The sequence below is a fragment of the Pristiophorus japonicus genome, chromosome 7, assembly GCF_044704955.1.
Source record: "Pristiophorus japonicus isolate sPriJap1 chromosome 7, sPriJap1.hap1, whole genome shotgun sequence".
NCBI classification, from domain to species: domain Eukaryota; kingdom Metazoa; phylum Chordata; class Chondrichthyes; family Pristiophoridae; genus Pristiophorus; species Pristiophorus japonicus.
Window position 1 is genome coordinate 212,534,244 of NC_091983.1, and position 72,089 is coordinate 212,606,332.

A 72,089-nucleotide genomic window follows, 5' to 3' on the forward strand; every position below is an offset into this window, starting at 1 on the left:
ACATAAGTGAGCAGATTCTTCATGAGGCCATACGTTGGTGCCCCACAGACGGTGAGGAGGATCGCTCTACGTTTGGCAGCGCTCTCTTCCCCATCTAGTTCGTTGGCCACGAAGTATTGGTTGACTCGCTCCACAAGTTTGCCAATTATCTCCCTCTGAAAATTTCTCCAGGATGCCCACTGTTCTCTGCATCTTTAGGTTCGCTATCTGTATCTTGTCACCAGTTGTGTATGGAGAAAGAGTCAGACTGAACACTGTGAGCTCAAAGTAAAGTGTGACCGTAGTCTTTTATTGCAGGTCTCCAGAGTGCCTCCCCAACCTGTGAAGCCTCCTTAAATACTTGTGCTCCCAAGGGATTATGGGATCCCTTGGGTCTCTAGGGAATGAGCCCTCTGGTGGCTGTACAGAGTAAATACAAGTCCACATATATAACAGTTTGGACTGCCCGTTCTGCCTGGCCGTTTAATGCGGGTTTGAACGGGGCAGATGTGATGCGCTTCATCACATTGCGGGTCATGAATTCCTTGAATTCAGCGCTGGTGAAGCACAGCCCATTGCTGCTGACAAGAACATCAGGCAGGCCGTGCGTGGCAAGCATGGCTCATAGGCTTTCGATAGTGGCAGTGGACGACATTATAACACACTCACTCTATTTTGAACAAGCATTCACAACAACCAAAAATATTTTGCCTTGAAACGGGCCAGTGAAGTCAACGTGGATCCTAGACCACGGTTTGGAGGGCCATGACCACAAAGTTAGCGCTGCCTCCCTGGGTGCATTGCTCAGTTGAGAGCAAGTGTTGCATTGGCGCACGCAAGACTCCAAATCTGAGTCAATGCCGGGCCACCATACATGGAATCTGGCTATAGCTTTCATCATTACTATGCCTGGGTGGGTACTGTGTAGGTCGCATATGAACATTTCCCTGCCTTTCTTAGGCAAAACCACGTGATTACCCCACAAAAGACAGTCCGCCTGTATGGACATTGCGTCTTTGCGCCTCTGGAACGGCTTGATCTCTTCATGCATCTCCGCTGGGACGCTGGACCAGCTCCCATGGAGGACACAGTTTTTTACAAGGGATGGTAAAGGATCCTGGCTGTTCAAGGTCCTGATCTGTCGGGCTGTAACGGGTGACTTTTCGTTTTCAAATGCATCCATCACCAAGAGCAAGTCTGCAGACTGTGCCATTTCCACCCAGGTGGTGGACAATGGTAGCCGACTGAGAGCATCAGCGCAGTTCTCTGTGCCTGGCATGTTGCGAATTACATGTGGCGAGTTATATGCAGACAGCGTGAGCGCCGATCTTTGGATGCGAGCAGAGGCATTGGTATTAATACCTTTGCTCTCTGAGAATAGTGATATGAGCGGCTTATGGTCAGTTTCTAACTCGAACTTAAGCCCAAACAGACACTGGTGCATTTTTTTCACCCCTTTTGGCTTTGGACAAACTCCTGGATGCATAAGCAACCAGTTTCAATGTTCTTGATTCGTTTGCTTGTTATAATACACACCTGACCCCATATGAAGATGCATCGCAAGCTAGCACTAAACGTTTACATGGGTCAGACAGAGCAAGCAGTTTGTTGGAACATAACAGATTTATGGCTTTCTCAAAAGCAGTCTCTTGTGATTTCCCACATACTCAGTCATCTCCCTTGCGCAGCAACACATGTAGAGGTTCTAGCAAGGTGCTTAACCCAGGTAGGAAATTACCAAAATAATTGAGTCCCAGGAACGACGCAGCTCCTTCACGTTCTGTGGTCTCGGCGCGTTCTTGATGGCCTCCATCTTGGCATAGGTGGGTCCGATGCCATTTGCCGCAATTCTTCTCCCTAAGAACTCGACCTCTGGCGCCAGGAAAACACACTTCGAGCGTTTCAACCTGAGTCCCACACGATCGAGCCGACTTAGAACTGCTTCCAGGTTCTCCAAGTGTTCGATGGTGTCCCGACCTGTGATCAATATATTGTCCTGGAAAACCACGGTGTGCTGAACCGACTTTAGGAGATTCTCCATGGTCCTTTGAAAAATAGCCGCGGCCGATCGAATCGCAAACGGGCATGCTAGAACCTCTATATGTTTTGCTACGCAAGAGAGATGACTGAGTATGTGGGAAATCACAAGAGACTGCTTTTGAGAAAGCCATAAATCTGTTATGTTCCAACAAACTGCTTGTTCTGTCTGACCCATGTAAACGTTTAGTGCTAGCTTGACCAAAGCTGGGAACGCAACATCTAGAGGTATTCAATATTCAGGAAGGATAGACAGAAAGAAAAAGGAGGTGGGGTGGCATTGCTGGTTAAAGAGGAGATTAACGCAATAGTAAGGAAGGACATTAGCTTGGATGATGTCAAATCTGTATGGGTAGGAACACCAAAGGGCAGAAAACACTAGTAGGAGTTATGTACAGACCACCAAACAGTGGTAGTAAGGTTGGGGATGGCATCAAGCAGGAAATTAGGGATGCATGCAATAAAGGTACAGCAGTTATCATGGGTGACTTTAATCTACATATATATTGGGCTAGCCAAACTGATAGCAACACGGTGGAGGAGGATTTCCTGGACTGTATAAGGGATGGTTTTCTGGACCAGTATGTCGAGGAACCAACTAGAGAGCAGGCCATCCTAGACTGAGTCTTGTGTAATGAGAGAGGATTAATTAGCAATCTTATTGCACGAGGCCCCTTGGGGAAGAGTGATCATAATATGGTAGAATTCTTCATTAAGATGGAGAGTGACATAGTTAATTCAGAGATTAGGGTCCTGAACTTAAAGAAAGATAACTTCGATGGCATGAGATGTGAATTGGCTAGGATAGACTGGCGAATGATGAGGCTTGACGGTGGATAGGCAATGGCAGACATTTAAAGGTCACATCAATTTAAACTTCAACAATTGTACATCCCTGTCTGGCGGAAAAATGAAACGGGGAAGGTGGCTCAACTGTGGCTAACAAGGGAAATTAGGGATAGTGTTAAATCCAAGGAAGAGGCATATAAATTGACCAGAAAAAGCAGCAAACCTGAGGACTGGGAGAAATTTAGAATTCAGCAGATGAGGACAAAGGGTTTAATTAGGAGGGGGAAAATAGAGTATGAGAGGAAGCTTGCAGGAAACATAAAAACTGACTGCAAAAGCTTCTATAGATATGTGAAGAGAAAACGATTAGTGAAGACAAATCAGAATTGCAGTCAGAATCAGGTGAATTTATAATGGGGAACAAAGAAATGGCAGACCAATTGAACAAATACTTTAGTTCTGTCTTCACTAAGGAAGACACAAATAACATTCTGGAAATACTAGGGGTCCGAGGGTCTAGCGAGAAGGAAGAACTGAAGGAAATCGTTATTAGTCAGGAAATTTTGTTCGGGATGAAAGGCCGATAAATCCCCAGGGCCTGATAGTCAGCATCCCAGAGTACTTAAGGAAGTGGCCCTAGAAATAGTGGACGCATTGGTGGTCATTTTCCAACATTCTATCGACTCTGGATCAGTTCCTATGGATTGGAAGGGTAGCTAATGTAACACCACTTTTTAAAAAAGGAGGGAGAGAGAAATCAGGAAATTATAATCCTGACATCGGTGGTGGGGAAAATGTTGGAATCAATTGTTAAAGACGTAATAGCAGTGCATTTGGAAATCAGTGACAGGATCGATCCAAGTCAGCATGGATTTATGAAAGGGAAATCATGCTTGACAAATCTTCTAGAATTTTTTGAGGATGTAACTAGTCGAGTGGACAAGGGAGAACCAGTGGATGCGGTATATTTGACTTCCAAAAGGTTTTTGACAAGGTCTCACACAAGAGATTAGTGTGCAAAATTAAAGCACATGGTATTGGGAGTAATGTATTGACATGGATACAGAACTGGTTGGCAGACAGGAAGCAAAGAGTAGGAATAAATGGATCCTTTTCAGAATGGCAGGCAGTGACTAGTGGGGTACCGCAAGGTTCGGTGCTGGGACCCCAGCTATTTACAATATACATTAATGATTTGGACGAAGGAATTGAATGTAATATCTCCAAGTTTGCAGATGACACTAAGCTGGGTGACAGTGTGAGCTGTGAGAAGGATGCTAAGAGGCTGCAGGATGACTTTGACAGGTTAGATGAGTGGGCAAATGCATGGCAGATAAGTATAATGTGGATAAATGTGAGGTTATCCACTTTGGTGGCAAAAACATGAAGGCAGAGTACTATCTGAATGGTAACAGATTAGGAAAAGGTGATGTTCAACGAGACCTGTGTGTCATGGTACATCAGTCATTGAAAGTTGGCATGCAGGTACAGCAGGCGGTGAAGAAGGCAAATGGCATGTTGGCCTTCATAGCGAGAGGATTTGAGTATAGGAGCAGGGAGGTCTTGCTGCAGTTGTACAGGGCCTTGGTGAGGCCTCACCTTGAATATTGTGTACAGTTTTGGTCAGCTAATCTGAAGAAGGACATTCTTGCTGAGGGAGTGCATCGATGGTTCACCTGACTGATTCCTGGGATGGCAGGACTGACATATGAAGAAAGATTGGATCGACTAGGCTTATATTCACTGGAATTTAGAAGAATGAGAGGGGATCTCATAGAAACATATACAATTCTGATAGGATTGGACAGTTAGATGCGGGATGAATGTTCCCGATGTTGCGGAAGTCCAGAACCAGTGGTCACAGTCTAAGGATAATGGTAAGCCATTTAGAACCGAGATGAGGAGAAACTTCTTCACTCAGAGAGTTGTGATCCTGTGGAATTCTCTACCACAGAAAGTTGTTGAGGCCAGTTCGTTAGTTATATTCAAAAGGGAGTTAGATGTGGCCCTTACGGCTAAAGGGATCAAGGGGTATGGAGAGAAAGCAGGAATGAGGTACTGAAGTTGCATGATCAGCCATGATCATATTGAATTGTGGTGCAGGCTCGAAGGGCTAAATGGCCTACTCCTGCACCTATTTTCTATGTTTCTATGTTTCTATGTTTGTACTGGTCCTGCAGCAAAAAACGGTTAATCGTTATTTTATAGTCCCCACAAATTCTGACCGTGCCATCGCCCTTGAGAACCGGAACAATCGGACTGACCCACTCGTTGAACTCAACCGGCGCGATGATGCCCTCTCGTTGCAGCCTGTCCAGCTTGATCTCCACTTTCTCTCACATCATGTATGGCACTGTACGTGCCTTGTGGTGGATGGGTCGTGTACCAGGAACCAAGTGGATCAGCACCTTCGCCCCAGAGAAACTTCCGATGCCTGGCTCAAACAACGACGGGAACGTGCTCAAAACCTGGGCACATGCGGCTTGGTCGACGGACGAAAGCGCTCGGATATCGACCCAGTTCCAGCGGATTTTTTCCAGCCAGCTTCTGCCAAAAAGTGTGGGACCATCTCCTAGCACAACCCATAGTGGTAGTTTGTGCATTGTTCCATCATAGGAGACTTTTATTGCTGTACTGCCAATTACAGGGATCAGCTCTTTAGTGTAAGTTCTCAGCTTGTTATGAATCGGGCTCAGCTTTGGCTTTTGTGCCTTGTTGCACCACAGCCTCTCGAAGGCCTTTTTGCTCATGATAGACTGACTCGCCCCCGTGTCCAATTCCATGGATATTGGAATTCCGTTCAGTTCAACTTTTAACATGATCGTTGGACATTTCGTGGTGAAGGTGTGTACCCCGTACACTTCTGCCTCCTCGGTTTGAATCTCTAGTTCAGTTTGATCCGCCATGGATTGGTCTTCCTCTGCAATGTGGTGGTTTGCAGGGTTTGCATGGTTTGCAGCTCGACTGCACATTCGTTGGAGGTGTCCCATTGTTGTGCAACCATTGCACTCATAGTGCTTAAAGCGGCATTGATGGGGCCGATGATCACCTCCGCAGCGCCAACAAGGTGTTAACTGCCTCGCATTAACGATTGGTGGCGGACTCTGGGTCAATTGAGTTCGGGCCACAACAGCTGGCATGTACGTTCTGCCATGTACATTTCTGCTCGAGACCGACATTACTTTATGCACAGTACTGGCCGAAATTTCTTTACTCTGCGAAATCTGTTTGGTGTTGTCACTGGTGGACATAAATGCCTGGGCTATCGTTATGGCTTTACTTAGATTTGGAGTTTCTACAGTCAACAGTTTGCAAAGGATTGTCTCGTGTCCAATGCACAGTACAAAAAAGTCTCTGAGCATTTGTTCTAGGAATCCCTCAAACTCACAATGTCCTGCGAGGTGCCTTAGTTCGGCGACATAGCTCACCACTTCCTGGCCCTCCGATCGTTGACTCGTGTAGAACCGATATCTCGCCATCAAAACGCTTTCCTTAGAATTTAGATGCTCCCGGACCAGCGTACACAATTCTTTGTAGGATTTCTCTGTCAATTTTGCCGGGGCCAGGAGATTCTTCATGAGGCCATGGGTTGTTGCCCCACAGACAGTTAGGAGGATCGCCCTTCGTTTGGTAGCATTCTCGTCCCCTTCCAGTTCATTGGCCACAAAGTATTGGTCGAGTCTCTCCATGAAGGCCTCCCAATCGTCCGCTTCTGAGAACTTCTCCAGGATAACAAATGTTCTTTGCATTTTCGTGCAGTTGTTCTTTGGTACACTCATAATAAAGGATGAAACTGAGTACTGTGTACAATGAGCAAGTGTGACCTTAGCTCCTTTAATAAGACTGCAGAGTGCAAGTACCTCGTGGGTGGCCTGCTTTTATACTGTGCTCCCAAGGGATGCTGGGATCCCTTGGGACTCCAATAGGTGGGCCCTCTGGTGGTCAGGTGTCATGCAGGTAACACAGGGTTTAATACATTACAGGTGCCAGGTAACCTTTAGTACCTCACCCAAGTGGTCATTCTTCAAGTTTAAGTCCAGACGGCAAGGCCGCGATTTCACCTACCGGGTCGGAAATGAGGCGGATGATGTCGGGGATGGTTTCCAACCCTGCTCCTGGCTTCATGCCAGCTTTCAACACGACTTTCCCCTGATTGGGCTTTTTAAGTCCGCACAGTGAAGTTCCTGGCCAATTAAAAGGAAGCAGGTTTGATGACATCATTTGATGATGGGTCATCAGTCGGTTTCCTTAAAGGGACTAATTATTTTGACTGTTGTGCTGTCAGTGTTCTGCAGCATTGAGGTGCTGGAAACACTGACCAGCACTGCACAGAGGTGCACGGCTGCACCCAGGCTCTTCCATGACTCCCTCCTTATACCTCTGGAGGGAGTCACAGAATGCAGGGGGGTACTCTTCCCTTCCAATGGGCGGAAGAGACCTTCCCAGAGACCAACACTACTTGGTTGCACATTGCACAGGAGGGCACAAGCAGGGATGTCATCAGGAGGAGCTGGCTGCAGTGGCCAAACCTTTCAATTATCTCAGTAGATCATGAAATGTTACTGCAAAGCCACACTCAACTTCATCCTGCTGTGCCACTCATCACATCCCTACCACTCTGTCTTCTCTACCCTACTCCTGCTCATCCTTACTCATACCAACTTACCTTGCACCTCCACCCATCCCTCTCTATCTACCTTATCACTTCCCCATCTCACTAGCCATCCCTCATGCTCACCCTCAACCTTGTCTAATCATAACAACTAACAACATGCAAGGGTAGGCACTTGGGTCTTTTAGCTAATGCTAATGTAAAGTTTCTGCTCATGTGTTGTCAAATATTGAAACCTTTATTTTCAGCACTTTGCCCTCTTGGACAGATCTGTGTCCATCTTTGGAAGTGGCTTAGTGAGTTGTAGTGAATGGTGAGACATAACGGTAACCGCCACAATAGTGATGGGTGTGAAAGGAATGGCTTGGGCATTGCAACAACAACAACAACATGTATTTATATAGCGCCTTTAATGTAGTGAAATGTCCCAAGGCACTTCACAGTATTAGGAGATAAAAAATTTGACACCGAGTCACATAGGGAGAAATTAAAGCAGCTGACTGAAAGCTTGGTCAAAGAGGTAGGTTTTAAGAGGCGTCTTGAAGGAGGAAAGAGAGGTAGAGAATTGGAGAGGTTTAGGCAGGGAATTCCTGAGCTGAGGGCCTAGGCAACAGAAGGCATGGCCACCCATCAAAGGCTGAGCGATTACAATCAGAGATTCTCAGGAGGGCAGAATTAGAGGAGTGCAGACATCTCGGGGGGTTGTGGGGCTGGAAGAGATTACAGAGATAGAGAGGGATGAAGTCATGTAGAGATTTGAAAACAAGAATGAGAATTTTGAAATCGAGGCATTGCTTAAACGGGAGCCAATGTAGGTCAGTGAGCACAGGGGTGATGGGTGAGCAGGACTTGGTGTGAGTTAGGACACGGGCAGCTGAGTTTTGGATCACCTCTAGTTTACGTAGAGTAGAATGTGGGAGGCCAGCCAGGAGTGCATTGGAATAGTCAAGTCTGGAGGTAACAAAAGCATGGATGAGGGCTTCAGCAGCGGATGAGCTGAGGCAAGGGCGGAGACGGGCGATGTTACGGAGGTGGAAATAGGTGGTCTTAATTATGCTGCGGATATGTGGTTGAAAGCTCATTTCAGGGTCAAATATGACACCAAGGTTGCGAACAGTCTAGTTCAGACTCAGGCAGGAGTTGGGGAGTGGGATGGAGTCAGTGGCTAGGGAACGGAGTTTGTGGCGGGCACCGAAAACATTGGCTTCGGTCTTCCCAATATTTAATTGGAGAATATTTCTGCTCATCCAGAACTGGATGCCGGACAAGCAATCTGACAATTTAGAGACTGTGGAGGGGTCGAGAGAAGTGGTAGAGAGATAGAGCTGAGTGTCATCAGCATAATTGTGGAAACTGACTCTGTGTTTTCAGATGATGTTGCCAAGGGGCAACATGTAGGTGAGAAATAGGAGAGGGCCAAGGATAGATCCTTGGAGGACACCGGAGGTAACGATGTTGGGGAGGGAAGAGAAGCCATTGCAGGTGATTCTCTGACTATGATTAGATAGATAAGAATGGAACTAAGCGAATGCAGTTCCACCCAGCTGGATGATGGTGGAGAGGCGTTGGAGAAGGATAGAGTGGCCAACCATGTCAAAGGCTGCAGACAAGTCAAGAAGGACGAGGAGGGATAGTTTGCCTTTGTCACAGTCACAAAGGATGCCATTTGTTACTTTGATGAGAGCCGTTTCTGAACTGTGGCAGGCGCGGAGACCGGATTGAAGGGATTCAAACATGGAATTGCAGGGATGCTTTATGGTGTTGGTGTGGGGTGGTGCCAACCTGGCCCATCATGTGGTGGCCAGGGTGTACAGCGTCAAGTGAAGTAAATGTGGCCAGAGTGAGGCCATCCCTGGCTTCCCGGGCAGTAATGTGGTCAGCTACTGATGCCCTGTGTGCTGTGCAACATCAGTTGATTGCAGAGAACATAAGAAATAGGAGCAGGAGTCGGCCACCTGGCCCCTCGAGCCTGCTCCGCCATTTAATAAGATCATGGCTGATCTGATCATAGACTCAGCTCCACCTCCCCGCCCGCTCCCCATAACCCTTTATTCCCTTATCGCTCAAAAATCTGTCTATCTCCGCCTTAAATATATTCAATGACCCAGCCTCCACAGCTCTCTGGGGCAGAGAATTCCATAAATTTACAAGCCTCTGAGAGAAGAAATTCTTCCTCATCTCAGTTTTAAATGGGCAGCCCCTTATTCTGAGACTATGTCCCCTTGTTTTAGTTTCCTCTATGAGTGGAAATATCCTCTCTGCATCCACCTTGTCGAGCCCCCTCGCTATCTTATATGTTTCGATAAGATCATCTCTCATTCTTCTGAAGGTTGGTGTTGTTGTTGGTGTTGCTTTGCTGCTGGTGTGCTGCTGGTGTGCCTGGTGTGCCTGGTGTGCCTGGTGTTGGGGCTGACGGTGGTGGGATTCTGAGGACCAAGGTGACATTTCTTCAAGGGCACCGATGCTGATGGAAGAGATGGCAGCTGAAGTTGAGATGACAGAAGCGATCTATCAGTGGTGAGAGAGATTGTTCCAAGGACCTGACCTGGTAGTTTTTATATCACTTTTATATTCACCTTTTCAGAAGAATGGAGAGTCATTGAAAACCCGACCTTCTTAGCTGACATGATCCCCGAGCACCAGGAACCTTGTGAAAAAGCTGGAAAAATGGTAACTAGATGGTAAAATGCTGTTTAAGTACCTTTTAATAAGCTTAACTATTTCAATTGGCTTAATTTCAGGTATGTAAAGCACAGGCAGACCCATCACTTGGGAAACTGAGGTGGAGGCGGGTTCATAGCGGGATCCCGACCCGCTGTCAATCTTTTATATTTTAACAGTTGACCCACCTCTGGACCTGCCCACTGAGAACCGGCAAAATCCCGGCCCAAGTGTCTATTTAATTGTTAGAGGTTTAAGGGTGGTGGCTTTGGCATCACAGCTGAGCCTGAACTCACCTGGTATCCATGGTTGTATATAAAAAGCAGCAATGAGAACTGGCACCCATCAAACTAGGGTACTGAGAAGTGTAGAGGAACAGAGGAACCTTGGAGTGCAGGTCCACGGATCCCGGAACGTAGCAGGACAGGTAGATAAGGTGGTTGAGAAGACATATGGGATACTTGCTTTCATTAGCCGAGGCTTGGAATATAAGAGCAAGGAGGTTATGCTTGAACTGTATAAAACACTGGTTAGGCCACAACTAGAGTACTGCGTACAGTTCTGGTCACCGCATTACAGGAAAGATATGATTGCACTAGAGGGTACACAGGAGATTTAGAAGGATGTTGCCAGGATTGGAGAATTTTGTCTTTATGGAAAGGCTGGGTTTGTTTTCTTTGGAACAGAGGAGGCTGAGGGGAGATTTATTTGAGGTGTATAAAGTTATTTGGAGCCTAGATAGAGTGGATAGGTGTTATGTATGGAGAAAGAGTCAGACTGAACACTGTGAATTCAAAGTGAAGTGTGACGTTAGTCTTTTATTGCAGGTCTCCAGAGTGCCTCTCAAACCTGTGAGACCTCCTTAAATATCTGTGCTCCCAAGGGATTATGGGATCCCTTGGGACTTCAGGGGATGAGCTCTCTGGTGGCTGTACAGATCAAATACAAGTTTACATACATAACAACACCCCCCCCCCCACCCCCCGCAAAGTCAATAGTGTAACTATTTACAATATGAGTCGATCTGGGGCCCTTCTTGCCCTGGTTGATCGTCTCGGTGTGAAAGCTGGTGTTGTTGAGTCATTTGTTGGGCCCTCGCTGGGCTGCTGTGCAGCTGGCTTTGCTGGGCTGCCTGGTGTGTCCGGTCCTGCAGGGCTGCTGTGGATGATGGGTTCTGCTTCGTGGTCAACCGTGGTGCCGGTTGCCACTGGTGTGTATGTTGGGGGATCAAAAAAGGTAGGGTCCAAGGTGGGTTGCTCAGGGTAGTCCGTGAATCTTAGTTTGATTTGGTCCAAGAGTTTCTGGTGAATGAGTCCATTTGAAAGTTTGACCCGAAACACCCTGCTCCCCTTTTTGGCCACGACAGTGCCGGGAAGCCACTTGGGACCTTGTCCATAATTCAATACAAATACAAGATCATTGATTTCAATCTCGCATGACACATTTGCGCTATCATGGTATGTACTTTGTTGAAGCCGCCTGCTCTCTACCCGTTCATGTAGTTCAGGGTGAACTAACGAGAGCCTTGTCTTAAATGCTCTTTTCATGAGCAGTTCAGCAGGTGGGATCCCAGTGAGCGAGTGTAGTCTCGTGCGGTAGCTAAGCAGGACTCGGGATAGGCGAGTCTGCAGTGAGCCTTCAGTTACCCTCTTCAAGTCTTGCTTGATGGTTTGCACTGCTCTCTCTGCCTGACCATTGGACGCTGGTTTAAACGGGGCAGATGTGACATATTTGATCCTGTTACGGGTCATGAATTCTTTGAACTCAGCACTGGTAAAACATGGCCCATTGTCGCTCACCAGGACATCGGGTAAGCCGTGAGTGGCAAACATGGCTCGCAGGCTTTCAGTAGTGGCAGCGGACGAGCTAGCCGACATTATCTCACATTCAATCCATTTGGAGTACGCGTCTACAACCACAAGGAACATTTTACCCAAGAACGGGACTGCATAGTCGACGTGTACCCTTATGGGTTTGGAGGGCCAAGACCATAAACTAAGCGGCACCTCCCTGGGTGCATTGCTTAACTGTGAGCATGTGTTACATCTGTGTGCTTCACGGGAGCTGGCCCAGTGTCCCAGTGGAAATGCAGGAAGAGATAAAGCTGTTCCAGCGGCCGGCATAAAGATGAAATATCTATACAGGCAGACTGCCTTCTGTGGGGCAATCGTGTAGTGGTTCCCAAGGGCAGAGACACCTTCATCAATGACCTCTAGACAGTACTCTAAGTCCGCATCGATACCAGGCCACCACACGTGGGATCTGGCTATCGCTTTTATCATTACGATGCCAGGGTGGGTACTGTGGAGGTCATTGATGAAGGTGTCTCTGCCCTTGGGAACCACTACTCGATTGCCCCACAGAAGGCAGTCTGCCTGTAAAGACATTACATCTTTGCGCCACTGGAACAGCTTTATCTCTTCCTGCATTTCCACTGGGACACTGGACCAGCTCCCATGAAGCACACAGTTTTTGACTAGGGATAATAAGGGGTCCTGGCTCATCCAGGTTTTGATCTGCCGGGCAGTGACGGGTGATTGCTCACTCTCAAATGCTTCCATAACCATGGCTAAATCTGCGGGCTGCGCCATTTCCACCCCCGTGGTTGGCAATGGCAGTCTACTGAGAGCATTGGTGCAGTTTTCCGTGCCTGATCTGTGGCGGATGGCGTAGTTGTATGCGGAGAATGTGAGCGCTCATCTCTGGATGCGGGCCAATGCGTTGGTATTTAGCCCTTTACTCTCGGAAAACATGGATATGAGTGGCTTATGGTCAGCTTCCAATTCGAATTTTAGCCCAAACAGATATTGATGCATTTTCTTTACCCCATAGACACATGTTAACACTTCTTTCTCAGTCATGCTGTAGGCTCTCTCAGCCTTAGACAGACTTCTGGATGCATAAGCAACCGGTTGCAATTTCCCAAAATCATTAGCAATACACACCGAACGCCATATGAAGACGCATCACATGCTAGTACCAAACGCTTACATGGATGATACAACACAAGCAATTTCTTTAAGCATAACAATTTTCTCGCTTTTACAAAGGCATTTTCTTGACTTTTGCCCCAAACCCATTTGTCCCCTTTTCATAGTAAGACATGCAGTGGTTCTAACAGTGTGCTGAGACCCGGTAAGAAGTTACCATAGTTCAGTAGTCCCAAAAACGACCGCAGCTCCGTCACGTTCTGTGGCCTCGGTGTGTTCTCGATTGCCTCCGTCTTCACGTTGGTGAGCCTGATGCCATCCGCTGCAATCCTCCTTCCCAAGAACTCCACTTCAGGCGGCAGGAAAACGCACTTCGAGCATTTTAACCTGAGCTCCACGAGGTTGAGTCGACTAAGAACCTCCTCCAGGTTCTGTAGATGCTCGGCTGTGTTCCGCCCTGTGACCAAGATGTCGTCCTGGAAGACCACGGTGTGCGGGACCGACTTCAATAAGCTTTCCATGAATATCGCCGCCACTGATCGGATTCCAAATGGGCATCTGTTATAAACAAAAATACCTTTATGTGTGTTGATGCAGGTGAGGCCCTTCGATGATTCCTCCAGTTCATGTGTCATGTAGCCTGAAGTCAGATCCAGCTTCGTGAACATCTTTCCTCCCACCAGTGTTGCAAAGAAGTTGTCGTCCTTTGGTAGTGGGTATTCGTCCTGCAGAGAGAAACGATTGACAGTTACTTTGTAATCACCACAGATTCTGACGGTGCCATCTCCCTTGAGTACAGGAACGATCAGGCTGGCCCACTCGTTGAACTCGATCGGTGAAATTATGCCCTCTCGTTGCAGTCAGTCTAGCTTGATCTCTACCCTTTCTCTCATCATGTACGGTACTGCTCTCGCCTTGTGATGGATGGGTCGCGCCCCTGGAATTAGGTGGATCTGCACTTTTTCTACTTAGAATTTCCCGATGCCTGGTTTGAACAGCGAAGGAAATTTCTTTAAGACCTGGGCACACGAAGTGTCGTCAACGGGCGATAGCGCTCGGACATCGTCCCAGTTCCAGCATATCTTTCCCAGCCAGCTCCTGCCGAGCAGCGTGGGACCATCGCCCGGTATCACCCAGAGTGGTAGCTTGTGCATCATCATAGGAGACCTTTACGGTAGCACAGCTGATTACAGGAATCAGTTCTTTTGTGTAAGTTCTTAGTTTCGTGCAAACTGTAGTTAAGACTGGCCTTGAGGCCTTGTTGCACCACAACCTTTCAAAAGTCTTTTTGCCCATGATGGACTGGCTCGCGCCTGTGTCCAGCTCCATTGACACTGAGAGTCCATTTAGTTCAACATTCAGCATTATCGGGGACAATTCGTGGTGAACGTGTGCACCCCATGTACCTCCGCCTCCTCGGTCTGAGGCTCTGGTTTGTCGTGATCCTCCATGGATCTATCCTCCTCTGCACCATGGTTGTTTGCAGGTTTAACAGGATTAGCAGCTCGCCTGCACACTCGTTGGAGGTGTCCCATTGTTCCACAGCCCTTGAAAACGTACTCTTTGAATCGGCATGAAGGGAAACGATGATCACCCCCGCAGCACCAACAAGGTGTTAATGGCCTTGCATTCATCACCCTTGATGGTGAAAACATAGAAACATAGAAAATAGGTGCAGGAGTAGGCCATTCGGCCCTTCGAGCCTGCACTACCATTCAATAAGATCACAGCTGATCATTCACCTCAGTACCCCTTTCCTGCTTTCTCTCCATACCCCTTGATTCCTTTAGACATAAGGGTCATATCTAACGCCCCCAAAATTATGAATAGTATTCAAGTGGTCCATACAGGGATCGAACCCGCAACTTTGGCGTTTCTACCTCCATGCGTTAACCAACTGAGCTAACCTGGACTCTGAAACAGCTGTGGACATGCAGCTGCAGGCATGTGTGACCTGCCCTGTACGTTGCGATTCAAAAACAACATCACTTTGTTCACAGTATTTGTAGCAGCACTTGTGTGCTGAGAGATTTGCTGAATATTGTCACTGGTGGCAATGAACGCCTGGGCTATCACTATGGCCTTACTCATGGTTGGGGTCTCTACAGTCAAAAGTTTGCAAAGTATGGTTTTGTGGCCAATGCCAAGTACGAAAAAGACTGTGAGCATGTGCTCCAAATGTCCTTCAAATTCGCAATATCCTGAAAGGCGTCTTAGCTCAGTGACATAACTCGTTACTTCCTGGCCTTCAGACCTTTTGTAGGTGTAGAACCGCTACCTCGCCATCAGAACGCTTTCCTTTGGGTTCAAATGCTGTTGGACCAGTGTGCACAAATCGTCGTATGATTTCTCCGTGGGTTTCGCTGGAGTGAGCAATTTCTTTATGAGGCCATACGTTGGTGCCCCACAGACGATGAGGAGGATCGCCCTTCGTTTGGCAGTGTTCTCTTCCCCATCTAGCTCGTTGACCACAAAGTATTGGTCGAGTCGCTCCACAAAAGTTTCCCAATCATCTCCCTCTGAGAATTTCTCCAGGCTGCCCACTGTTCTCTGCATCTTTAGGTTCGCTATCTGTATCTCGTCGCCAGTTGTTATGTATGGAGAAAGAGTCAGACTGAACACTGTGAGCTCAAAGTGAAGTGTGACCTTAGTCTTTTATTGCAGGTCTCCAGAGTGCCTCTCCAACCTGTGAGGCCTTCTTAAATACCTGTGCTCCCAAGGGATTATGGGATCCCTTGGGACTCCAGCTAATGAGCCCTCTGGTGGCTGTACTAAGTAAATACAAGTTTACATATATAACAATAGGAAGGACCTATTTCCCTTGCAGCGAGGTCAATAGCCAGGGGACAGTGATTTAAAGTAATCGTTAGAAGGATTAGGGGGGTGTTGAGGAGAACCTTTTTTCATCCAGAGGGTTGTGGGGGTCTGGAACACTGCCTGAAAGGGTGGTAGAGGCAGAAACCCTCATCATGTTTAAAAAATACTTGGATGTGCACTTGTGATGCCATAACTTACAGGGCTACGGACCTAGAGCTGGAAAGTGAGATTAGGCTATTTATCGGCCGGCGCGGTCATGATGGGCCGAATGGTCTCCTTCTGTGCTGTAAGTTTCTATGATTCTATGAACATTGGCCCTAAGACACTGAGGCCAAGACTGGGATCTCTACAAGGGCGTCAAGGGTTATGGGGAGAGGGTGGAGAAGTGGAATTGAGGCCAGGATCAGATCAGCCATGATCTTATTGAATGGCAGAGCAGGCTCGAGGGGCCAAATGGCCCAATCCTACTCCTATTTCTTATTTTATGTTATTATGATAGTACCCTGCTGAGACCAAGGATGGAAGCTGTGACTGTCATGTTTGCAACTACAATGTAAGACCACTGTATTACTGTATACGCTCAACTCAGATGCACACCTTGACCTCAGCGGGTGAACTTGTGGGAGGCACTCCTTACCTGATCACACAGGTATATAAAGGGAGGTCCCACGCAGGGTCACCACTTCTGGAGTCCTGTAATAAAGAGTTAAGGTCACAGAGTGGCCTTGTCCCTCGAATGTGCCTCGTGTGGTTTCATGCTGTATAGTAAGGACTTTACAGAAACCATCCAGGGCCTCAAGAGTTGAGCCATTCATTGGCTGAACCAGCTGAGCCAATGGGAGGAATCACACAACATTTTTAATACAAGGTCACACAACTAACAGAAAACATTAAACATTCTGACGGAGGGCCATCAGCCTGAAATGTTAACTCTGTTTCTCGCTCCACGGATACTGCCTCACCTGCTGAGTGTTGCCAGCATTTTCTGTTTTTATTTAACGTTAAATACAAGAATTATTTCAAAATCCACACCCGTTCATTTTCCCTAACTGCTGAACTGGTAGAATAGTGTAGAAATGAGAGAAATGATTAAAAAGCACTCACGATGTTGTAAATTTTACCGTGCAAAGTTACCTTTGAAAAGAATCATTTTTCACGCCGATGAAGCAGAATGGATGAGCCATTTGACAGATTCGGATTGATACATCAGAATTTGCAACTTGAATTGAACAATGGGAATGTAATAAATTGGTTGTGAAATGTGAACCTTATTTGTTTTCTCGAATATCACATCTTTGTCACAGTCTCTACATACCAGAGTGATGACGGTTCAGTATTTTGCCAGTCAAGGAAATGATTCTGTCAGCATCTTTTGTGATCCTGCCTGTTTGTTTAGTTTTATTCTTGACACTTAATGCTCTTGTTGATTACGATTGTTTCTGGAGATTTGTACCTGGTAACTGATTCCATTCCAAATATTGACCGGTACTGAAAATACACAATATACTTTTAGAATGGCACTGTTTTAGAATGATTCTCATGAGTTTTATTTTATGTGTATATTAGGCAACATAAAATGTGTAGCCAGAGTAACAAGGACAGATGTCTCATTAAACTTGCCTTCATGTTGCATGAAACAGAGTGTCCCAGAGGTATTGTGTTCTATTAATGCTGCAACAGGCAAATTAATTCTTGAAACCGATTGGGGTAAATCTTTGAGTTCAGTGGACCAGGCACAGAGCATCGAATGGCAGGAGTACGGAGGGTGAAAATTGATCCCAGTGATGAGCACCTCGATGAGTGATACTGCAGCTCTGGATTGTCAAGTGCTGGTTAGCTCTTCATTAAAACTGCTGTGCACTAAGGGTAGAGTTACAGTCATTGTCTGGGAGAGGTTTCCACAAGCTACCGCCTGGGGCCGAAATTGCCCCTCGCAAAGGCCTCTGGCCGCGGACTGGCCGACATTTTGTAAATTGTCCTTCATCAGGGATGGAGCCGCGACGGGGCCGTTTTCCTGCCACGGCATGCACGTGCCGATCCCTGATCGACCGACGGCGACCCCTTCCCGAAATTGCCCTGTGGGAAATATCCCCTTTGCGGAAATGCCCCACGGGAGTGACGCTGGCACCTGCCGATGTCCCCGGCAGCTTTTTGTGTCGGTTCATTCCTTGTTGGTTGGCGGCGAGGCCGCCCTTAAAGGGGAGGTGGCACTGCTGGCGACGCCATTTTATTTTTTATTGTCGGTCGACTGCCAGGTCGGCCTGACAATTATGTCCCCCCCCCCGCTGGGTTTGGCTGGGCCGCCAACAGGCAGCCTGGCACCCCCTCTTGGGTGCCAGGCCGCTGGCCTGGCCGAAACCCTCCCTAGTGGCCCAGTGGACCTAACTTAAAAATATGCCGAGCTCACAGCGGCCCTCCCCTTTAACTGAAGGGGAGAGACATTGTGACGCGAGGCGCTGACGTCATTAACGTGGTGCTGATGAGTGATCAGGGTGTCTGACCTACTGCAAGGACACTTCCTCCCCTCGACTGCAACTTCATCTGCCCCGACTGATAAAAAACTTCCAAGTGCCGAAAATCGACGGCATCTCCGCCGCAACCCAAGCGGCAGAGCAAAAGTTCAAAAAACGGAAGGAGGGCCCCATTTCGGGCGGAGGTGAATTTCTACCCCCTCCTATCTCTGTAACCTCCTGTAGCCCAACAACCCTCTGAGAGCTCTGCGTTCCTCCAATTCTGGCCTCTTGTGCATCCCAACTTCCTTTGTCCCACCATTGACGGTCGTGGCTTCTGCTGCCAAGGCCCGAAGCTTTAGAATTCCCTCCTTAAACCTCTCCGCCTCTCCAACTCTCTCTCCTCCTTTAAGGTGCTCCGTAAAAGCTACCTCTGTGACCAAGCTGATGGTCACCTGTCCTAACGTTTCCTTCTTGGGTTTGGTGTCAATTGTTTCTCTCTGATTACACTCCTGCGAAGCAGGTTGGGACAATTTTACTACCTTAAAGGCACTATATAAATGCAAGTTATTGTTCGCTGTGCAGACTTTGTTAGAGTAATGTTGAAGTGCAGCCAGCAACTCTTATCGTCCCAGTATAAACATGGTGATCCAGCTAAAGTACCAGCAACTCTTGTAGGGCAGCTCCAGTCATATGGGCTGAATTTTCCCAACCATTCTGCGCCGTTTTTTTGGCCTACTCTGTTTTTTTGGGAGCAGACTAAAATCTGCAAATTTCGCCAAAGATTCTGCGCCATTCTAAAGTAGGTATGTCCGATTTTTTTAGTTCCTGATTTTTTAACGTCACCGGGGGCGGAACCTGCCATTTCTGGCCATTTGAGTGAGTTTGACCATGTATGATTTTTTTTCTAAAACGGCGCACTGCACCCTTCTGAAAAACCTTACCTACACTTAAGGAAACCGGAGAAGAGAAGAAAAAAAATCGGCGGAGAGATGACACCATTGTTTCACGGCACTGGGGGGGGGTGGTGGGGGTCTTTTTGGCGTGGGATAGGTGCGGGCCGGTGCGGGAGGGGGCTTTCGCCCTGGGATTGCAGCGGTACCGGCACTAAAGAGGTGAAAAAAAATTATAAATGCTGCAAAAAGGAATAAAGGAATTTCATATTTTTTCATATATTGTGATTTCAGTCTGTTGTCCCAGCTCTCACTTAGTGATCTATTTTGCAAAGGGGAAATGCTTTATTTGTGCCTCCGCCATTTAGAGCATCCCTCGTTAACACTGGCAACCTCAGTTTTTAGGTGCAGACCTTCAGCCCCACCCACTAATGTAAGCCCCAAGGATTGTTGGGTATTATCGGGATATTGCGTTTTAATATTTCTCACTGCAGCAAAGAGCTGGCAGCCCCTGTTGTGGGAGGGGCCCAGGTAATTTTCCATGTTGTATATGAAAAATCCACATCTGATGGGCAGGGGTGGTCTGGGACATGTTACAATGGCCAGGAGAAGACAACGGCAACTCATCACAGGTAATGGCAAAGATGGAGGGTCCATTGTTAAGCAATGTGAACGCATCAGAGATAGATCAGATGTAAACTGGTCAGTGATCAAGCCATTACCTGGATGAGATAACCTCGAGAGGCAGGAGACCAGAACAAAAGAAAGCCATTAAGCCCCAGACTAGTTGGAAGTGAAAACCCATCACCAGCCATCACAGGAATACAGATTTACAAAGTTCAAAGACAGGAGCTTCGAAACAAGGAAAAACTTTATTTGGCCAGAAGAAGCAAACAGACTTTGATATAAAAGGTGGCTGCGTGGCCATCTCTCTCTCTCTTTTGCTCTCGCTTGCTTCACCTCCACAAGGACCGAGCACTCCATCTGGGATGGAGAGCAGAAACCATCAACGAGCAACCAGAGCCTCGCTATTCAACTGTGAAGCTAATCCTGAGACTGGGAGTTGGATATTATAGATAGTACGGAACCAGAAGAGACACATTTTCACCAGGAGAAGCAGTGAGTAAGCCAACGAATCGGTGAGCATCATCCCTGCCCATGCATTTATAAGATCACAGCCACTGTGTGAGAAGGTGTCGTGTGTTCGCTAAATCAAGCCTTAGAAGGGTTTTAGTGGGGAGGTTTTGCTGCGAGGACCATAGGGGTAACATCCAGGCTGTCAGTACAGATTCGGGGGTACACTGTGGATCTGAACAGAGGGTTTAGACTTTGGATACTTCGCGATAGGGGCGGTTTGGACACGCCAGGGTATTGGATTGTACTGTACTGCATCGTCACTGTATTTACTTGTAGTTTTACTGTGTTGAGGTAGCTTTAATAAAGCATTGACGGTTGAGATGGAGGTATTTACACAAGAACATATGAACATAAGAAGTAGGAACAGGAGTAGGCCATACGGCCCCTCGAGCCTGCTCCGCCATTCAATAAGATCATGGCTGATCTGATCATGGACTCAGCTCATCTTCCCTGCCTGCTCCCCATAACCCCTTATCCCCTTATCGTTTAAGAAACTGTCTATCTGTAACTTAAATTTATTCAATGTCCCAGCTTCCACAGTTCCCGGAGGCAGCAAATTCCACAGATTCACAATCCTCTGAGAGAAGAAGTTTCTCTTCATCTCTGTTTTAAATGGGCGACCCCTTATTCTAAGATCATGCCCTCTAGTTCTAGTCTCCCTCATCAGTGGAAACATCCTCTCTGCATCCACCTTGTCAAGCCGCCTCATAATCTTTCTCCATTTAAATAATAACTTGCTCTTTGATTTTTTTCTGCCAAAGTGCATGACCTCACATTTTCCAACAGTATACTTCATGTGGAATTTGTCCGTGACTCATTCATCTGTTCAGTACAGTAATCACTCCCAGGTCTGGAACTAGTGTAATGTGCATTGAAAACACCTAAGGGAAACCACTTACACAGAACTTAAGGACAATCTGCGTTGCTTGCAACTTTTTTTTTGGTGCAGTTGGGCCACTAAAAAATTGGACGATCCTCTCCAACTGCGCCAAAAAAAGCCCATGTGGAATTTTGGGCCCCTAGGCTGGGATTTTACTCAGAGCTGCTCCCGTTCCGCTGCTGTAACCTCACCGCAGGGTGGAGGAAACCTCGTTTATTGCCTAAATAGGGTGTTCGCAACATTTCCAGTGCAGTCACAACAGTTCGCAACACTTTTAGCTGCTCAAGAGACTGGTTTGGCATGGAGTAGACCAACCTCATCAAGTCCACATGTTTGCCTTTGAGGTTTCTCCCTTAAGACAGGCCCTCAGATATTGGACTAGTTACCTTCTCTGCTACTGATCCATATAATCTAATGTCTACCTCTGTGTTCAGTCCCACACACATCACAACAGTTACTCACTTCAGGTCCTATGCTGCTATTTGCTCTTCTCTACCTCATCCAGCTATGTCCCTTCTTACCTGTAGCACCAAACTTCCCTCAAAGCCTCCTCCGCCCACCTTCTCTCTTGCTATCGTCGCATTCTAGAGTGCCTTTTGAATAACACATGGCCTCCCTCTAGACCTGCTGTGGGACTCTCCAGCATGTCCATTGCAGAATCCGACCCTGGCTAATCCAGAACGACAACCCCAACCGTCTCACCTCCACTCCCAACAAGCAGCTCACCCAGCTTAGAAACATAGAAACGTAGAAATCTACAGCGCAGAAGGAGGCTATTTCGGCCCATCGTGTCTGCACCGGCCGACAAAGAGCCGCACGGTCCTCGGTCAGCAACCCTGAAGGTTACAAGTAAACCTACAAATAAAAGACCACCCAGCCCTTCCAGCCCGCCCCACACAACTTCGATACCTGCCTCACCGAAACATACCAGACTCCACCCCAACTGGAGCTTGTTCCTTGTCAATCTCTCTGACCTCCTCCATCTCAATCTTAATTCTTCTATGACATGTGGTATGCTTGGGAGGAACAGATGACTTTAATTGCTATGATTAGTCAACAACTCCATTATCATGTGACTACCAGAGTGGTCGAAGGTGAGCTAGATGGACCTTGGGCAGCAGATCATCAATCACCACTCGGTTCTGTATCACTCTTCAAGGTGTTCGCTCCTTTGCGAACAAGGCTCTCACCATTGAAAACCTTGTGGATGAATCAATTGACATCTTGACAGAAAGCTGGCGATTCCATAACTTGCTCTAATCACCCTGTCTCACCTTGGCCTGTCCTCCTACTCCCCTGGCCCCTGTGTCAGCTGTGGCTCAGCGGGTAGCACACTCGCCTCTGTGTCAGAAGATTGTGGGTTTAAGTCCCACTCCAGGGACTTGAGCATAAAAATCTAGGCTGACACTCCCGTGGAGTACTGAGGGAGTGCTGCACTGTCGGAGGTGCAGGCTTTCGGATGAAACGTTAAACCGAGGCCCTGTCTGCTCTCTCAGGCGGACATAAAAGATCCCATGGCACTATTTTGGAGACGAGCAGGGGAGTTATCCTTGGTATCCTGGCCAATATTTATCTCTCAATCAATATCACTAAAACAGATTATCTGGTCATTATCACATTGCTGTTTGTGGGAGCTTGCTGAGTGGAAATTGGCTGCTGCATTTCCTACATTGCAGCAGTGACTACTGTTCAAAAAGTACTTTATTGGCTGTAAAGTGCTTCGGAACGATCGGTGGTCGTGAAAGGCGCTATATAAATCCAAGTCTTTCTTTTTTTTGAGCACTTCAGGCTCCTCCATCCCTCCTGCCTCTCACTGATAGACCTCATTGTGTACCATCCTTCTACCCTCCATGCTGATTCCCTCACCAAGATATACTTCCTGAGTCGCTGCAGCCTCTGTACTGAGATGACTCTGCATCCTTGGTTAAAAAATCATCATAGGCAATCCCTCGAAATCGTCCACTCTAAAAGTGAGCTCTCAGGTGACTGAACAGTCCAATACGGGAATTACAATCTCTGTCACAGGTGGGACAAACAGTCGCTGGGGGAAAGGGTGGGTGGGGAGTCTGGTTTGCCGCACGCTCCTTCCGCTGCCTGCACGCTCTCGGCGACGAGATTCGAGGTGCTCAGCGCCCTCCCGGATACTCTGTGACCAGGGATTCCCAGGTGCTGGTGGGGATGTTGCACTTTATCAAGGAGTCTTTGAGGGTGTCCCTGAAACCTTTCCTCTGCCCACCTCGGGCTCGCTTGCCGTGTAGGAGTTCCGAGTAGAATGCTTTGCTTTGGTTAAAAAATCATCTCTCAGTGTCCAACACCCCGCCATGGCCCTTCTCCTTTGACCTCTCTACCCTCCACCCTCACCCTTCACATAAACTCTCACACCCACAACCAAGATCAACACCCTTGACTTTCCCATCTCCTGCGGCTCCTTCTCTTCAGAGGTCTTGATCAGCATCAAGTCTCGGTTGGTCTCGCAAGAGCTTCTTTTGCAGTGCCTTCTTTTTCATCTGTTCCTGTCCCGCTGAATCCCGGTAAACACTTCACTCTTTGGTGACTTAGCTAAGGGCTAGAAATTCCACATTGAAAAATAGCTCCGTTTTTTGGCGCTATTTGCGAATAACGGCCGATTTGTTTTAAGCCGAAATAGCGGCTAAAAAATGAGGCCTAAGTTTCGGCAGAAGTTTTTAACATTTTGCATAGCCTTAAAATACCACCGTTTTTAAGGACGGAGCTAAATTTTTTTCGCCTGAAGAATAACACCCGTTCTGCACATGCCCAACGCAGCATGTACTTGAGGCTCTAAAGTTGAAATGCAGGTGGTGAGATTACTCTGACTGAAAAATTCCTTATTTTCTGCTTTGATGCTAGTGAATGGTTATTCAGGCATCTTTTAGCGAAACTTGTTCTGTAAAATAAACATGGCCTGACCACATCGAGTTTTGAGTTCAATCTCCTTGTCTCGTTTCATTCTCTCTCCCCTCTCTCACTCGTAACCATGGCCCCGAAACCCCTTTAACAAGTCTGCCTCGGTTGGAAATGAGACTGAAATGTCCATGTAGTTTCATGTCTTTGAGCTGCTGCTCTTTATTTCCCCGTGGTGGTGTTGCCTCGATCTGCGAGTGACTATCAGCGGCAGGTCGGGGCCATAAAAGGCGAGCGGTGGCCTGGAGCAGCATGGTGGCATACCACTGCAAGGTACGGCGCGAACTGGTGCAGGAGGGCGACGGCAGCGAAGCGGGCAACTGGATTGGACGTCATCAAGGTCCAGGTCGGTGATTGGAGTGCGGGCAGGTACAGCAGGAATGGCGAGGTTGGGGTGCAGGAACGGCGAGTGATCGTGGAGCGACACGATCGGGGCGTAGGAGTGGCTTGAGTTTGGCATCAGAAGAGGCGAGGGCCCAGGGGCAGCATGGGCCAGTCCACACCGCGATACGTGTGCGCACTAGGTCCATGCAGCAGAGCTGGTCTCCAGTCGTCTTGGTTAATCCTTGCCACTGGACCAAGACCTAGCTCCGTCAAGCCCGTGTGCTGGCTGGTGTGCAACGGCCACCACACGTTAAAAAAATCCACGCACAGGCATCTTCCACCCTTCAGGATGTAGTTCGGGACCTGGAATATTAGGTCCTTCATTCAAACGCATGTGAACTCATCCCTTTTTGGCGTGGAAGCAAGTCATCCTCGATACAAGGGACCGCCTGTGAATGAATGCCTCCCAGGTCGGGTACTGAGGCCAGTTACGGCCAGTGTGCCTGCTTTGAGGAGGACGGCAAAGAAATTGCTGCAGTGCAGTGTGGCTGACTGTGCAGGCTGAAGAATAAAACAAAATTACCGAAAAGTTAACATTTTTTAAATTGCTGCTTCGTAGTCAAAGTAATCTTTTAACTTTTAAAACCTCAAATGTTCAACGCATTTTTACGTAGTTTTTATATAAAATATAGATTTTGTTCCCTCCCAAAGCTTTAACTTTTAGCTCCATTTCCCAAGATGTCCCTGCTATCGCCGATTTCGATGGGACTCAACCAGGTAAGGCAAGCTTTTTCAAAGTGGTATTTATCACTGTCCTCAAAAATATACTTTTTGGGGAAACTTGCAAAAACAGTGTTATCGTTGGGTTTGACCCCGAGTGACAATCACAAAAACAGTTCTCAAAAAAATCAGCCCTTATTTTTTAAGGACGGTGTTACACCTGTGGCGAAACTAGTAAAACAGCCCTAAATTAATTTAGCTCAAAAAAAAAACTTTTAGCTCCAAAAAATTGAGCTAAATTGATGGTTACAGTGGTGAACTTTGGACCCTTAGTTTGGTAATAATGGATTAATTTGGGTTTATAAAATCAATCTTTCCATAACGTGCAAATACTAATTATTCCCCAAAATTGCCAAAAATATTGAAAACATCTCAAGTAAAAACAACATGACACTAAAATGGCAGCTTGGTGGACAATACTGGTCTTCAAAAATACTCAGTAAAATAGACTATTATGGAAAAGAGCAGGGAGTGAGGGTGAGAGGGAGTGCTGGAGCATTGTTGATCCATACTCTGACATGCGCTTCCATCCAGGGTGGCTGCTCACTGGGAGTGCAGGCCGAAGGATTCGTCCCCATTGCTTTCACATTCAGTCTTCATTTTTATGACATGCCTGCAGAAATATGCAAATTAGGACTAAATCTAGTAAGACACATATCTGTTGAAGTAGACTGGTATTGATCCATAGCTCACTGTTTTTATATTATATCGCCATTTCAATTTGGTGCATATTGCCAGTATAAATCTCTCTAACTACCTTCTGCCTGTTGAAATGCCCCAAATAAACAGTACATATTGGCCTGGAAATCCCGGCCTCCCGGGCCCGTACAGAGTGTTTATGAACCCGGGAAGGCATCGCAAAAGCCGGTTTTCAGCGCACAACCTATAATATTAGTAGCTCATAATGTGGCCTGGAGCTCTTTGCACCACCCCCACCCCCCTCACCACCATCCCCCCATCGTCACCACCACCCATAGACATCTGTGGCCACTGGCAGCTTTAGAAACATAGAAACATCGAAAATAGGTGCAGGAGTAGGCCATTCGGCCCTTTGAACCTGCACCGCCATTCAATGAGTTCTTGGCTGAACATGCAACTTTAGTACTCCATTCCTGCTTTCTCACCATACCCCTTGATCCCCCTAGTAGTAAGGACTACATCTAACTCCTTTTTGAATATATTTAGTGAATTTGCCACAACAACTTTCTGTGGTAGAGAATTCCACAGGTTCACCACTCTCTGGGTGAAGAAGTTTCTCCTCATCTCGATCCTAAATGGCTTACCCCTTAACCTTAGACTGTGACCCCTGGTTCTGGACATGCCCAACATTGGGAACATTCTTCCTGCATCTAACCTGTCTAAACCCGTCAGAATTTTAAACGTTTCTATGAGATCCCTCTCATTCTTCTGAACTCCAGTGAAAACAAGCCTAGTTGATCCAGTCTTTCTTGATATGTCAGTCCCGCCGTCCCGGGAATCAGTCTGGTGAACCTTCGCTGCACTCCCTCAATAGCAAGAACATCCTTCCTCAAGTTAGGAGACCAAAACTGTACACAATACTCCAGGTGTGGCCTCACCAAGGCCCTGTATAACTGTAGTAACACCTCCCTGCCCCTGTACTCAAATCCCCTCGCTATGAAGGCCAACATGCCATTTGCTTTCTTAACCGCCTGCTGTACCTGCATACCAACTTTCAATGACTGATGTACCATGACACCCAGGTCTCGTTGCACCTCCCCTTTTCCTTATCTGTCACCATTCAGATAATAGTCTGTCTCTCTGTTTTTACTACCAAAGTGGACAACCTCACATTTATCCACATTATACTTCATCTGCCATGCATTTGCCCATTCATCTAACCTATCCAAGTCACTCTGCAGCCTCATAGCATCCTCCTCGCAGCTCACACTGCCACCCAACTTCGTGTCATCCGCAAATTTGGAGATACTACATTTAATTCCCTCATCTAAATCATTAATGTACAGTGTAAACAGCTGGGGCCCCAGCACAGAACCTTGCGGTACCCCACTAGTCACTGCCTGCAATTCTGAAAAGTACCCATTTACTCCTACTCTTTGCTTCCTGTCTGCCAACCATTTTCAATCCACATCAGCACACTACCCCCAATCCCAGGTGCTTTAACTTTGCACACTAATCTCTTGTGTGGGACTTTGTCGAAAGCCTTCTGAAAGTCCAAATTCTCCCTTGTCCACTCTACTGGAAACATCCTCAAAAAATTCCAGAAGATTTGTCAAGCATGATTTCCCTTTCACAAATCCATGCTGACTTGGACCTATCATGTCACCTCTTTCCAAATGCGCTGCTATGACATTCTTAATAATTGATTCCATCAATTTCCCCACTACTGATGTCAGGCTGACCGGTCTATAATTCCCTGTTTGCTCTCTCCCTCCTTTTTTAAAAAGTGGGGTTACATTGGCTACCCTCCACTCCATAGGAACTGATCCAGAGTCAATGGAATGTTGGAAAATGACTGTCAATGCATCCGCTATTTCCAAGGCCACCTCCTTAAGTACTCTGGGATGCAGACCATCAGGCCCTGGGATTTATCGACCTTCAATCCCATCAATTTCCCCAACACAATTTCCCGACTAATAAGGATTTCCCTCAGTTCCTCCTTCTTACTGGACCCTCTGACCCCTTTTATATCCGGAAGGTTGTTTGTGTCCTTCTTAGTGAATACCGAACCAAAGTACTTGTTCAATTGGTCTGCCATTTCTTTGTTCCCCGTTATGACTTCCCCTGATTCTGACTGCAGGGGACCTATGTTTGTCTTTACTCACCTTTTTCTCTTTACATATCTATAGAAGCTTTTGCAGTCCGTCTTAATGTTCCCTGCAAGCTTCCTCTCGTACTCTATTTTCCCTGCCCTAATCAAACCCTTTGTCCTCCTCTGCTGAGTTCTAAACTTCTCCCAGTCCCCGGGTTCGCTGCTACTTCTGGCCAATTTATTCTGCCATTTCCTTGGCTTTAATACTATCCCTGATTTTCCTTGATAGCCACGGTTGAGCCACCTTGCCTTTTTTATTTTTACGCCAGACAGGGATGTACAATTGTTGTAGTTCATCCATGCAGTCTCTAAATGTCTGCCATTGACCATCCACAGTCAACCCCTTAAGTATCATTCGCCAATCTATCCTAACCAATTCACGCCTCATACCTTCAAAGTTACCCTTCTTTAAGTTCTGGACCATGGTCTCTGAGTTAACTGTTTCATTCTCCATCCTAATGTAGAATTCCACCATATTATGGTCACTCTTCCCCAAGGGGCCTCGTACAACGAGATTGCTAATTAATCCTCTCTCATTACACAACACCCAGTCTAAGGTGGCCTCCCCTCTAGTTGGTTCTTCGACATATTGGTCTATAAAACCATCCCTTATGCACTCCAGGAAATCCTCCTCCACCGTATTGTTTCCAGTTTGGTTAGCCCAATCTATATGCATATTAAAGTCACCCATGATAACTGCTGCACCTTTATTGCATGCCCTCCTAATTTCCTGTTTGATGCCCTCCTCAACATCACTACTACTGTTTGGAGGTCTGTACACAACTCCCACTAGCGTTTTCTGCCCTTTGGTATTCCATAGCTCCACCCATACCGATTCCACATCATCCAAGCTCATGTCTTTCTTTACAATTGCATTAATTTCCTCTTTAACCAACAATGCCACCCCGCCTCCTTTTCCTTTCTGTCTATCCTTCCTAAATGTTGAATACCCCTGGATGTTGAGTTCCCAGCCATGTCTCCGTGATGCCAACCACATCATATCTGTTAACTGCTATCTGCAGTTAATTTGTCCACCTTATTCCGAATACTCCTCGCATTGAGGCACAGAGCTTCAGGCTTGCCTTTTTAACACACTTTGACCCTTTAGAATTTTGCTGCAAAGTGTCCCTTTTTGTTTTTTGCCTTGGGTTTCTCTGCCCTCCACTTTTACTCATCTCCTTTCTGTCTTTTGCTTCTGTCTCCAATTTGTTTCCCTCTGTCTCCCTGCATTGGTTCCCATTCCCCTGCCATATTAGTTTAACTCCTCCCCAACAGCACTAGCAAACACTCCTCCTGGGACATTCGTTCCGGTCCTGCCTAGGTGCAGACCGTCCGGTTTGTACTGGTCCCACCTCCCCCAGAACCGGTTCCAATGCCCCAGGAATTTGAATCCCTCCCTGCTGCACCACTGCTCAAGTCACGTATTCATCTGAGCTATCCTGCGATTCCTACTCTGACTATCACATGGCACTGGTAGCAATCCCAACTTTGTTGCTCAATGTGTCTCTGACCCACCTTTCACAGCCTGTCTGATTGTGAAAAAACGGCATGCTATTAGGAAGAAGCTTCTATAAATCAGGTTAAATGTCCCTGTTGAACCAAATATTTAATGGGGATACTGATCCTCTTTTTGCTTTCTGTAGGATTGTGCCAGTGCTCCACTTGTCATCTTCCCAGGGTGACGGTATTGACATTAATGGTTCCCGCTGTGGCTGCAGATCCGTGCGGGGGAGATTGTCACAGCATTCTCAGAGTGGTTTCTCAGCAAGCAGTTGGTTGGGACGCTGCCCTTTTAACACTGACATATGATCTATATCAATTAGCCTTTGCTGGCTTTCTTTTTGCTCTGAAAATGACATGGACTTCCAGCTTTTTTTGATCAAAGTCTGTATCACCAGTACACTAAGTACTATAAATAGTTCCTTCTTTCAATTTGTTGAGATTATTTCTACATTAAAAGAAATAGCCGAGGAAAATGTAGAGTGGGGGAATAGGAGTAGGTGTCTGCCAGAGTGGATACCAACTCCACAACACAATGCATCTGCAAGCATGCTGAAAGAACGTTAGTGGCTTTACCAGATCAGCCACGGCTGGAGAACCCAGTAACGTAGTAAAACATTGTATTAAATGAATTTACTTGCAATTTTGTACATGGATATCTCCTTCAGAACCGTTTGCTCATTCAACATCTGATCATTTTAAGGTGTGAACTCTAAAACAGTGGCTCCGATGTGAAGAGTGGCCTTCTGAAAGAATATCTCCACCCATTCACTGGCTCCTTTTGTCTGGGATTAGAATGACGAGAGTGGCCCCCGCTGCTGTGGTGCCCTGCAGTGGACTTTACCTGCCCCCCTGTTGCGTTATTACCTGCGTCCTACTCTTCCTGACTGCCTGACTGACTGACTGTTCAGCTGTCCTAGTTACCAATAATTCTCCGAACATTTCATAATATTGTGGCAATCATATCATACTTTACTATCCTTCAGATTGGACCTTGGCAAGAAATAATATACTTGGTAATGTATCTCGATAAATGCTGAACGAGATAAAGTATCCGTAGCCTAGGAAATGGGTGATCTCATGATCAACAGCCCAAAGATTAGCCTCTTCATGTGGCTAAATGCATTTGAATGACAGAAGAACAATTGTCATACGAATTAATGGACCAACGACATCAACAAAGTTCAAGAAATGTTTTTATATATACACAAGCTCCAGTGCCAAGTCCCAGCACTAGGAAGCTCACCAATGAGAATAGGAGAGCTCCCTCCACCCATAGCAGGCTAGCATTGCATGTAATGGTTTCTTTTCCCCACCTATGTGGTTTCAAGTATGCTCACACATACTCCAGTCTTGATGAATAGTCTGCATCAGTCTTTCAACACAGCAAGCGAGCCCCAGGTGGGCAGAGGAAATGTTTCAAGGACACCCTCCAAGCCTCCCTGATAAAGTGCAACATCCCCACCGACACCTGGGAGTCCCTGGCCAAAGACCGCCCTAAGTGGTGGAAGAGCATCCGGGAGGGCGCTGAGCACCTTGAGTCTCGTCTCCGAGAGCATGCAGAAAACAAGCGCAGGCAGCGGAAGGGGCGTGCGACAAACCAGACTCCCCACCCACCCTCTCCTTCAGCGACTGTCTGTCCCACCTGTGACAGAGACTGTAATACCCGCATTGGACTGTACAGCTCGGGACTTAGCTGCCAGGAGGAAATTTCAAGAGGCTCATATACACACACAGCGTACAGCCACCTCATGCGTTCCTGTCACTGAGACAGCAGCTAGAAGGACAAGGCTAGGGTTGGGAGCATGTCCATCACACACTGTCACCAAGGAGAGTGGAAGCAAAGATGCAGCACTCATACAAACAACATGGTTTGACATTAAAAGCCTGGTTGCAGCCATGTGCCACATCTATTCCTGTAAAGATTTGCAAGCATGCTTGATCAGATGGCCTGCGTCTGATATTTGGAAGTTGTCATTATAGGCAGTCCCTCGGAATCGAGGAAGACTGGCTTCCACTCTAAAAGTGAGTTCTCAGGTGACTGAACAGTCCAATATGGGAATTACAGTCTCTGTCACAGGTGGGGCAGACAGTGGTTGAAGAAAGGGGTGGGTGGGGAGTCTGGTTTGCCACTTCCGCTGCCTGCGCTTGTTTTCTGCATGCTCTCGGCGACGAGACTCGAGGTGCTCGCTCGCTTGGAAGTTGTGAGTATAAGTTAAGGCACTTGTAGTTGAAGGCATATTTGTGAAGGGCATGAAGATATACACAAGACTGGCCACATTTGCAAGTTAGCAAGAATCCTGTCTGAAAGCCTGATGAACGACTCTCACATGTGCTATTGAGTTCTGCACTGCAGCCTCTTCAGGTTCTCCAGTGGAAATGAAAGTGGGCGGTTTCTATAATAGATCGCCAATCCACTCTCCCAGTGTTGCGCCTGGGCAGCAAGTTAAAATTCTACCCCATTGCCTCTCTGAAAGCTGAATGCAATTTCTGAAGTTTAAAGAACACTCAAAAGAAGCCAGAACAGCCATGTAATCTGTAGCCTGACTTTGTTTCTCACTCATGCACAGGCACACACACACAGCACACGTAACCTATTTTTAAAAAGAACACACAGGTCTCTCTATTTGAACAAAAACACTCAAATAAACTCTGCATGAATAAAGTTTTGAAATTTTTCCCCTTGTTTTTCTTCAAATAGTTAAAAATAGAGTAACTAAGTAGAGAAGAATAGAAGGTGAAGAACGGTACTTCAGTGCTTCAGCTGTTGAAATTGCGCGCACTGCACATGCTCAGACTGCACGATCCAAACTTTTGGGAGAGACTAAAGTAAAAGCTTTAATGTAGTAAAAGACCCAAAAGACAAGACAATAGACAAATCTAAAACGTTATTATGAAATATGTAATTTTGTTTATAATTTTTTTTAATTTTACATAAAAAAAGCCCCGATTTTAACTCCAGGTGGATCCCTTGCTCAGACCTGAGATAAAATTACAGTCTCTGTGATAATCAGGCCACAACAGGCATATGTAAAGAAGGACCCTGTTGGCTCCGGCCACGTGTCCTTGCTGCCTGCTCAGGAGAGCAGGTTAAAATTCCACATGCTGTGATCGCGGCGGCTTTCAGACAGGTAAAAGCTAGAGTGATTTTAACTGCGCCCCGCCCCCCCCCCCCCCCCCCCCACCGCCAGGTTTCTGCTGAGCGAGTACGGTTAAAATCATCTAAAGTTTCATTTACTGAGGGAAAAAATATACTCAACATTTTTCAGAAAGCATTTTGAGTGATTTGTGTGAAGAAGATAAAACAATGCCATAATCTGGCGGGAATGTACAATTACAGTGTGACCCAGTTTACATAGGCCGTTTTCATTGTAAATCTGGACGTAGAAATTTGTAATGGAAAAGGTTGACATAAAAGTGTGACAAAAATAAGATTCTTCAGGAAGCTCCTTCTAAATAACAGGGTGCATTCTTTTCCCGTCTGCATAATTATATATGCATTGTGATTTATAATGTATTCATATTTTTCATCTGCACGTATTTCCTACCCATAAAGCCTCATTGCCTGTCATCACATTTTTGTGACATTTTGTGTCACCTTTTTCCCATTATACATTTAAGATGCAAATTGCCTATATAAACCTGTCACACACTAATTACACCCCCACCAGTGCTGGCACTGGCACAGCCCACTTTTGCTTCTCCCAGCTTCTCAGCCTGTAGTGCAGAGAACATAAGAACATAAGAAATAGGAGCAGGAGTAGGCCATACAGCCCCTCGAGCCTGCTCTGCCATTCAGTAAGATCATGGCTGATCTGATCATGGACTCAGCTCCACTTCCCCACCTGCTTCCCATAACCCCTTATCCTCTTATCGTTTAAGAAACTGTCTATTCCTGTCTTAAATTTATTCAATGTCCCAGCTTCCACAGCTCTCTGAGGCAGTGAATTCCACAGATTTATAGCCCTCTGAGAAAAGAAATTTCTCCTCATCTCTGTTTTAAATGGGCGGCCCCTTATTCTAAGATCACGCCTCCTAGTTCTAGTCTCCCCCATCAGTGGAAACATCCTCTCTACATCCACCTTGTCAAGCCCCCTCATAATCTTACACATTTTGATAAGATCACCTCTCATTCTTCTGAATTCCAATAAATAGAGGCCCAACCTACTCAACCTTTTCTCATAAGTCAACCCCCTCAATCCCGGAATCAACCTAGTGAACCTTCTCTGAACTGCCTCCAAAGCAAGTATATCCTTTCGTAAATATGGAAACCAAAACTGCACGCAGTATTCCAGGTGTGGCCTCACCAATACCTTATATAAGCTGTAGCAAGACTTTCCTGCTTTTATACTCCATCCCCTTTGCAATAAAGTTCAAGGTACCAATAGCCTTCCTGATAACTTGCTGTACCTGCATACTATCCTTTTGTGTTTCATGCACAAGTACCCCCAGGTCCTGCTGTATTGCGGCACTTTGCAATCTTTCTCCATTTAAATAATAACTTGCTCTTTGATTTTTTTTCTGCCAAAGTGCATGACCTCACACTTTCTGACATTATACTCCATCTGCCAAATGTTTGCCCACTCACTTAGCCTGACTATGTCCTTTTGCAGATTTTTTGTGTCCTCCTCACACATTGCTTTTCCTCCCATCTTTGTATTGTCAGCAAATTTTGCTACGTTACACTTAGTCCCTTCTTGCAAGTCATTAAGATAGATTGTAAATAGTTGGGGTCCCAGCACTGATCCCTGTGGCACCCCACTAATTACTGGTTGCCAACCAGAGAATGAACCATTTATCCTGATTCTATGTTCTCTGTTCTCTGTTACTTAACCAATCCTCTATCCAAGCTAATATATTACCCCCAACCCTGTGAACTTTTATCTTGTGCAGTAACCTTTTATGTGGCATCTTGTCAAATGCCTTCTGGAAGTCCAAATACATCACATCCACTGGTTCCCCTTTATCCACCCTGTTCATTACATCCTCAAAGAGCTCCAGCATATTTGTCAAACATGACTTTCCCTTCATAAATCCATGCTGACTCTGCCTGATTGAATTTTGCTTTTCCAAATGTCTTGCTACTGCTTCTTTAATAATGGACTCCAACATTTTCTCAACCACAGATGTTAGGCTAACTGGTCGATAGTTTCCTGCTTTTTGTCTGCCTCCTTTTTTAAATAGGAAGCAGTGAATATATAAGAAGCCTCTCTCCTTTTCAATGGCAGAACATCCTTCATGATCTATAAATGGTCTCGAGGCCCATTAAGATGACTCCCTGATGAGCTTTACTCATGCCTGTGCATATTCCACAACCTGACTGACTACCACTGTTGCACATCAATCGCCTTCGTATTTGCAGTGATTCATGCCCAGCTGAAACCCTTCTGCATCCTTACACGTAATCTAATATGGTGGAGCCCTAATTACTTACCAGCTGGCTTACCGAGAAAGACAATGAATAGCTCCAGTGCACTCTAGCACGGGTGATTGTATATATAGTTTGGGATTGATTACAATTGTTATTCTCCGATGTTGATTCCAAGCATCTGTATCAAAGAGTGGTTGCACACTGGCTGCAGCGTGCATCTTTCAGGCAGATAATTTTAGATGTGTATCTAACAGCAAAAAAACATTATTAAACAATGTAGGAAGATGTAAGGCTCGCTGTCTGTCAGAATATTGTGACATGTCGGAGCAGCAAATGCATCAACAACCTACGCTTGGCTTTTTATTCCTCAGAAAACAATGTATGTGTTCTACAAATTGGATAAGCTCATTTGCAATCCTCAGCGTTGCTCTACATCAATTGTCACTTCTCATCAGTTCCCTTCTCAATACTGCAGTGAAGTTGAGATTTGTACAGTTAACGCTTTCCCGACAAAGCTCTTTAATGCCCCCTAAAATAATGTGCAACCAGGGGTAGGGGGTGGTGGTGGGGGGGAGGGGGAGGGGCGGCTTTATGGGAGGGGAAATGTGATCGGAGATCAGTTACGTCGGAAATAAAAACAGAAAATGCTGGAACTCTCAGCAGGTCAAGCAGCAGCTTTGGAGAGGAACAGAGTTAACATTTCAGGTCTGTGACCCTTCGTGAGAAGTTCAAAATGTAACAGATTCTTAAGGAGGTGCAGGGGCAGTGAAAGGGGGAGGAGAGAACAAAAAGGAAGGTCTGTGATAGAGTGGAAGGCAGAAGCGATTAAGAGACAAAAGGGATGATGGGAAAAAAATGGGCAACAATGAGATGGTAATGGAACAAATTAAGAAACAAAAGATGAGTTTAAATGGGGTGTGAATGGCAGAATCATCACCAGCTGCCATGGGAAAGAGAAAAACAGGGGGGGAGGCTTGTAAAAAAAGAGGAAAAATATAGGCAGAGGTTATGGTGAAATTGTTGAGCTCAATGTTGAGTCCAGGGGCTGTAAAATGCCTAAACGGAAGCTGAGGTGCTGTTCCTCGAGCTTACATTGAGCTTTGTTTGAGACAATTGGAGGAGGTCGAGATCGGAGTGGGAATGGAGCGGAGAATGAAAGTGACAGGTAACTGGAAGCTCGGGGTCATGCTTACGGACTGAGCAGAGGTGTTCCGCAAAGCGGTCACCCAATCTACGCTTACCAAACACAGATTGGGTGACCACTTTGCAGAACATCTCCGTTCAGTCCGTAAGTGTGACCCTGAGCTTCTGGTCACCTGTCACTTTCATTCTCTGCTCCATTCCCACTCTGATCTCTCCCTCCACAGCCTCCTACACTATTCCAATAAAGCTCAACGCAAGTTCAAGGAACAACAGCTCATCTTTCGTTTAGGCACCTTACAGCCTCTGGACTCAACATTGAGTTCAACAATTTCAGACCATAACCTCTGCCCATATCAATTCCAGTGATGTAAATTTCTACCAGTGACAATCAGTGGTACAGAAAACTCCTGCCATAGATAGGTGGAGCCTCACTGTAATGCAGCAGAAGTCAAGTCTTTTAGTTGTCAATGCTGTTTTCTAGTTTTTGCTTCAGAAGCACACTGCTTTATAATTATACTAAGACAATTTGGGAACCCAAGTTGCGCTTTTGATTTTAAAGGCACTCAAAGGAGCAGCCTGCATTTTAACATGTTTTTTGTTACTTTTGTCCTTTTTTATTTTCTCATTTATTTTTACCAACTTTGTGCCTGAAAGGTTTTTTTCAAACAATCATCTTGACGGATGCATTTTTTCTAAGAAGCGACTTCTTGGGAAACTGGGTCTACCTGGGGGATTCATTCTTTGTTTCTGCTGTTTGGAGGAAGAGGAGCAGAGGGATGCTGTCATGTAACACCACTGTATTACTGTATACACTCAACCTAGATGCACACCTTGACCACAAGGGGTGAACTTGCGGGAGACACTCCTTACCTGATCACACAAGTATAAAAAGGGAGGTCCCACGCAGGGTCATCGTCTTTGGAGTCCTCGGAATAAAGAGTTGAGGTCACAAAGTGACCTTGTCCCCAGAATGTGCCTCGTGTGGTTTCATACCGTAGAATAAGGACTTTACATTGGCGACGAGAAACGGGAATTCACAACCCACGAGAATGGCTACTGGTAGCACAGAGGGACGGTACTGTATTGGGGAAGACTGGGATGATTTTGTCGAGAGGCTTCAGCAAAGCTTCGTAACTAAAGAATGGCTGGGGGATGCAGCGGTCGACAAGCGAAGGGCTCATCTTTTAACCAGCTGCGGACCAAAGACTTACACGCTCATGAAGGACTTACTAGTACCCGAAAAGCCGGCGGACAAAACCTTTGAACAATTCAGCAAATTGATCGGGGAGCACCTCAAATCAGCGAACAGCAAACACATGGCCCGAAACAGATTCTACACCCACCGACGTCATGAAGGACAGAGCATACCGGACTTCGCAGCGGACCTCCGGCGGTAGGCCAGCCTCTGTAAGTTCACAGACGCCTGCAGGGGGGAGATGCTAAGGGACTTCTTTATCGAGGGCATCGGTCATGCGGGAATTTTCCGCAAATTAATTGAGACCAAGGATTTGACCTTGGAAGCGGCGGCATTGTTAGCTCAAACTTTCATGGCGGGGGCGGAAGAGACGAAAATAATATACGTGCGCAATTCTGCCTCTAACGCGGCGATGGATCAGGGAGTCAACATCATCAATGCGACTCAGAGCCCCCAGGCAGGCAGGGGCAGTCCGACACTCCCCAGGCAGCAATAGACCCCAGAGTAGAACTTCAACAGAGACAATGGCAGACTGAACGGACATTCACGCCATCACAGTGGACAATGCGGCCCGGGATGGGGCCATTGACACCCACCAATAGGGTACTTAAGAGCAGTCAAAGGGACAGTCAATGCGGAATGCCTGGCCATAGTCCCTTTGTTCCCAACAATGGAAACTTTAACTCATGCTGGAGGTGTGGGGGAAAACATCCAGCTAGATCTTGCAGATTTCAACAGTTTGTCTGCAGGAACTGCAATCTCAGTGGCCACTTAGCTCGAATGTGCAGGAAGTCTGCAACAAGACTAATATATGAGGCGGATGGACCAGAAGAGGGTTCTTTGAGGCAGGATGACTTTTGGGGCAAATTGATGGACGCCGAGGTTCAGCGGGTCCATGTGGCGAATATTCACAGTTCATACCCCAAAATGCCACCAATGATGATGACGGTTTCATTAAACAATATCCCAGTACGCATGGAGCTGGACACTGGGGCCAGCCAGTCACTCATGGGCGTTCAGCAATTTGAGAAGCTATGGTCACTTAAAGCCAGTAGACCCAAATTAGCACGTATTGAGACTCAATTACGGACTTACACTAAAGAAATCATTCTGGTGCTAGGCAGTGCAATGTTGGCTGTCACACACAATGGGGTAGTGAATCGGCTGCCGCTCTGGATTGTCCCGGGCAATGGTCTCGAACTGTTGGGGAGGAGCTGGTTACCGAGATGAACTGGAAATGGGGGGATGTTCACGCAATGTCATCTGTGGAGCGAAGTTCGTGCTCACAAGTCCTACAACAATTCAATTCACTATTCCAACCTGGCGTCGGGACTTTCAAAGGCACTAAGGTAGTGATACAAATCACCCCAGACGCAAGGCCAGTGCACCACAAAGCCAGAGCGGTGCTGTATGTGATGCGGGAAAAGGTCGAGAGCGAATTGGACCGGCTCTTGAGAGAGGTTATCATCTTGCCTGTTGAATTCAGTGACTGGGCGAGCCCCATCGTTCCCGTCCTAAAATCGGATGGCTCTGTCAGGATCTGTGGCGACTACAAGGCCACCATCAATCGGGTGTCCCTACAAGATCAATACCCGCTCCCGAGAGCAGAGAACCTCTTCGCCACGCTGGCAGGTGGCAAGCTGTTCACCAAGTTGGACCTCACTTCAGCCTATATGACCCAGGAACTGGCTGATGAATCTAAACATCTGACCACCATCACCACGCACAAGGGACTGTTCATTTATAACAGGTGCCCGTTTGACATTCGATCAGCGGCCGCGATTTTTCAACGAAACATGCAAAGCCTACTTAAATCCATCCCTGGAACGATTGTATTCCAGGACGACATCCTCATCACGGGTCGAGACACCGAGGAACACCTCCACAACCTGGAGGAGGTGCTACGCCGACTGGACCGGGTAGGCCTGCGACTCAAGAAGTCTAAATGTGTGTTCTTAGCTCCTGAGGTTGAGTTTCTGGGCAGGAGGGTTGCTGCAGATGGGATTCGGCCCACCGAATCCAAAACAGAGGCAATTCGACGAGCACCCAGGCTCTGCAACGCATCGGAGTTGCGTTCATTCCTGGGACTGTTGAACTATTTCGGGAACTTTCTGCCGAACTTGAGCATGTTGTTGGAACCGCTACACGTGCTCCTGCGTAAGGGTTGCGATTGGTTTTGGGGGGACTGTCAGGAACGGGCTTTTGATCGGGCGCGAAACCTACTTTGTTCAAACAAGTTGTTGACCCTGTACGACCCCTGTAGAAAATTGGTTCTGACATGTGATGCATCGTCCTATGGGGTTGGGTGCGTGTTGCAGCAGGGCAATGCTGAGGGTCAACTACAACCTGTGGCTTATGCCTCCAGGTTGCTCTCTCAAGCAGAACGGGGATATGGGATGGTCGAGAAGGAAGCGCTTGCATGTGTCTATGGTGTAAAAAAAATGCATCAGTACCTCTTTGGTAAGAAGTTTGAATTAGAGACGGACCACAAGCCATTAACATCCATGTTGTAAGACAACAAGGCTATCAATGCCAATGCATCAGCTCGCATACAGCGATGAGCTCTCACGCTGGCTGCCTATGACTACTCCATCCGGCACTGCCTGGCACTGAAAATTGCGCTGACGCGCTCAGCAGGCATCCACTGGCCTCTGCTGAGGGGACAGCGGAGCAAAGCGCCGAGATGGTCATGGCTGTCAATGCCTTTGACAGCGCAGGCTCCCCCATCACAGCCCGCCAGATCAAAATCTGGACAAACAGAGATCCCTCCTCTCCCTGATTCAGAAATGTGTCCTGACTGGGGATTGGGCGCCCGCACACAGAGCATGTCCTGAGGAGGTCAGACCGTTCCACAGACGGATGGATGAGCTTTCCATCCAAGCCGATTGCCTACTATGGGGCAGCCGGGTAGTTATGCCCCAGAAGGGCAGGCAGGCATTCATCAGGGAACTCCACAGCGAGCACCCAGACATTGTGCTGATGAAGGCAATTGCCCGGTCACACGTTAGGTGGCCTGGAATTGATTCAGACCTGGAACACTGTGTTCGCAGGTGCACGACGTGTGTCCAGCTGGGTAATGCCCAAGGGAGGCCCTGCTTAGCCCATGGCCTTGACTATGCAGGTCCGTTCATGGGTAAGATGTTCCGTATTGTGGTGTATGCATACTCGAAATGGATCGAGTGGATCATTCTGAATTCATGCACGTCATCCACCACCGTGGAAAGCCTACGTGCGATCTTTGCAACCCATGGCTTGCCGGACATCCTGGTTAGTGATAATGGCCCATGTTTCACAAGCTATGAATTCCGGGAGTTTATGTCGGGCAATGGCATCAACCACGTCAGGACTGCGCCGTTCAAGCCGGCCTCCAATGGCCAGGTGGAACGTGCGGTCCAAATCATTAAGCAAGGTATGCTCAGGATTCAAGGACCCTCCCTACAATGCGGCCTATTGCCTCTCCTGCTGGCCTATGGATCCCGACCGCACTCGCTCACGGGGGTCCCGCTCGCAGAGCTACTAATGAAACGGACACTCAAAACTTGGTTGTCCCTCATTCACCCAGTCCTGACCGACATAGTTGAGGAAAAGCGCAAGTCACAAAACGAGTACCATGACCGTAATTCGAGGGGGAGATGTATAGAAATAAATGATCCTGTATTCGTCCTCAATCACACCATGGGGCCCAAATGGCTTGAGGGCACTGTAATTGACAAAGAGGGGAATAGGGTCATCGTGGTAAAACTCAACAATGGTCAGATATGACGTAAGCATCTGGACCAAGTAAAAGAAAGGTTCAGCATCGACACAGAGGAACCTGAAGAAGACCATGAGATGGAGCTCACAACACTGCCAGTGAATGAGCAACAAGAGCAATCAGAAGAATGCACAGTCCCTGCGGTCAGCCCGGACAGGCCGGAATCACCACAGGTGACAGACACTCACGTCAGTGTCCAACAACCAGAGCCCCAACTGCGGCGCTCCACGAGGGAGTGTAGACCACCTGAAAGACTAAACCTATGATGCCAATAAGACTTTGGGTGGGGAGGTGATGTCATGTATGTAACCACAATCTAACACCACTGTATTACTGTATTCACTCAACCTAAATGCACACTTTGACCACAAGGGGTGAATTTGTGGGAGACGCTCCTTACCTGATCACACAGGTATAAAAAGGGAGGTCATCATCTTTGGAGTCCTGTGAATAAAGAGCTAAGGTCACAGAGTGACCTTGTCCCCAAAATGTGCCTCGTGTGGTTTCATACTGTAGAGTAAGGACTTTACAGATGTCAGGTTGATTAGATTGCAGCAAAGGTGAGCCAAAGGGTATGATTTTCCAAAGTCCCAGATGTCATGGTTTACACTCATGTAAGTCTGGAATTTTGGATACAGCTGCCTGAGAAAAATTAATTTCGGGCTGTCAGTAGTGGCCCTGAGGTAAGTTCCAGGAGCGGGTTTGAATCGGATAATAGGACAGGATGCGGGTGGGACTTTCAGAACTGTGGAGTCAGAACACTCCTGCTCCTCCTGGCTGCACAGAAAAGAAAAAAATGTCAAAATACTTACTTTCAGTTGGCGGGCACATAGGCCGCTGATGGATCCTGAGCAGGACAGGCCCATTTTGCGCGACTGCGTAAGACCAAGTTCATCGCCATACTTTTCCCTGGCGAGTGATAGCCAGTTTCTTTTGTTTACCTGGCCTTGCGTAGCGTTTAATGAAAGATTCCGGTTTGATGCCTCTAATATCGTTGCTGAGCTGCACTGGTCCCATGTCATGACATTGGCTTGTGCTCCAACGTCAAGTTTTAAGATTGATTTTAGTGTTGTCAACCATAATGTCTTCAGGCCAATCATCACTATCTTCCTATATCCAGCTCATTAAAGAGACTTTCTCTGGACCCGGCATCATTTTCTTTCAGTGTACATATTGCTTTGCTTGAATAACGCACAGCTGCAACATATCCATTTTTATTTCCCTCATCAGCAGTGCACTGATGTATAAAGCAGATGACAGATGTCTTGTTGTCCTGGACTAACTCCTTCATCACTTTCCCCATAGAAAGCAGCCAACAGCACAAGTGAACACTGCACTTTTTCCGTGTTGCAAGTTTCATGGCACATATGTGGTTTCTAGCTCCACATTATCTATTCCTTCGTAACTTAAAACGTTGGATTATGTCTCTTCTTAATGATGCTCACAGTGTTTGGGCAATTATTGTACTTATTTTTTTAATGAGGATATTCTTCATTTGCTAGTTTAGTATGGGATGTAGCCGAGTAGCTATGAGCCACGCGTAAACTGGACTAAGTCGGGACTAACATATGAGGAGAGATTGGATCAACTGGGCCTTTATTCACTGGAGTTTAGAATGATGAGAGAGTAAGATTCTGACGGGACTGGACAGGTTAGATGCGGGAAGAGTGTTCCCGATGTTGGGGAAGTCCAGAACCAGGGGACATAATGTTCAGATAAGGAGTAGACCATTTAGGACTGAGATGAGGAGAAACTTCTTCACTCAGAGAGTTGTTAACCTGTGGAATTCCCTGCCGCAGAGAGTTGTTGAGTCCAGTTCATTGGATATATTCAAGAGGATGTGGTCCTTACGGCTAAAGAGATCAAGGGGTATGGAGAGAAAACAGGAAAGGGATACTGAGGGAATGATCAGCCATGATCTTATTGCATAGTGGTGCAGGCTCGAAGGGCCGAATGGCCTACTCCTGCACCTATTTTCTATGTTCCTATGGGATTGCAGATTCCATTCCCTGAAGGACAATAGTGAATTTGTTGAGTTTTTTTTCTAATGCACAGCTTACATGTGGCTCATGGCTACTTGGTTAACTCTTAATGCTCTGGAGAAACGCTCATCGAATTCTAGGTTTTATCCCAAGAGATATAGAATATAAATGTCAAGAGGTAATGATGAGCCATGATTTAAAGTCCTCGTTCTCCTCCGCCCGCCAACTTCTCACATCAATCTTTTCACCAAGATATCTTTGCTGCTTCCCTCCATCAGCCTCTGAACTGAACGACTTTTCATCCTCGGTGATTTCAACCTCCATCGCAACTCATCTCTCTCTCCTCTGAGTTCACTGCCCTCCCATTCTCCCTCCCTGTAAACTCCCCTACCCATATTCCTGGTCATCCCCTCGCCATCTTGCCTGGCTTCGCTATTCCCACCGTGTCAATCACAGATGAGGTAAGACTAAAGCAAAATACTGCTGATGCTGGAATCTGCAATAAAAACAGAAAACGCTGGAAATCTCAGTGGATCAGGCAACATCTGTGAAGAGAAAACAGAGTTAATGTTTTGTCAGAACTGGAGAGTGTTCGGGAAGAACGGATTCTTAACAAGCACTGAAAGGGGGAGGGGATGAAAGAACAAAAGGGAAGGTCTGTGATAGGGTGGAAGACAGGAGAGATTAGAGAGACAAAAGGGATGAAGGCCCAAATTCAAATGGTGATGCCAGGAGTTAGAAAAACATTAGTCAAGATAGGGTGTGAATGGTGGGATTATGACGAGCTGCCATTAGAGACAAGGAGAAATAAGTAAAGAAAGAAACAGGTGGCAGGGGGGGTGGGGGAGGCGGAGAAAGGGAGGCAATGATTAGCAGTGGCTAGGTTTTGACATTGTTGAACTCAATGTTGAGTCCAGAAGGCTGTAAAGTGCCTAAATGAAAGATGGGGTGCTGTTATCTATACAGATATATAAAACGGAAAAGAGTGACTAAAGTAAATGTTGGTCCCTTAGAAGATGAGAAGGGGGATTTAATAATGGGAAATGTGGAAATGGCTGAGACCTTAAACAATTATTTTGCTTTGGTCTTCACAGTGGAAGACACAAAAACCATGCCAAAAATTGCTGGTCACGGGAATGTGGGAAGGGAGGACCTTGAGACAATCACTATCACTAGTGGGGTAGTGCTGGACAGGCTAATGGGACTCAAGGTAGACAAGTCCCCTGGTCCTGATGAAATGCATCCCAGGGTATTAAAAGAGATGGCAGAAGTTATAGCAGATGCATTCGTTATAATCTACCAAAATTCTCTGGACTCTGGGAAGGTACCAGCGGATTGGAAAGCAGCTAATGTAGCGCCTCTGTTTAAAAAAGGGGGCAGACAAAAGGCAGGTAACTATAGGCCGGTTAGTTTAACATCTGTAGTGGGGAAAATGCTTGAAGCTATCATTAAGGAAGAAATAGCGGGACATCTAGATAGGAATAGTGCAATCAAGCAGACGCAACATGGATTCATGAAGGAGAAATCATGTTTAACTAATTTACTGGAATTCTTTGAGGATATAACGAGCATGGTGGATAGAGGTGTAACGATGGATGTGGTGTTTTTAGATTTCCAAAAGGCATTCGATAAGGTGCCACACAAAAGGTTACTGCAGAAGATAAAGGTACGCGGAGTCAGAGGAAATGTATTAGCATGGATCGAGAATTGGCTGGCTAACAGAAAGCAGAGAGTCGGGATAAATGGGTCCTTTTCGGGTTGGAAATCGGTGGTTAGTGGTGTGCCACAGGGATCGGTGCTGGGACCACAACTGTTTACAATATACATAGATTACCTGGAAGAGGGGACAGAGTGTAGTGTAACAAAATTTGCAGATGACACAAAGATTAGTGGGAAAGCGGGTTGTGTAGAGGACACAGAGAGGCTGCAAAGAGATTTAGATAGGTTAAGCGAATGGGCTAAGGTTTGGCAGATGGAATACAATGTCGGAAAGTGTGAGGTCATCCACCTTGGGGAAAAAAACAGTGAAAGGGAATATTATTTGAATGGGGAGAAATTACAACATGCTGAGGTGCAGAGGGACCTGGGGGTCCCAAAAAGATGGTTTGCAGGTGCAGCAGGTAATCAGGAAGGCGAATGGAATGTTGGCCTTCATTGCGAGAGGGATGGAGTACAAAAGCAGGGAGGTCCTTCTGCAACTGTACAGGGTATTGGTGAGGCCGTACCTGGAGTACTGCATGCAGTTTTGGTCACCTTACTTAAGGAAGGATATACTAGCTTTGGAGGGGGTACCGAGACGATTCACTAGGCTGATTCCGGAGATGAGGGGGTTACCTTATGATGATAGATTGAGTAGACTGGGTCTTTACTCGTTGGAGTTCAGAAGGATGAGGGTTGATCTTACAGAAACATTTAAAATAATGAAAGGGATAGACAAGATAGAGGCAGAGAGGTTGTTTCCACTGGTCGGGGGAGACTAGAACTAGGGGGCACAGCCTCAAAATACGGGGGAGCCAATTTAAAACCGAGTTGAGAAGGAATTTCTTCTCCCAGAGGGTTGTGAATCTGTGGAATTCTCTGCCCAAGGAAGCAGTTGAGGCTAGCTCATTGAATGTATTCAAATCACAGATAGATAGATTTTTAACCAATAAGGGAATTAAGGGTTACGGGGAGCGGGCGGGTAAATGGAGCCGAGTCCACGGCCAGATCAGTCATGATCTTGTTGAATGGCGGAGCAGGCTCGAGGGGCTAGATGGCCTACTCCTGTTCCTAATTCTTATGTTCTTATGTTCCTCGAGCTTGCACTGAGCTTCGTTGGAACAATGTAGGTGACTGAGGACGGAGAGGCCCTCTGTCCAAATGGGGTGCACCTACCATTTTTTTAAAGTTTTTCTTGCCCCAGTTCATGGGGCGGAGATACTGGAGAAATTCAGCACTTTGTCCTTTTTCTCTCCATGGTGCGGTGTTCCAGTCGAGTGCGGGGCGGAAGTGACCGCACAGTGGGTCTGCCACCCCGATCAGTCATCACCGCCACACTGACGTTCGTTGCTCATCTGTGTCCTGTGCACCAGAACTCGTGTGTGACCTCGCCCTCTGGGGAGCTGGCACCTGCGCTACCCTCTTCCCGAGGCACTGGCTGCAGCCCACTCATGCCCGGTGACCCACCATGTGTGGGTGCCACCTCTGAGCTACCCTCTAAAATCCATGCAGTGCCAGTATCTGAGCTGGTGGCTGTGAGTGTCAGATCGAGTGATGGTGCATCTTCTTCATCACTCTCCTCTTCCTCTTACTCTTGTTCCGCTGTCTGGCCAGGTTGGATTTCTTGAGGTCTCTGAAATGAGAAAGGCACAAGGATAGGGTTGTGGTGAGGAGGATGGTTTGGGCAAGGGAAAGCAAGAGGTGCCTTGCATCCTGGTCCTCGGGGCAATGCTGTTGGCGTAGACTTCATTGGCTATCTGTTCCCACTGCCTTTGCAGTGTCTATCTGGAGGACCTCCTGGCCCCCTGTGGAAACAATTCCTCTCTCCTCCTCTCCACCACTTGTACTAAAGCCTCCAGTGCTGTGTCTGAGAACTTTACTGCCCTTTCTCGGGCCTGTTGTGCCATTCCTGCATATTTCCGAGGTGAAACTCCCTTCTGCAATTACTTGCAGCACCTAATGTCGTCAAACTGCACCTCCCTTTTAAGAGGGGCAGGCTGGCTTTAAGAAGTGTAGGCTGGCTTTAGTTTGTGCTAGCCTGAGCACAAACATGGGCCTCAACTTGCCAAGTGTGCGGCCACTCGGCCGCATGTTTCGCACTGGGCTGCATGTCACCATCATTTCAATTATCAGGCAGTACTAAGTTTGCGTGCTGCCTGCCTTACATTGAGCAGACACGAATTAATCGCACATCGCGATCCCTGCACCCGTTTTCGCGCGCTATCGATATTTTTAGTCCTATGTGTCTGTCCATTTCACCAGTCTGTCTATGTCCTCCTGATGTTTACTACTATTCAGCTCACTATTTACTACAGTTCCAAGTTGTGTACCCTTCGCAAACTTTGAAATTGTGCTCCCTATACCCAAGTCCAGGTCGTCTATATACATATATATAAAACAAGAAAAAAATGATCCTTAAACTGACCCCTGGGGGACCCCACTGCATACTTCTCTCCAGCCAGTAAAATATCCGTTGCCCATTACTCTCTGCCTCCTATCCCTTAACCAATTATGTACCCAAGTTATCGCTGTCCCTTTACATAGAAACATAGAAAATAGGTGCAGGAGTAGGCCATTCGGCCCTTCGAGCCTGCACCGCCATTCAATGAGTTCATGGCTGAACATGCAACTTCGGTACCCTATTCCTGCTTTCTCGCCATACCCCTTGATCCCCCTAATAGTAAGGACTACATCTAACTCCTTTTTGAATATATTTAGTGAATTGGCCTCAACAACTTTCTGTGGTAGAGAATTCCACAGGTTCACCACTCTCTGGGTGAAGACCATGTGTTTCTTTTTCTTTTTTTCCGAATGAGCTGTTGCGTGGTGTTTTATCAAAGTCAAGGAAAAAGGTCGTATGAGATTAAATGTAAGCGATTTAGAATAGAGGGCAGGTGAAACTTCTTCACACAGAGAATTAGCAGCATGTGGAATTCACTTCCAGGAATAGTGGTTGAGGCAGAAACCATGTACACATTGAAGATTAGTTTGCATAGATGAATAAAGGAAAAGGGGAATGAAGAGATATGGGAACTGGGCGGGTTTTGTGAGTAGAAAATGGCACAGAAATTCCGGCCCCCTGGGTCTGTACGGAGTGTGTATGGACCCGGGAAGACATCGCAAAAGCTGGTTTTCAGTGCACGATGCAAATGCGCTGAAAACCGGCTTTTCCGATCTGTCAAGGTGGAGCTGGACAGATCCTCTGCATCTCCACATCCAGGACATTCGCATGGGCAAAATTGCAGGATTTACCCGGATGTCCTGAAAACTCTTGCGCCTGAAAAAAGCAGGTACATAGCTTTCTTTTACAGGCATAAGAGTTTTGAAATGCACAAAAACATTAAAAAATAAAATTTAAAAAACAAATGTTATTGTTAAAAACCCTCCCCACTACTGTATGTTTATCTTAAATCATAACTAAAAAAACTTTTTTAAAAATCGGAAAAATATATATTTTTTATAATACATAAATAACTTTAATTTAAATTCAAAAATATGTGGTGAATTTTTCTATTTCTTTTTAATGTTTTGTGTGTTTAAGGGGGTTCTCATTCTTAATTCTGGATCCTGGTGAGGTCCCAGCAGATTGGAAAACTGAAAATGTAACACCCCTATTTAAAAATGGAGGCAGACAAAAAGCAGGAAACTATAGACCAGTTAGCCTAACATCTGTGGTTGGTAAAATGTTGGAGTTCATTATTAGAGAAGCAGCAGCAGGACATTTGGAAAAGCAAAATTCGGTCAGGCAGAGTTAGCATGGATTTCTGAAGGGAAAGTCATGTTTGACAAATTTGCTGGTGTTCTTTGAGGATGTAACAAACAGGGTGGATAAAGGGGAACCAGTGGATGTGGTGTATTTGGACTTCCAGAAGGCATTTGACAAGATGCCACATAAAAGGTTACTGCACAAGATAAAAGTTCACGGGGTTGGGGGTAATATATTAGCATGGATAGAGGATTGGCTAACTAACAGAAAACAGAGAGTCGGGATAAATGATACATTCTCTGGTTGGTATCCAGTAACTCGTGGGGTGCTGCAGGGATCAGTGCTGGAACCCCAACTATTTACAATCGATATAAACGACTTGGAAGAAGGGACCGAGTGTAACGTAGCCAAGTTTTCTAACATTACAAAGATGAGAGGAAAAGCAATGTGCAAAAGGACAGGCTAAGTGAGTGGGTAAAAATTTGGCAGATGGAGTATAATGTCAGAAAGTGTGAGGTTATGCACTTTGGCAGAAAAAAATCAAAGAGCAAGTTATTATTTAAATGGAGAAAGATTGCAAAGTGCTGCAGTACAGCAGGACCTGGGGGTACTTGTGCATGAAACACAAAAGGATAGTATGCAGGTACAGCAAGTGATTAGGAAGGCCAATGGTATCTTGGCCTTTATTGCAAAGGAGATGGAGTATAAAAGCAGGGAAGTCTTACTACAGCTATATCAGGTATTGGTGAGGCCAGACCTGGAATACTGCATGCAATTTTGGTTTCCATATTTACGAAAGGATATACTTGCTTTGGAGGCAATTCAGAGAAGGTTCACTAGGGTGATTCCAGGGATGAGGGGTTGACTTATGAGGAAAGGTTGAGTAGGTTGGGCCTCTACTCATTGGAATTCAGAAGAACGAGAGGTGATCTTATCGAAACGGATAAGATTATGAGGGGGCTTGACAAGGATGCAGAGAGGATGTTTCCACTGATGGGGGAGACTAGATCTAGAGGGCATGATATTAGAATAAGGGGCCGTCCATTTAAAACTGAGATGAGGTGAAATTTCTTCTCTCAGAGGGTTGTAAATCTGTGGAATTCACTGCCTCAGAGAGCTGTGGAAGCTGGGACATTGAATAACTATAAGACAGAAATAGACAGTTTCTTAAATGATAAGGGGATAAGGGGTTATGGGGAGTGGGCGGGGAAGTGGAGCTGAGTCCATGATCAGATCAGCCATGATCGTATTGAATGGCGGAGCAGACTCGGGGGGCCGTATGGCCTACTCCTGTTCCTATTTCTTATGTTCTTATGTTCTTAATAATGGGAACTGCAACTTACGGAGTTCCCAGTATTATGAATGGTAACATACTTTACCTTGATTGGCTGCCAGAGCCATGTGACTGCAGCTCCAGCCCTGTGCACAGCCTGATGCCTCAGGATCGGGATTTTTCGTTGGCGCAGCAGGAACAGGTAGGTGTGCATCTTTTTGAACTTTTTCCCTCGATCGCCCGCGGGAAGCAGTCGACCGGGATTTCTGGGCCTACATGCTCACGTGGAGGGTAAATGCTGACAGAAACTGGTTGGGGCGAATGGCATGTTTCTGTGTTGTGACTTCTTTGTAGTTCCATGTATTTCTCTGCATCTGTAGAATCAGACATTTTACTTAAATATCTTGGTCAGGGTCATGTTTAAATATTGTGGAAAGCTGATGGCTGAACACTGGCCTGTGCCGTACTCCACAGCTGTCCACATACAATTACCACACTGATGATCGCCGTGCTTTGTGTTCTATTATTTGGTCAGTTTATTACTGCCTCCATTATTCCAATAGCTTTCACTGCAGCTACAAATCTTTTATCAAGCACCTTATCAAATGTCTGCAAAGGTAATGAGCTTCCCTGACACTCGGTTGATAAGTGCATTGCCTCGTGTCAAAAAGAGGCATAGAAACCAAAGTCCCAAATGCAATTCCAGTCCATATGCGGTCAGCTGATCTTGGCCGTTAGAGATGTTACAATTGGCCTCAGTACCCTGGCTGTAGAAAGGAAAAGCAGCCAACTTTGCTGTTCTTGATCGCTATCTCGTCACCTCTGCTGGAAAGGGCACAGGTGAGGACAGGATTGGTTGTGCCCTCCACCATAGAATGGCTTGCTGACCCACACTGTCCAAACCTGAAGAATGGACACTTGGCGGAGGTACTGTAAGGTAGACAGCAATGTTACCTCTAAATAGACTTTGTTGTGGGCAGCCTGATTATTTCAATGCCTGATTATGGTCCCGTTACATTTCTGTGCATGCGCTGTATTTCCAATGGAAAAGCTTGCGAGCGGCCTGCGCAAGACCTTGCAGATCATTGCATGGCCCCGCACACATGCAGCTTACAGGGAACATTGGTAGACAGCACCTATTGAACTGTACTACAACTGTACAGGGTATTGGTGAGGCCACACCTGGAGGACTGCGTACAGTTTTGATCTCAGTATTTAAGGAAGGATTATACTTGCATTGGGGGCTGTTCAGAGAAGGTTCACTTGGTTGATTCCGGAGATCAGAGAGTTGACTTATGAGGATAGGTTGAGTAGGTTGGGCCTATACATATTGGAGTTCAGAAGAATGAGAGGTGATCTAATTGAAAGTTATAAAATAATGAGGGGGCTCGACAAGATGGATGCAGAGAGGATATTTCTATTAGAAACATAGACATAGAAACATAGAAAATATTCATAGGGGAAACTAAAACTAAGGGACATTTCCACTTTTTTTTGCATGCTTAATGCCCACTTAACGTCCATTTTACCGCTGTATTGACATATAACTCCCATATATCGGCCATTTAGCTACAAAATGGAAACTGACGGGCAGTTTTCGGAAACTTATCGCCGAGCGTTACTTTCCCCATGTGCGTAACGCCGGGAAAAAATAATACCGCCCGCCCACTTTTTTTGGGCGGAATCATCAGAATGGGCGAAATCAAGGCCCATAATATCACCCAGCGTTATTTTCCACTCGGAATTAACGCCGAGATTCAATAATACTGACTGCCCATTTTTTGTTGTCGTAAAGATCACATTTGCCGAAACTAAAGTCCAAGAGATCGCCCACCATTACTTTCACCACCTCGCACACATATCGCCCACAATATCACTCGCCCCAAAAAAACATGGAACTAACCGGACCTACTCACAGTGTTATGGACAACATGTTCTACATCACATGTCGCATCCTTTAAACGGCTGCTCTGCTTCAACCTCGGAGGAGTTCGGATACACTCTGGAGGTGTTTGGAGTTGATGTGAACATCTGTACAAACATACTGTGATCGGTTGGAATTTATTAGGTGTCTTCGTCGGAACATTCATTCTTTGTGACCAATCGGTGGAAAACAAAGAGCTACTGCAATGGGGCCTGTCCTTTCTCACCCTCCCTTGATGACCAATTACATGCTGCAGACTCGAGATGGCCGAAGGTACGCTCCACAGCATTATGTTCCCAATGTAAGATGTGCCAGACTGATGAGGAGAAACAGACGTTACACCCCCCGCAAGTACAGGAACAAGCATTCTTACCTCGACTTGCCTGACACCACCTAGCTTCGGAGACTGCGCTTCCACAAAGAGGATATCACTGAGGTATGCCAGCTGATACGGGCAGATCTGCAGCCTGTCAGCACTATCAGTACTGCACTATCCGTCAAGGTCAAAGTCACTGCAGCATTGTCGTTATACGCGTCGGGTTCTTTTCAGGCCTCAGCTGGCGACATTTGCGGTCTATCTCAGCATGCCATACATTGCTGCATTAGACAGGTCACTGAAGTCCTGTAAGCACGCAAGAGGGACTTGATCAGCTTCGCTATGACCAGGGAGGCACAGACTGAGAGGGCTCTAGGATTCTCCAGAATTGCAAACTTCCCCAAGGTGCAGGGAGCAATAGACTGTACACTCATCGTGATGCGGGCACCTTTTCAGGATGCAGAGGTTTTCAGGAACCGCAAGGGATTCCACTCCCTGAATGTCCAACTCGTTGTTGACCACCAGCAACGTATAATGGCAGTGAATGCTAAACTTCCGTGCAGCATCCATGATGCTCACATCCTGCATGAGAGCACCGTCTCTGACTTGTTTAACAATCAGCCACAAGGTCAATGCTGGATGCTTGGTGACAAAGGATATGGCCTCGCCAGCTGGCGATGACCCCCTTGCGTGACACCCACACCGAAGCCGAGAGGCGATACAACTGGAGCCAAAGAGCCACTCGAAATATCATGGAGAAAACCATTGGAGTGCTTAAGCAGCGCTTTAGATGCCTGGACCACTCAGGAGGCGACCTCCAAAACCACCCTGAGCAGGTAGCTCAATTCGTGGTGGTGTGCTCCATGCTGCACAACTTGGCTGTCAGGAGGGGACATGAATTGCCTGATGAGTCTGACAGTCCACCTCACCAGAGAGAGGAAGAGGAGGACGAGGAGGCGGATGCTGACATCGGCCCAGACAATTAGGCTGATGCTGAAGCCATGCCCCGCCCCCTGTAGACCGCATGAAACGGCCCGTGGTGGCATGATAGCTGCAAGAGCCTTAAGTCAGGAGCTCATCAATGATCGCTTTGCTTGAAAGAATGTTGGTGTTATTTACAAGGCTGACACACTGCTGGTTGTGCAGGTCATACATCAATGGTGGGCATCACCTTGGTGACAGTTAAAGTTTAAGTTGGTTGAAGTTAAGTGTAATCATACCCTTTGATGTTAAGGAATCTCCAGCGTGTAATGGTGCAGTTGTCAGAGCCAATGCGAAACAAGGTTTTGTTAAATAAAAAACATTTAAACTGAACATTTTTCTGAAATCATCAGTATTTCTTTAAAAACCAACCCTTCCCCCCACCCTCCACTTCTCCCTACCTCTAACCCTTCCCCTCCTGACTCCAAGCCGCCTGGCCGATGCTTCATTGCGGGGTGGGGGTGTGTGGTGAGGGGGTGATGACAGCCGAACCGCTGCTTGGACAGATACGGGAGAGGACGGTTCCGAAGTGGGAATGTGCTCCGAGCCAGAAGCAAGATGTTGCTCCTGGCTCTCATGTGTGGTTGGCAATGGGGGTGTGGCACCTTGGGGTGCAATGCTGCGCTCCGGGACCACTGGAAGCCCTCTGCCACCAGTGTCCTGGCTACCAGCTCCAGGGCCTCCTCTATCCCTTCCATGTTATATCTTATTTGTTGGACAAAAACTCGGTGCCAACTATGTTCTTAGTGCTTAGTCGGCTTTTTGCTGCTGGTGAATCTCCCTCGTGCCTCCCACAACAGCCAAACAAGCACACACCACAGCCACATACGCGTTCAGTCCTTCTGAGCTCCCTCTCTCTCTATCTCCTCTTCTGCGCATGTCATGATGACCCTTGACCTTCTGAATCGTGGGAATTGAGTGTTGCCATGCCGTTGCTAAGGACGGTGACACTTTACAGCAGAAGGTCGGAGAGATTTAACGCTACCGCCCATTTCATATCGCTCACGGTAACGCCCAATTAAAAAAATCGAGACTCGGTGCTTTGAGAATGGACGAGAAGCTGGCGATCTGAAAACCCATTTTTACTGCCCACGCCGGAAATAACGCCCATTTTTTGGCGATATGCACAAAAATTTAAAATCGAGCCCATAGTCTTCGAATAAGGGGCCGCCCATTTAAAACTGAGATGAGGAGGAATTTCTTCTCTCAGAGGGTTGTTAATCTATGGAATTCTCTGCCCCAGAGAGCTGCGGAGGCTGGGTCATTGAATATATTTAAGGTGGAGATAGACAGATTTTTGAACGATAAGGGAGTAAAGGGCTATATGGAGTGGGCAGGGAAGTGGAGCTGAGTCCATGATCAGATCAGCCATGATCTTATTAAATGGCGGAGCAGGCTCGAGGGGCCAAATGGCCTACTCCTGATTCTATTTCTTATGTTCTTATGTACTTCAGCTTGAGTCAGCTTTTCAGAAGATGAAAGCAGAAAACATTAAATTATTCAAGTGAAGAAAGTCAAGATATATAACATCCGTCAATTAACAATTATGTTACATCTGCACAGAATTCCAATAAATTTATTAAGTATAACCTCCTTTTCATAAATCTGTATTGGCTTGGAATTATTGCCTTTACTCTTTTTAATATAAAAAGTTAATTGAGTTCTATTTGAGATTCTCACCATATGACATGTTACAAGGCAGAAGCATCCCCCAGATCACGACTGCAGGACTCCTTGGAACGATTCGGAATAGCACTGGAAGCAGGTTACCTGCGAGCCTGCTCAGCTCCAGGTGGCTCATGGCCGAAGGTTGACGAAGAGGAATTCCCATAATTAGGGAAAAGAGGGAGTGGATTTGGGGTTCTTTATCCAGATTTCCTCTTCCATAAATTGGGAAAGGATAGTGCACCCATTGTGCAAATAGAGAGGGCAGTCATAAGACTAATGACAGAGGGAGTAATTGGAAAAAACAAGGAATGGGGAGTTTTAGCTTTATTTGGTGATGTTACAATTTTTATATATAAATAGAGGAAGCGAGTAGACCAGCCAGCCCCTCATGGCTTCTCCTCCAGCCAGTTAGATCACCGTTGATCTGTAACCTAATTTATGCCATACTATGTTAATATTTGCAGGAAATTTGAGGGGATGGGTTGATAAAGAAAGTCCAGACCATAGTGACCATGACAGTGGCCTAACGAGGTGTCCTTAAAGGGACTGCTGGAGGCCGCTGACAAAAAAGTAATTTTACTTTTTTTTAAGTTACCTTTACATGGAGGCAGAAGGAATGGGAGTGCTCTTCCTGGCTCCACATCAGTACTGCGATCCACTGCCTGCCCTCCTGCCACATTTCTCTCCTTTCCCTCCCCATCTCTCCTGAAGGTGTTGACTCCTTGTTGGAATTCGATTCCATGTTGGGGTACAGTCACCCTCCAGCATCTCAACAACTTGCCCATTCTTCACTTGTAACCCTTGATCCTGAGCGTCATCCATTTGACAATGAAGGGCATCAAATCCCAACCTGACCCTGACTTCACTCAGCATCCAGTCATGCCCACTTGCAGCAAGGGTTGCTAGATGCTGATCAGGAGCAGGAACCCCTCCTGAGAGGAAAAACAGAGAGACAGACTATTATCTGAATGGTGACAGATTAGGAAAAGGGGAGGTGCAATGAGACCTGGGTGTCATGGTACATCAGTCATTGAAGGTTGGCATGCAAATACAGCAAACGGTTAAGAAGGAAAATGGCATGTTGGCCTTTAGCGAGGGGATTTGAGTACAGGGGCAGGGAGGTGTTACTACAGCTGTACAGGGCCTTGGTGAGGCCACATCTGGAGTATTGTGTACAGTTTTGGTCTCCTAACTTGAGGAAGGACGGTCTTGCTATTGAGGGAGTGCAGCGAAGGTTCACCAGACTGATTCCCGGGATGGCAGGACTGACATATCAAGAAAGACTGGATCAACTGGGCTTGTATTCACTGGAGTTCAGAAGAATGAGGGGGGATCTCATAGAAACGTTTAAAATTCTGACGAGTTTAGACAGGTTAGATGCAGGAAGAATGTTCCCAATGTTGGGAAGTCCAGAACCAGGGGTCACAGTCTAAGGATAAGGGGTAAGCCATTTAGGACTGAGATGAGGAGAAACTTCTTCACCCAGAGAGTGGTGAACCTGTGGAATTCTCTACCACAGAAAGTTGTTGAGGCCAATTCACTAAATATATTCAAAAAGGAGTTAGATGTAGTCCTTACTACTAGGGGGATCAAGGGGTATGGCGAGAAAGCAGGAATGGGGTACTGAAGTTGCATGTTCAGCCATGAACTCATTGAATGGCGGTGCAGGCTAGAAGGGCCGATGGCCTACTCCTGCACCTATTTTCTATGTTTCTATGTTTCTAATCTAAAGGCACTCGAGCAATTCTAGCACCTGTGCCACCTACAGATAGACTGGAGATCAAATCTGGAACCTTTCTGGTGTGTGTGCCTCAGCTGCTCACTGTGCAAACCTGCTGAACTGTAGAGGGAGACAAAATACCAAGCTTTTTGATCCCCAAGTTGACAATGCTTTTCCTTTAGAAGCCGAAGGATAGTTGCAGATCGGCAGCTGCCTGTGAACTGCATTTGCAGAAAATTGCTGCAATCTGTCAAATCTTTATGAATATAAAGCTGCATGTGCATGACCTTGCCAAACTGCAAAGGCTGATGGATTTGTCTTAACACTTATCTATGTAGCTATCACAGGAGCCTCGACTCAGCTCTTAGGGTACAAGTCAGTGCTCATGTATGTCGGGCATTTTTTTTAACAAATGCATGGCTCTACAAGTATTTCCAGGCTTGATGCCACCTCTGTCATTATACTTATTGGCATTGGCTTTAATGATTTGGGGGTGAATTTACTGTCCCCCCACCCGCTCCACCGAGTGGTCTTCCTGGGACTGGTTAGCAGGAGGTGCTGGTAGACTGGCCATTAGTCATGGCGGGAACGTAGTCCATTCTGAGGGCCAGGCCTCTTTTGCATTGGAATGATGGTCTGTGGCCGGAGTTCAAGCACCCCGTGACAGCCTGCCAGCCCCAGGCCGCAGCCACGTCGGGCAACCAATAAAGAAAGGGAAATAGAATATGAGAGTAAACGAGCAAGAGACATAAAAACAGATGGTAAAAGCTTCTATCGCTATGTAAAAACAAAAAGATTAGTGAAATTAAATGTAGGTCCCTTACAGGCTGAGCCAGGAGAAATTATAACGGAGAATAAGGAAATGGCAGAGAAATTAAACAAATACTTTGGGCCTGATTTTCATCAGCCCACCGCCCGCTGCCGCCGACTGCCGCTCACTCCCGCCGACATTCCTCTTGAAGATCCGCCCAGTGCCACTTTCGGGGTGACCTGGAGCGGGCGGGAGGGGAGAGCTGCCGGGAAGCGCCCGCTGACATCAGCAGACGACCGAGTGGCGCAACTGAGCTCCCGCCCGCCGAGCTCCCAGATTCCTGTGGGCGGGAGTGGGCGGGACTCGGCGGCGGAACGGGGGTAGACCGCTGGCTGCAGGCTGGTCTGTCCCCGACGGTGAGTATGAAGAACCTGACAAAAAGGTAAGTGAACATTTTAATACTTTTTTTTAACAACAACTTACCTGCATGGGGTCCCCTGTAGGTCTTCGGATAACTTTTGTTTATTTTTTTGCTGTTGTTCTTTTTTTATGTCTTCGACCCTCCGTGGGCCCGACCCCATCCTCAGCGGTTCTTGGGCGGCAAGCGTCTCTGCCACCGAGAACGCGACCTCCCGCCCGCTGCTGCCCAGGTTGGCAGCGTTCGTCTTCCATTTGCCGCCCGCCGACCTTCGAGGGATCTTCTTCCTGAATATCCCACCCAAAGTACCGTCCGGTACCTCAGCGGCCATCAGCGGCACTTTGGGCGGCACTTGGGCAGGCGGAGGCCTTGCTGAAAATCAGCCCCTTTGTGTCTGTCTTCATGGAAGAAGACACAAAAAAACCTCCAGGAAATAGTGACGTGCCAAGGGTGTAGCGAGAATGAGGAACTGAAAGAAATTAGTGTTATGTCTTTAATACTTTTATGAATGACTCCACGAGGTCTAGTATTGTACTTGAGCTGTTGTGACCTTAGTCCCAGTTATTGTAACTCCAGAGTGAGGCACAAGCTCGGTGGGCAGCCTTTCATACTGGGCCCTGCACACCTATGCAGGTGACCCTCAGGTCTCCCACCGCAGTGCCCTCTGGTGGCACACCTTATGTAACTATACAGTTAGTATACATAGTCTACTGACAGCACTTCCCTCCAAGTCTTTAATGCCAATTGACTCGTACATTGACGGTGACCTGGGCTTTGCTCTTCCTGGTTGACCATTGGAGGGTGGCTTCTAGCTTGGGTGGGTTGGTAGTGAGATTTGTTGCCAGTTGAGGTCCCAGTCTGGTTGTGGGTCCATGACTACTCCATTCTCCCCCCCCCACCCCCGCCGCCCCCCCCACCTCCACACAGAGATCAGGCTAATGGCCCGTTACATACAAGTTGCATTCAAGTTCATCACATGGGTTTTACATTTACATCTTGGTACATTTGTTGGATGGTTGCATTTCTTTTTGTGTGGTACACTTACATGATCAGTACAGGTATCTCAGTACAGGTACACAAGGACAGTCTAGTTCCAGCACGGCCGGATGAGATCCGGGACATCTGGTGGTGGCGCAGCGCCCCATGCTAGTGGGTCTGTGGGCGAGGTGAGCTCATTTTGCTCGAGTTGCCGGAGCTCAGGGCTCTTGCCGTTACTCCTAGTGTCGGGCAGGCCCAAAGACAGCTGATGTGTCTGTGACCTCCCTGTCCTTTTCGTTTGCACAGTGTCGCTGCTGCTCCCTGGGAAGTGGTCTGAGCGAGTGAACGTTTCGTCTAAGCGACGGTGGGGCTGCCTCGCCTTGTCTAGCAGTTCGCAGGGGACTGCTGACTCGCTTTCCTTGAGGGCACCGTTGTGAGCACTCTCTAGTTTTGGATCCAGGTCCCGTTCGGGGGAGCCGTTGCGGGTGACCCTTCGCTCTTAGACATTGCCGTGGTGGCGAGTGGGTTTGTGGGCTGCGCCTTTTCCACCTGGGTGGTGAGCCACGGTAGCTGACTGCGAGCATAGGCGCAATTTACTGTTTCTGGCCCGTGGTGGTTCATGCCATCAGTTGCCTGCAATGTTAAACCGATCTGAGGCAGGGTATCGCTACCGGTGCCTCTGCTCTCCGAGCATCGTTTACTCTGTGGCTTGTCTACGTCTGTCAGCTGTGGGGACACTTTATGATACATCGTTCTGGTCCCGGGGACGCAGGCTACAGCATTGGGTAGCCCGCTGGACCTGTATACGATCATTAGGTGTTCGCCCGTTACATTGGCTGATTGCAATTTGCACCCGACATCGCTCAATAACATTTTGCTTGTTACAGCTGGACTTTTACATTGGTTGCCAATTTAAAGCAGGTCTTTCAAAAATGGTGGGTTGCTGGCTTCCTTTAAAATGGCCTCGCTACTTTTACCCCAATCGTCTTCCTTGCATGGAACCACATATCGTTGCTCCATTAGCGCTGCACCTCGTGGTTTGGACGCCATCTTTTCCCTGTCCATGATGTCGACTGCCACGATCTTCTTTCCCAGGGATTCTGCCACTGAAGCTGGGAAGGCACCCATCAGATCCAATCTTCTTCCCCAGAAATCCTGCCACTGAATCAGGGAAGGTGCATTCAGGTCGTCTCAGCCAGATCATCGCCACGCAGTCGTGATGAGCGGTCTGTGCCTTGGGGGCTACGCGGATCTGCTCTCCGGTTCCTGGTCCAAGCGAAGGTGGGGCTTGCTCGGCCTCTGAGCACGGGGGACGTCAATTGCTGGAGGGATGATGTCTTCCCAGTTCCAATGAATCTTCCCCATCCATCTTCTTCCAAGTAGCGTTGGTCCATCACCTGAAATAATCCACAATGGTAAATTGTGCACCGCGCCATCATGGGATACATTTACATCTGCACTACCAACAACTGATATCAGTTCCGAGGTGTAGGTGCGCAGCTTTGCCTGAACTGAGACCAGCTTGGGTCATTCAGCTTGATCATTCCATATCCTCTCAAAGGCTTCCTGGCTCATTACTGACTGACTCGCTCCTGTGTCCACTTCCATGAAGACTGGAATGCCATTTATCTCGACTTCCATTATCACCGGAGGACAATCTGTGGTGCAGGTATATACTCCATACACTTCGTCCTGGGACTGAGCTGTCTCTCTAGCCATCTCCTCATAATCCGCGCTGGATTCACAGCCAGCTGCTGACTCCTCTTCCACATGGTGAGTCACAGCTCTTTTGCACATTTGCTGGAGGTGGCCCTTTGTGCTGCAGCCTTTGCACACATAGTCTCTGAACTGACACTGATGAGCCCTGTGATTACCTCTGCAACGCCAGCATGGTGCTACTCGACTTACGTTTGCATCCCTCGGCGGACTTTGAGTTAAAGGACTCGGGGGCCTGTATGTTCTGCCCTGAGCAGATTCACGTTCAACAGTTCTGCCTGTGAAAGGCGCCATTCTATTTACAGTACTTGCCGGGTTTGAGTCCTGAGAGTGAGTCATCATCTGCTTGGAGCTGCCGCTTGAGGTCGTGAAAGCCTGGCTGATGCTGATGGCCTTCTGCAGAGTGACGGTGGTTTTAGCCTGTGAAGAAGGGCCTCATGACCGATGCCGATTACGAAGACATCCCACAACGCATCGGTGAGGGATGCGCCAAATTCACACGGTCCTGCCAACCTCCTGAGGTCGGCAGCATACTTCACAATTTCCTGGCCCTCAGGGCGGCGGTGTGTATAAAATCGATGCCTGGCCGTGAGGATGCTCTCCTTCAGTTTGAGTTGGTCCCGAATTAGCACTTTCAGCTCCTCGTATGACTTGGTCGTTGTTTTCTCTGGTGCAAGCAAGTCCCTGACGAGGCTGTAGACCGCGGGCCCACAACTGGTCAACAGGATAGCTCTGCGCTTATCTGCCAGCGTGGCTGGATCATCGCCTACCAGGCCGTTTGCTACAAAATATTGGTACAGCCGCTCCGTAAAGGCTTCCCAATCTTCACCATCTGAGAACTTTTCTAATGCACCAACGTTAGTCATTTTTGCGTGAAAGTTCATAATCTCGTTACCAGTTGTTATGTCTTTAACACTATTATGAATGACTCCACGAGGTCTAGTATTGTACTTGAGCTGTTGGGACCTTAGTCTCGTTTATTGTAACTCCAGAGTGAGGCACAAGCATGGTGGGCTGCCTTTTATACTGGGCCCTGAACATCTATGCAGGTCTCCCACCGTAGTGCCCTCTGGTTGCATACCTTATGTGAATATACAGTTAGTATATATGGTCTACATACATGACAATTAGTTTTAGTAAAAAAATAGTACTGGATAAATTAATGGGACTGAAAGCCAATAAATCCCCTGGACCTGATGGTCTACATTCTAGGGTTTTGAAAGAGGTGGCTATAGAGATAGTGAATTGGTTGTCATCTTCCAAACTTCCATAGATTCTAGAACGGTTCCCGCAGATTTGAAGGTAGTATGGAAGGTATGTAACCCCGCTATTTAAGAAAGGAGGGAGAGAGAAAATGAGGAACTACAGACCAGTTAGCCTGACATTATTAAGGCGGTGGTAACATGGCATTTAGAAAATAATAATATGATTGGGCAGAGTCAACATGGATTTATGAAAGGGAAATCATGTTTGACAAATCTGTTCGAGTTTTTTGAGGTTGTAGCCAGTGGATGTGGTGTATTTGCATTTTCAGAAGGCATTCGATAAGGTGACACACAAGAGGTTATTAAACAAAATTAGGGCTCATGGGATTGGGGGTAATATAATAGCATGGATTGAGAATTGATTGACGAACAGAAAATAGAGAGCACGAATAAACGGGTCATTTTCGGGTTGTCAGGCTGTAACTAGTGGGGTGCCACAAGGATCGGTGTTTGGGCCCCAGCTCTTCACAATCTATCAATGATTTGGATGAAGGGACCAAATGTAATATATCCAAGTGGGAATGTAAGTTGTGACGAGGATGCGAAGAGGCTTCAAGGGGATATAGACAGGCTAAGTGAATGGGCAAGAACATAGCCAATGGAATATAATGTGGGGAAATGTGAAGTTATCCACTTTTGTAGGAAAAATAGAAAAGCAGAGTATTTTTTAAATGGTGAAAGATTGGGAAATGTTGGTGTTCAGAGGGATCTGGGTGTCCTTGTACACAAATGACTGAAAGTCAACTTGCAGGTACAGCAAGCAATTAAGAAAGCAAATGGTATGTTGGCCTTTATTACAAGAGGATTTGAGTATAAGAGTAAAGATGTCTTACTGCAATTATATAGGCCCTGGTGAGACCGCACCTGGTGTATTGTGTACAGTTTTGGTCTCCTTACCTAAGGATACTTTCACAGAGGGATACTTTCAATGAAGGTTCACCAGACTGATTCCTGGGATGGGAGCATTGTCCTATGAGGAGAGATTGAGTAGACTAGGCCTATATTCTCTAGAGTTTAGAAGAATGAGAGGTGGTCTCATTGTAACACACAAAATTCTTACAGGGCTTGACAGGGTAGATGCAGGAGGAGATATCCTCTGGCTGGGGAGTCTAGAACCAGGGGTCACAGTCTCAGAATAAGGGGTCGGCCATTTAGGATTGAGATGAGAGAAATCTCTTCACTCAGAGGGTGGTGAATCTTTGGAATTCTTTACCCCAGAGGGCTGTGGAGGCTCAGTCTTTGAGTATATTCAAAACAGAGATCAATAGATATTTAGATATTTGAATATTAAGGGAATCAAGGGATATGGGGACAGTGCAGGAAAGGAGTTAATGTAGAAGATCAGCCATGATCTGATTGAATGGTGGAGCAGGCATGAGGGACCGAATGACCTACTCCTGCTCCTAATTCTTCTGTTCTTATGTTCTAACCTGGACTGCCTCGGAGCCAAAGAAGGTCGGTCTGCTGGGGGGTGTAAGCGGTTTTGATCCTAGCCCAATGGCTAGATGGACGGTTTGAATCGCCCCTGCCTTACGAGAATTCTGTACCCGGGGATTATTATTCAGTGTGAAAATGGAATAAGCCATGGACAGGAATGCTTTGGTGGAAAATCGCACTTATTTTTTTGGTCTAACATACACTGGCTAAACCATGCACTTCTAAACGAAATCACTGTCTCTGTGGAGAATAAGGTGCAGGTTAAAACAACATACAGTACAACACTGGGAACCGGTGACATGCTGTAATTTTCTTGTTGCTATGGTGGAGTCTAACTCCCCCTACCAGCGAATTACCCAGTCGCATGAAGCTCCCTCCCCAGAATAGCCCGAAAAAGCTTCACTTCCAAGAAAACTCTGAGCCCTTTACACCCCACACAGCTCGCCTGGCGCTCTGGTTCCCGGCTTGGGACACTTACGACCATGCTCACCAGTTGGTCTTGATCTCTCAGCTGGTCCTTCTTCTTGTTACTTCGGTCTTGGTGGAGCGAGAGAGATGGGGGAACGCTCGAATGCTGGAGAATGCTCCAGAACACTAGAGAATGGTGGAAAAGAGTCTATCTTTAAAGGAGTCCTGCTGCCCTTATCTCTCCCGCCAATCTTTGAAATCCTTTTGCTTCTTACTACTCCAGTGCTTAGTAGGTGATGGGCCATCAGACATATGTATATTGGACTGATGGCCCTGGGTCTGGGACATCTCTCGGCTTTTGTGTAGGGAAGAACTGGCCCCTCTTGGTCTGGCCAGGCTAGTGGGTCCATTGTTCTGCTTCTCTTCTGAGATGGAGGTGAGAAGTGCCTTTGCATATTAGAGTGGTTTTCTAATAGTTTATGCATGCCTCGGATATCTGAGCCCCTTTCCTTTTGCTAGGGCGAACCCGTACATTCTGGATGACTGACAGTTCTTTGTCACAGCCAACTGCCATGCAACTCTGCAGGTTTAACAAACCAGCCTTTTCACGTATCTGCACAGGGTGACCCCATCACAGGGAAAGTACCCTCAGAAAAAATAACCCATAAAGTCCACAAAATATTCTTGACTGAGTCCATTCTTTAAACAGAGACTTTGCGATCTCTTCAGGGGCTGGGGTGGGGGGGGGGGTTGATGTTTGAAGCCGGAGCAGTAGCAGCAGCAGCCCAGGGTGGATGTGTTGAACCTGGAGGAACACTACTGCTGTGTGGCTGGGTGTCCCTGCTGAAACTGGTCAGAGCAAACGTGGTCCACGCTTTGCCCAGTTCAGTGCAAAAATGGCAACTGGAGTTCCTATTGATGTGATAGAAGCCCGATTGCCGTTTGAAGTAAGACTCCAGAGGATGCTCCAGCTGCTCAGTGCTAGGCCCCGGTGAGCATTGCCAGCAGCCACAATGATGGCGGAGCGGTAGATCATTCCCCACTATTTCTGGCACATTGCCATCCCATTGCCACCGGGTGGAAGGGCTGCAAGTAGATCGACGGCGTCAATATTAGATTATTTATGAGACTTCATTGCTTGTATTATAATATGTCTTTTATTGAATCCAAGCATTATCAGTATTGAATTTTGAAGCAATATCATTAAGCTGCTCTTTGAATCTGCTGACACTCATAATGCAACAATTATCTGGAAAGTTGATTAGTAATTTATTATTTTTATGTTTAACAAATTGATTGAAGCAATCTGTTTTAAACACTTTATTGGTCATAATTGTTAATAATAATGAGGACAGATGCCCCATTAATACCATTGATATTTATATTGTTTGTCAAGGAATGATTGCCTGATGAGAGTTACCTCGTCGAAAATTGTTGTTTTTGACCAATTGCTTGTAGTTTGTGATTAGCAACAACTTGCTGTGAATGATGATCACAGGATTAAGCTTCAAAGTTTTAATGCCAGTGGGGTAGATGTCAAAGCGATGGGGAACCGTGAGGGAATGTGCCTGCTTTTTGAATATTCAAAGTGCGTTCAGCAATAATTGTATTCAAAATAATTATCAGTGAAGAACATATATTTGCTGCAATTTTTACAAGTTGGAAGTTCAGCAGAAGGCCTATCGTGTCTAGTCCAACTCTATCAGAGCAAGTGAGTTTAAACAAAAGCAAAATGCTGCAGATGCTGGAATCTGAAATAAAAACAGAACATGCTGTAAATCTCAGTGGGTTAGACAGCATCTGTGAAGAGAGAAACAGAGTTAATGTTTCAGATTGATGACCCTTCGTCAGAACTGACGAATGGTCGAAAGAACAGATTCTTAACGAGCACTGAAAGGGGGAGGGGAGGAAAGAACAAAAGGGAAGGTCTGTGATAGGTTGGAAGACAGGAGAGATTAGAGAGACAAAAGGGATGATGGGCGACTTGAGATGGCAATAGCAGACGTTAGAAAAAGATGAGTCTAGATAGGGTGTGAATTACCAACTGCCATGGAAAACAGAGAGAGAGAAAAAAATACATAAGACCGGGGGTGAGGAGATTTAAAATAAGGAGGAAAGGGAGCAAAATATGGTCAGAGGTTATGATCTGAAATTGTTGAACTCAATGTTGAGTCCAGAAGGCTGTAAAGTGCCTAAACGAAAGATGAGATGCTGTTCCTCGAGCTTGCATTGAGCTTCATTGGAACAGTGTCAGAGGGCGAGGATGGAGATATCAGAGTGGGAGTGGAGTTTGAAGCTGGGCCATGATGGTGAAAAACTGTATTATAGTGAAAGATTATATTATGGTAAAAGATTATATTGTCGTGAAAGATTATATTGTGGTGAAAGATTATATATATGTGTGTATATATATATATATATATATATTTTAAATTCGTTCATGAGCTGTGGGCTTCGCTGGCAAGGCCAGCATTTATTGCCCATCCCTAATTGCTCTTGAGAACATGGTGGTGAGCCACCGCCTTGAACCGCTGCAGTCCCTGTGGTGAAGGTACTCCCACAGCGCTGTTAGAGAGGGAGTTCCAGGAGCTTGACCCAGCGATGATGAAGGAACGGCGATAAATTTCCAAGTCAGGATGGTGTGTGACTTGGAGGGGAATGTGGAAGTGGCGGTGTTCCCATGCACCTGCTGCCCTTGTCCTTCTAGGTGGTAGAGGTCACGGGTTTGGGAGGTGCTGCCGAAGAAGGCTTGGCGAGTTGCTGCAGTGCATCTTGTTATGATGGTGAAAGGTTATCGTGTGGTGACTGATTATGGTGAAAGACTTTATCCTGCAATTCCATTTGTTGCAGAGGGAGCTGGTCTTGGCGGTAAGGCTGTCATCACTGTCTTAGATACAGGGGAGTCAGCAAGTTAGCAAAGGCACCCTGAAATATCATCATAGGAACAGCTATAGCTGAAAGGCTAATTGCTCCTAGAGAACCACAGACATATAGTTAGGACAAGAGGTAATCAGGAAGACTCTAACGAGTTTCAATAACTCAAAATACTGCGAAAGTCGGAAATCTGAAATAAAAACAGAAAATGCTGGAAATACTCAGCAGACCAGGCAGTTTCTATATCTTCCTGTTCTTGTTTTTGCAGTCTCGCTCAGATACATGTCAGCAGACATGAATGAAAGTGATTTAACTGCCCAAACAATCTGAACACATTAGAAAATAAACAAGCAACGTAAAGCTTCACTTGTCACATTAGGTGCATCAGGCGCGAAGTAAGCTTAAGGCCTCTGTGCCCACGAGTATAGAGAGCTGGTCTCTGAATGGTATCAGTGCATCAGGCCTTGTCAGAGCATTATCAGCCCCGTTAAGTGTTAGGGCCTGAAACACAATAACGCATAGGGTCGAGTTAAGGAATGAAGGCCCCAATAATTACAGGGAGGCAAGGATGGAGCGGGGCGGGGTGGGGGTGGGGGTGGTTAAGTGCGGTTAGGGGTGGCTAGTTCAGCAGTCAGGAAGAATGGGTTTCCCTAAGGTCCTGCCAAGTTTAATAGCAGGATGTGATTACCATTTTTAGAATCTGTTTGAGAGGCTGTCTAGCTGTTGGGCAGGTAGGCCTGGGTTACCAGGCTACAGCCGGGGAGCGGAGAGGGTGGAGGGAGAGGAAGGGACATCGATGGGGGTTGTGGAGGGATTGGGGGAGGAGGGGACATCGATGGGGGGTCGTGGAGAGATCGAGGGAGGAGGGGACATCGATGGAGGGTCCTGGAGAGATCGGGGGAGGAGGGGACATTGATGGAGGGTCCTGAAGAGATCGGGGGAGGAAGGGAGAAGGTCACAGGGTGGGTGGGACTGGAGAAATCAGGGAGATGGGGAGAAGATCACGGGGTGGGGGGGACAGGAGAGATCGGGGGAGGAGGGGACATCGATGGGGGGGTCGTGGAGAGATCGGGGGAGGAGGGGACATTGATGGGAGGAGAGCCAGAGAGATGAGGGAAGATGGGGGCATCGATGGGGGTCCTGGAGAGATCGGGGGAGGAGGGGAGAAGGTCACGGGCTGGGTGGGACTGGAGAGATCAGGGAGGAGGGGAGAAGATCACGGGATGGGGGGGACTGGAGATCGGGGAGGAGGGGACATCGATGGGGGATCCTGGAGAGAACGGACGAGGAGGGGAGAAGGTCATGGGGGTAGGGGGGACTGGAGAGATCGGGGAGGAGGGGAGGTGATCTCGGGTCGATCAGGTTGCGGGTGGGGAGTGCCGAGGATATCGGGAGGGCGGGGGTTACTGCCATATCTCTGACTCCGTGTTCCCTGTGGGGGGGCAGGGTAGGAGGGGAATCCCAGCATGTGGGATTGAACATAAGAACATAACATAAGAATTAGGAACAGGAGTAGGCCATCTAGCCCCTCGAGCCTGCTCCGCCATTCAATAAGATCATGGCTGATCTGGCCGTGGACTCAGCTCCACTTACCCGCCCGCTCCCCGTAACCCTTAATTCCCTTATTGGTTAAAAATCTATCTATCTGCGACTTGAATACATTCAATGAGCTAGCCTCAACTGCTTCCTTGGGCAGAGAATTCCACAGATCCACAACCCTTTGGGAGAAGAAATTATTTCTCAACTCGGTTTTAAATTGGCTCTCCCGTATTTTGAGGCTGTGCCCCCTAGTTCTAATCTCCCCTACCAGTGGAAACAACCTCTCTGCCTCTATCTTGTCTATCCCTTTCATTATTTTAAATGTTTCTATAAGATCACCCCTCATCCTTCTGAACTCCAAGGATGTAAAGACCCAGTCTACTCAATCTATCATCATAAGGTAACCCCCTCATCTCTGGAATCAGCCTAGTAAATTGTCTCTGTACCCCCTCCAAAGCTAGTATATCCTTCCTTAAGTAAGGTGACCAAAACTGCACGCAGTACTCCAGGGATTGGAGGAATACCTCTCATTTCTCAAGCTGCTGCCACTTACAGAGTGAAAGTAAAGGCTCAGGGAGCCAGATAGAAAGCACAGAAAAAAGTCAGCTGAAGAAAAGAGCAAATTCACCGATTCATTTCATATTTTTGTTCTGCTGTTTAAATATTTCAAGTTGCCATTCATTTATAATATCAATAACTCACTGGCTGCAATAAAGCAAATCTCTTCATTACTGAACTATTTTGAAATTAAAATGTTCAACAGAGCTACAACAGTGGGGGTGTGAGAGATTGCCCCACAGGCACCAAGTGCTGGGATTATCAATTCTCCACTTCCCCAACATGTACAAGATATAGTTGTCTGAAGATTCTGCCCTTGCTGGGGTTTGGTTCCATGGGCACTGGTGGCCCTCCAATATCTTGTCGAAGTGGCCATTCCCAGTGTGTGAACCTCGACAGTGAGTGTCAACAGGCCACTGAGTGCTTGGGGCAGTTTGCTAATCTAAGGTTGGTCAATGCCAGAGAAGGGAAAAATGGGTAAATCTGATGAGGTATTTCTTCCCACATGTTATGAGGACGATCTATTTTAAAGTGCTAAACTGCTCTTTTCCGAGCATTTTCTGTTTTATTTCGGATATCTAACATTTTCTTTTTTTGTTAAGCCTCCCTGATGTTTATTTTATTCGTTTCTGGGCGCCGCTGGCAAGGCCGGCATTTATTGGCCATCCCTAATTGCCCATGAGAAAGTGGTGGTGAACCGCCTTCTTGAACCGCTGCAGTCCATGTGGTGAATGTACTCCCATAGGGCTCAATTTTCCCCAATGCCGTTTTTTTGGCGTATTACATGAGTTACGCCCGTTTTTATTAGCTCCGACTACTCCAAAAAAAATAACTTGCAAGTTTCCCCGCTCTAATTTTTTGAAATTGGCGCCACGCAGCCTGTCCTTTAGCTTCGAGGGGCGGAGCCTAATGTCCGCGCCAAAAAAAACGATGCCCCACCCCCCCCTCCTTCTGTGCATGCGCGAAAAAAAAAGACGTTTTTTTACGTGATTGCTATGGGCGTGCATGCCCAATACAGCTCCCGGTCTGCATTCGGCTGTTTGTAAGGAGCCAGTTGTGTGTGAGAACTTTAGTTCTCAGTGGAAAAATTGGAGCTGCAATATGCAACGCGGCTCAAGGACCAAGAATTTCTCACAGGATGAATTGAAGACACCAGTTACTGTAATTGAGGTCAGGTGGCACCAGCAGAGGTCACATAAAAGTTTCACCGAAAGAAATGAAGAAACGCTGGAACCAACTTGCAGAAGATTACTATGCAATGGTGACCATCCAAGGTCTGGAGGCCAATGCAAAAAGAAGTGGCAGGACCTTGGTCAAGTAGTTAGTGTAAGTAATATTTTCATTTATTCACTGGAATTGCAATTATAAATGTGACCATCTGTATGTCCCACCCAGCAGAAAGACACCGTCTCTAAAATGTTATATTTTCATCTTTGCAGAGGAAGGTGGCACACAACAAAAGGGGAAGGACTCAAACAGGAGGAGGCCCGGCAAATCTCAAATCTGCACCCACTGACACCCTTGGAAGAGAGGGTCGCTGCTTTGATGGGCCCTGCCTGGAGAAGAGCAACCACCACTTCACAAGCTGGGCCCACACTCGAGGGAGAGGGTAAGTCCTGAAAATTCAACAGTCTGGCTTTGCTAAATGTTAAGTACTGCGTGGGCTAGCCATGCTTCAGTTCGTGGTGATGTCTCCGTCAGCTACGCTTCGGTTGATGCAATGTGCTATCATTCATCGTGGTCCTTCAAATGAGCCTGCTGCCTGAGCTGTGTGAGCCTACTCATGCCATCCTGCCACCTCCTCTGCTGCCAACCATTTGTCTGTTCTGTTATATTGTGCAGAACCTGAGACCAATCCCGATGAGGCTGAAGCCGATGCAGGAGAAGATTCAGGCATGGACGAGCCTGAAGAGGAGAACATCTTTCAATCCCACCTTTCAGAGCAAGAGCATGGGGGGGGAGGGGCAGGGGGAGGAGGAGGAGGATGAATCCCCCCTCTTGTACTCACTCTGGAGGAGGTGCAGGTGCCGCCCATTGAGGTGCCAACCCCTTTCCTGAGTGGTACGAGTGTTGGGACATTTCATGGTTTTTCACAGTCCGAGGCTGCAGGTCCCAGTGGGATGCAGTGAGGCACACCCAGGATAAGGAGGGAAAAGAGAGCTCGACAGGGCTCTCCTGAGGTGTAGGATCTAACAGATGTGGTTCAGATGATGGCAATGAGTGGGGAGAGCATTGACCTTATGCGATCACTCCTGGACACCATCAGTGGGGTGGGTGATCAGGTATTGGGATTGTCGGAAGAAGTAACAACACTCTCGGTGAACATAAGGGAGGGAATGTTGCAGGTAGTTGAGACACTGTCAGGGCACCTGAGGGAGGTAATGTTGGAGTTATCTGCTGCAATAAGGGAACACGCCCAGACCCCGCAGCCATTGACAGAATCAATTGTCACTCCCACTCCAATCTCCAGACCAGCCTCTGAAGAGGCCCAAGCCGGGCCTTCCACATTACCGCTTGCCCATGCTCCCCCATCAAGAAGTGCCGAATGCAGATATATGTTGCATGTTGAGAAATGGCGCACACATCCCCAGTTGTGGCTTCGAATGATCCAGATGCATAGAATGAAAGTGTAGCGGTAACCTTCACTTCAACTGACAAAGCAGTCCTCCTGACGCTTCTAGGTTGCAGGTCTGCTTTTACTTCTTTCCTCTCTCTCTCTCCCCCCCCCCCAAGGTCGACGCCCTTATGTGGACGACACCCTGGTCTGCGCATGCACAATAGGCTTGCTTAGAACGGGAAGCTAGCCATTCAATGAAGACATTTGAGGCAATAAAGTCTAATGCAATTCTTTAATTTTAGATTTTTTTCAACCGACCGAACGTGTCCTCACTGGGCTCGAGGTTTAGCCGACAGGATCATTCCCTCGCCCGGACACAGGGGCTCGGCATCCACCCCCACCAACCCCTCCCCCCCCCCGCCCCTGCCGTCCCACTGCCCGCCTGCCTTCTTTTGAAGTTGCAGTATGTATAAGGGTTCTCATCCCTTCATAAGAACATAAGAACTTAAGAATTAGGAACAGGAGTAGGCCATCTAGCCCCTCGAGCCTGCTCCGTCATTCAACAAGATCATGGCTGATCTGGCCGTGGACTCAGCTCCACTTACCCGCCCGCTCCCCATACCCCTTAATTCCCTTATTGGTTAAAAATTTATCTATCTGTGATTTGAATACATTCAATGAGCTAGCCTCAACTGCTTCCTTGGGCAGAGAATTCCACAGATTCACAACCCTCTGGGAGAAGAAATTCCTTCTCAACTCGGTTTTAAAATTGGCTCCCCCGTATTTTGAGGCTGTGCCCCCTAGTTCTAGTCTCCCCGACTAGTGGAAACAACCTCTCTGCCTCTATCTTGTCTATCCCTTTCATTATTTTAAATGTTTCTATAAGATCACCCCTCATCCTTCTGAACTCCAACGAGTAAAGACCCAGTCTACTCAATCTATCATCATAAGGTAACCCCCTCATCTGTGGAATCAGCCTAGTGAATCATCTCTGTACCCCCTCCAAAGCTAGTATATCCTTCCTTAAGTAAGGTGACCAAAACTGCACGCAGTACTCCAGGTGCATCCTCACCAATACCCTGTACAGCGGCAGCAGGACCTCCCTGCTTTTGTACTCCATCCCTCTCGCAATGAAGGCCAACATTCCATTCGCCTTCCTGATTACCTGCTGCACCTGCAAACTAACTTTTTGGGATTCATGCACAAGGACCCCCAGGTCCCTCTGCACCACAGCATGTTGTAATTTCTCCCCATTCAAATAATATTCCCTTTTACTGTTTTTTTTCCAAGGTTGATGACCTCACACTTTCCGACATTGTATTCCATCTGCCAAACCTTAGCCCATTCGCTTAACC